A 71321-nucleotide genomic window follows, 5' to 3' on the forward strand; every position below is an offset into this window, starting at 1 on the left:
TAATATAGAATTGTAATATATCGAAGGATAAATTAGTGTAAAAACTAATGAAACATAGCTTAGTAATTTGTCTTTTAAAAAAAATATTAAAAATATCTAAAAAAATAATTTCTCATTCCCAAATGTCTTCATGCTCTGCTTCCACCTTGGTCCTATATTGCCAAGCATTTTTTTGTCTTACGAAACACAAATTGTTGTACTCCTCTAAAACCAGATCCACGGCAAGTCTCATTCGTGTGGAGTCATTAATCTATTTAGAGCACCAATAATATAATTCTAATTGAAAGTGTATTGAAAAAATTATGTTAAAAATAGAGACCAAATAGTAATGGTAGAAGTAGAACCATCAAACTTGATATCGTCCGCACACCGAGTACCAACCATCACAAATCACAATCTTTTAAAATTAAAAACAATCCAACAATGTTAATCTTAGGAATCATGGAATTGGACACGAGTTTTATTTATTGTATTAAGGGGGAAAATGAAGAAGCGTGAATCCAAAATCTAATGGTGGAATTAGAAAAGTAAAAACAGAAACACAAGAACAAAGTAAAGGCTTTTATACACTAAAATTTTTATTTTTGGGGGAGAGGGACATCCCCCTCCCCCTAAAAAGTATATACTAACCTCTAATCCCAAGTCCGATTAAAAAAAATTTGCTTGACAAAAAAATGATCAAAAATAAAAAAAAGTCTATCAAAATTAGTTAACCAATCAAACTTGTATAATTTTTTAATAACTAACTGATTTAAGATAATAATAAACAATTAATTTTTTTAAAATTATACATTTTATATATAAATATATTATTTTATTATACCTAAATTGATTTTCAATTGAATTTTTGAACTTCTACTTATCGAATTTTTATAACCTTACCGATAAGACATTACATGTGAGTATGTCTCTTAGCATAATGCTGTCTCAGTCAAATCCCAAAAAACTCAAGAATTATACCTCAAATCTTCAGCAAATCAAACTCTAAGTTTTATCTCAAAGAAATGCATTGGAATTTCTCTGTTAGGTTTATTTACTATAACAGAAGCTTAAAATACATCGTACAACAAAATCCAATCACTACTACTTTAGCTACACAATTACATCACAAATTCACAATTAATAAAAAAGAAAAATCTAGTAGCTACACAGATCAAATGAGTATAAAAAAAGAATGGACTCTAACTTGGTCAAATTTCATCCATAGATGCTTAAATTATTTGTTTGTTCCCATTACACATTCAACAGAAGCAGTAGACGGGTATTGACATAAAAGACAATATAATATTATATATAATATGCCAATGCCAGTTATGAATGCGGTGGGTGCAAAGGACAAAAAAATAATAACGAGTATATATCCTTTGTCTATCAATCTATCTATATTTCTGATCTCATGTCACAAATTTTTCGTCGCTCACGGCCACCGAAGAACACATTGTTTTCCCTTTAAAAATTCCGCAAAATTTGCTTACGCGCGTTTATTGGTCTTTAGGCATTTATTCTTATATGTATATAAATAGTATATTGAATATTTACTTCTATTCTTTTATGAGGTTGGTATGGACCCTTTAATATTAGACTTTTATGCATTTATTGTCGGTGAAAAGCCTTCACTAAGTGAAAATTAACAAATGAGAACATAGCGTAAGCATCATAGTAAAATATATAATGGAAAAAGAAATGGGAAGTAGATAGTAATAAAATGTAACAAGGTCATATACTAGAATTTGCAGCTGTTTAACAAATTTACAAATAGTAAACAATTCAACCGGAAATATTAAAGCAAAGGTAAAGAATATTAAACATAAAAATCACAAAAAGTTAAGGTAAAAGTTAGCTTCATACAGAATATGTTAATAAAGTTGCATAAAAATTCAATCACAGGCATTATCATAAAAAGCATGCTTTTTTTGTTTAGCACAAACACATCAAGTATCTCTAGTTAAGATATGTATCAGATATATCAAGTAAATCGAAAATATTATGAAAAGTAGTTGAGTTCTTAATTACAATAAATACAATTTAATTTTAGATGTCTACACTGCATTGAAGGAAATCTCTTTTTCAATTCAACCCACACTTTCATAATATAATATTCAAATACTAACAACTTGAACTCAACTACTAACCACTTGAACAAAATTATTCAAATATCAATTTAGAATACATTATTCAGTAAGCAAATAATAAAACATTAAAAAATCACACAATTTGAACATCTAGTAAATTTTTAGATCAATGTATTTGGATATAAATTGTATCTAAGTACAATGATATACTAGATTTTCAAAGTGACAAATGTAAGGGAATAAAGTGGAAAAGTAAAGCTCCATCCAAATTGTATATCTTACTTTTACTGTTGATGTATTCAGTGAGTTTTGCCTCCTTCTTGTAATAAATTAGTTTCAAGTTTTCTGGACCAACTTCAATTGTATTCTTCTGATTCCTTGATTTGTATGGTGTATATGTATCTAAAATAGTAGCTGCAATAGCAGTAAATACAATAATTTTATCAGTTATCACATACAAAAAATTTTTCTTAGTTGCTTTTATAAACATGACTCATCATGTTCTGAGAATTGGATCACCCATGAGGATTAACCTGTTTGTGTAGTTTTAGATAAATAGTAAGTGCTAAAACCGAGTGGTAGGACAGTAACCGAAAATGCAAACCAGTATTTAGGTTTTTTAATGACAGAGGGAGAGGAAGAAAAGGGATCCATAAATTGAAAAGGCACAATGATTAACTAACCTTCAAGCGTTGAGGTAGCGTCTTGCACAACGGAAGCAGAAGCGTCTTGCGCTGTGACAGCAGGTTGCGCGATGGCAGCAGCAAGTTGCGACGGCATGTTGTGGTGGCGAGGATATACGAACAAAATTTGCAGCAGATGAAGAGAATGAGAGAAAGACAAGAATTAAATTGGATAAAAATTTAGCAGATCTTCTTTTTTCTAAATACTTCTAATCTAAAATAAAAAAAAAGAAAAAAAATTAAAAAACCAAAATTTTAAAGAATCAAAATCTAATTAGTAATTTCTTTAAATAAAAAAAAATATATTTTATAATTATTTTAATGCAGGTTAATGATACTCTTTAAAAAAAAAAAGAAGGAGTAAGCCTTTAAAAATATCCGGAACTGATTTGGTAATTAATCCCAAAAACACTCAAAACACGCCTTTCCGAGTTTCTGGGGCTACAGTTACACTAAACACTCAGGCCTCACCCCTCATTCACTCCTCTCCGTCCTCTCCTCTGCGCCGTTCGCAACCTCACCCTCACTCACTCCTCTTTGCGACGCCGCTGTCACCACTGTTCGTCGCACCTCCTTGGCCGAGACCCTGCGTTCTCATTTAATCTAACTTCACGTTAAAGGGGCATCTTCGCTGTCACTGCTGCCTGCCGTATCCTCGCCGTCGCTTCTGCCTGCTGCACCCTCGCCGTTGCTGCTGCCTGCTGCACCCTCGCCGTCGCTGCTGCCTGCTGCACCCTCACCGTCGGGGATTCCTTTGCCCTTTCTTTGAGCCTCTGCTTGTTAATTTAGGTATTTTTTGCTTTTTAAATTTTATTGCTTTTAATTTTAGCCTATTGCTTATAATTTATGTTAGATGGTCAGATGGTTCATCCATTCATGGCGGTTAGTAATTAATTGATTTGGTTAGAGTTAATTGTAAATTGTAAATAAGTTGTTGAACTTGAATTGAATGTTTAATTGTCAAATTTTTATTATTTTGGTCGTTTAGAGTTAAAGATTTATGAATTTTATTTTATTGCTTTTAGTATTGCAGATTTTGTAAATTACAGTGTTAGTATAATTTATAATTTTTTTTGGCGTCTCTAATTTGATTATTTGATATTGTTCAATTTTCAATTACCGATTTAGTATTACGGATTTAGATTTTTTAATTATGTGTATTTTATGTTGTACTAATTATATAAGAATACTTGTAAAGGATGAATGTGTTCGAAAATATTTGTTATGATATTGTTAATTTTGAATGGCTAGATTTATGTATATATATAATAATAATAATAATAATAATAATAATAATAATAATTTTTTTATAAAATTCATATCAAATAAATTCGTACGAGTCTACGAGTTAATTCATGAGTCGAATCTATGTCAGCTCCACAAGTTAATACTTCTGCTGTTTTAGAGTTTTTGGTGATTTGAACCCTAATTTTAATACTGCTGCTGTTACTATTTGCAATGATGACTCAAGCTGGTGATGCTTTCTTTGTGTTACCGTTAGATGATTATGATTATCTGATTGAGTAGAACATTTTGACTTGTTGATTTGTTCTTCTAGGTGATTCTTTGTGCTTATCTAGGGGAATGGTTTTAAGCTTTGTCTCTAATCTCTGGTGTTTTGTTGTATTTTCCCCTCTGTTTCAGTGTTATAAATTGTAAACCTCCCTTTTTCCATCCTTTATTTCAATTTCTTAGTTTTCAGTATTTAAGTTCTATGTTTAATGTTTTTTGGTGTTATGACTTGATGATATGTTTATTTGTTGAATTTGCTACTAAATTTGTTGAATTAATTGCATGCCTTATGAATAGAAAATCACTTATATTGATTAGATTTTATAATTTATTACATGTGCAGTTTTTTTGCATTTCTTGTGCATGTACACCTAATTTTTAGGTCATCCACCATTTGCCGCATCGTCATACGACATAATGACAATAATGTTATGGCGGATTTTTGGCTCACCGCTATGAGCAGCCATCCACAATCAAAACCTTTGAGATTACCTTATTATTATTCTTTTAATAATTTTTTTTTCTATTTTTGTATAGAAGTTCGATGGGTCCTAAACAATGCCAAGTTTGCAACGAAGCACAATCCAAGTACAAGTGCCCTTCATGTTATGTGCCTTAGTAAGTAAAACTGTAAAACCCACAAGTTTTTATCCTTTTTATTTTATTTTATTTTTAAAACAATTTTAGGAAAAATAATTGCTTCTATTTGATGTTAGTTTTTTGGCTTGATTATTGTAGTTGTTCTCTGGCATGTTTCAAGAATCACAAAGGTATGATGCCGAATGTTTGTTATTAACTTGTAAATCCTCACCTTATTTGTTTGCCTATTACTTGTTTGATGCAATGCATGTAAAGGGATCTATCGAGATAGAAAACTCTTTCCTGTGTTTTTTTGTTGGAGACAAGATTGGAGTTTTACTCTAAAGGGATGTGTGTGTGTGTGTGTATGTGTATATTCTATCTTCTTGTGCTATATGATTACACACAGAATCTTAGCATGATTTATATATAAACAATCTTTGCTTGGTATTTAGAAAAGTAAAATTAAAATGAAGAAAAAGAAGAAAAAAGAAAAAGGAAAGGAAAATCAACATATGAAGATGTTTAATATTTGGGTTGTCCAGGGGTTATTGAATTGATCAGACTTAATTCAATGCTGCAGAATTTCCATGTGAGAAGCCGTCTGCTCAAGAGGACAAAACAAGTATGTTTTATTTGCTTGCTTGTGCTACTGCTTTGATGGTGTGTTCTATGTTATGATGGATTTTCCTTGTTGGATGTTCCTGTGGGATATTAGAATTTAAAGTTTCATTTGATAGGCGTACGTATTTGTTTCAGTATTAAAGATGATGACACTTGTTCCCAATCTCGTTATTTTCTTGTTGATTTTTGTATATGAAGAGCATACTTACACTATGAAGGTGTTGAATTGTTGAACAAACTACTTGAATTTATGCTAGGCAGCATTACCTTGCATTGCAGGTGGCTGATTCCACAATGAACTTTCTTTCTTATGCAGAAGCAGTATGCAAAACTTTAAAAACTCTACTTTTTGAATGAAACCTATGTGCTATTTATGTACTTTGTAGATATCTGCAGGTTTGCACATCTTGTAGTTTTGTGAAAAAATATTATTTTTGAATAAAAGTACCTTGTAATAAGCTTTTGGAGGAAAGCTGTTGTCTCTTGTTGAGCTAAGCCTTTGTTCTTTTTTGGCAACTTGATTCTATGTAATGATTCATTGCTTTTAAGCACTTTGGTGGTCAAACATTTGTTTATGTATTGTTCATTAGCTGCTGTTTCAGAATCACTTGTAGAAAAGCCATTAATTGTTGATGAACCTATTGTGGTACTGCAAAAACACCAACTGGATGCTATAGGTATGAAGAATTCTTTGTTGTCAATGATTTGAGACACCGTTTCAAAGAAAAACAAAGGAGGTTAGAAGTGTCTTTGTGGTAGAGTGTATAAGTTTTTCTACATTTAAGACGTAGATGAGAAAACCCTACATCCGGGATCAAAATTTCAGTGTTAAAGCCACAAATAATTAGTGATTTCTTTGTTCAAAGTTATTGTATTTCTGGTGCAGTGTCTTCCAATGAGATCCGTGATGCTTTGAACAATAAAGCCCTTCAAGAACTAGTTTGCAGCATTAATTGTTCCCCAAATCCTGAGAACGTAAGATAGACGTCACTTCCTTTTTACTTGTTCCCGATCTATTAGTCTATGTTCGCTACTCCCTCCATTTCACAATGTTAGTCATTTTCACTTTCAAAAGTTAATTTTTGAATGTAGTCATCCAAATACATTATTTTTAATGTATCTAAGAAGTGAAAGTGACTAAAGTTGTTGAACATAAGAGTGTATTGAGCTGCTTGCCTAGCAATCATAGCTCATGGATTACAGTTTTTATAATCATTACTACTTATTAGCTTCTAGTTGTAATAGTCACCGAGGAAAACTTGCACAGAAATTTCCTTGAAAACTTGTGTTGCTTTGGTCAGGAACTTGATAAAGCTATGGCTGAGGAGGCATTTCACTTGTTCACAGATAAGGTAATGCTATTTGCTGATTAGCATGTGCAGTCTCCTCAACTGCATTGTTAATCCTTAACAGTATTGAGTCATATTGGATAAACCTTTAGCCTTACTCTTCCTTGTTCTTCATTGGTTGACAGATTTTATCAACTATCAATCCCTAACTGCATGTACTAGTTGCTGAAAGAAGAGTGTGTAGCAGAAAGTTAAATGTGAGAAGAGTTGACGAGAAACTAAATTTTACGGTGTTTGGTTAGTTATTTTCTGTAGTGTTATTTGTACTTAATTTTGGAACTTATTTTAAAGCACACACGAAGGTGTCTCAACTAAATTTAAAAATGAGTCCCAGTTTTTCTCCCAAACCCAAACAGTGATTCACAGATATCTCAATATCTGATGGTGTCTCTTAAAATGAGATCTAAAGTTGAGTACATGTAATATTTTTCATTTGTATAGTTCTGTGCCCAACATGATGATTCAACTTTTTCATATGCAGCAAATTTTGTATCTTAATTGAGCCAATGTATGGGTGAAAAAATATTACTTTGAATGCAGTTGACATTTGAGGTATAATTCCCAAATCTTCATATCTTGTTGCCTTCTTGTATCTTTATTATATTTTGTTAAGTTTTAACTGCTCAATATATCAGGAGATTTCATGTGTTGATAATGACACGGAACCAACTTGGATGTCCAATTATTGAATTTTGTCAAGATAAAGAGCAGTGGTGTGATTGAGCAATAATGCCAAAATTAATCTAATTTAAGTGAGCTTTTATTATAAATCTTTAGTTACTGTAAGTTATCAACTTTCGAATGATTGGACAATAAACACTACTTACAAACCAAATTGGGTTGGTCTACTGATTAACTCCCTAGTCCGCTTAAGCAAGTGTTGGGGGTTCGAATCCTGTCTTGTGCATGTAGCAACTCATTAGCCAGCGGCAAACCTTTAAATGGAATTCAGTACCGCGGCGAATTAGTCTTTGACATGTCGAGTTGGGGATACAGTGGAAAACCAAAAATAAACACTACTTGCACAAGATCTACTTACACAAGATTGATTTGACATTCTGTTGTGAAGTTACTTTATATAACCCAATCCTAGTCTGATGTCTCAGATATAGAACTCTAGCTGTGGAGGCCTGGGTAACATGGATGACAATGTTGGAAAGTTTATTATAATATAAACTTTTATTGTGGCTTAGTTTTAGTTATTTATAATTATTAATGATTTAATTTCATTCATCGATGTTAATGCTTGATGAATATGAACGTATTAGATTGGAAAAAAACTGCAAAGATTGTCCTTTTCTTTGTCTGTTTGGAATAATTTTTTCAGTTTTTCTCATTGACAAAACATTTAGAAAAAAGACTTTGCTATGTAAATAATGGTTTTTATGAATGATGTGAATAATGAGCTTTAAAATGGGTCCAATAGAATAAAAACACACTATATTCTAAATTATTTATCTAAATCTTAATATTAAGATAATCATTCGTATACCTAGTGAATTGAACATTTGATATATCTATTGTTCATATTGTTTAATATTTTGTTTACCTATACTTTTCTTTTAAAAAACTTCTCATGATGAATGTCTAAGAGAGCGGAAAAGAGAGAAATCAATTTTAAAGTTCAACTTAACGTAATTAAAGCTAATTATGGCAACCAATCTTGGGGTAAAAATAAAAACTTTCAAAATCCTATTTAACACTTCCGTTTAGAATAATCATAATGGACATTACGTTTGATTTACATGACGATCTACTATTAGTTTTCAATGAAGCCGAATTACAATTTTGCTCATTTGTTTTAAATGTTTCACTAAAGTAATTAACAGAACTTGTAAGAATAGTACCAAAGTAATATAAATTAGCAATTGTTTCATTTATTTTCCTCTATAAAGAAATAATCATAGCATAGTCCGTACTTGTATAACACTTATAGTATAGTAGCTTCCAAGCTTGGTGTGGCTTTAAAAACAAAACAAAAAACGCCATGAAAAATAACATCTAAACTAGCACGGATTTGTAAGACCGAAGAAAGGGCGTGATCAAAGGTTGCTGTAGTTTATTTATTTATACATGTTAGTTGTGTATGTATTAGGGCACTATAGTGTTGTTCAAACAATAACCCATCTCATTATAGTGAGTTGTTGTTTTAGCTTTGTATTGACTAGCTTGCTACTGAGATCATCACTAGATATATTTACAATGCAATAATGTGAGTGTGACTTGTACCAGTTATTGTAGTGGGCAGCAGCACTGAATATCAACAACTCTTGTTTCTTCTGAATATCAAAAAAAAAAGGTGTCAATATTTTAAAAAGTCATAATAATTTTTAGCATGAAGCAAACTTAAGTAGAATTAGCAAACATTTTTTTTAATACTTTTTTTGTGAACAAATATTATTTGTACTGAAATAAAATACGAAGTTCCAAAAAGAAGAATAAAAAAGTTTTCTTCTATCAAATTGAAAAATCTCACTCTTCAATCTACATTAAGCAATTTACCTGGCTGTTGCTTTTCTGGATTCTCTTGTCCCCTAGTGCTTGGTTTGGTGGCGTTGGATTGGTTCATTGCCTGATTCCATATATGAAAGCTTAATTAATAAAGAAAGAAAGAAAGAAAGAAAAATCCAATTCTTTTGCTTAGATGGCTGTCCCAAAAGTTAAACATTTAATTTCATTAAGCAAGATTTAGGGATTCTAGAGGATGAAAAAACTAGGACTGTTAATAGTCCCCTTCATTAGATTAGAATAGACATGCATACAAAGTGACATATCAAACAAACCTATTCATTTTTCCTTAAAAAATGCTATTTGTACATTAAAATCAGTCACTAAAATCAACCACTAATATATTTGTGTATAAATATATGTGTAATTTAATTTATTTTCAATGTGTATTTGTATTTCATTATGTATTTTATATTAGTGGCGAACTTTGGTAGCTGATTTTGGTGCACAGGTAGTGTTGCGGCTTGGCCAAAACTGATTGCAGGCCGACCCGACACGTAGACCACCCGACCCGAACGGTCGGGTGCGAGCTGCTTAACCACCGACCCGGACACGCGTCCTTGACATCTCATCACTACAGCTGTATGAGGAAGTTTCGAGGAAGGTGGGTCTTCTCTGGTGGGACCCACTTCTGACACAGTATATATAGGGAAGGTCCTACCCCTCCTCCATGGTACGTTAGATACCACTCTATCCCTTTTTCGCCTGCACATTCAACTGACTTGAGCGTCGGAGTGTCTTTCAGGTGACACCCCCTCCACGTCTAGAGCTCGGAAAGTCGGCTACTCCAATCTCACCCTCGCGACCTGGTCCCAGCCCGCACCCCACCTATCAAATCGAGGATTCACCCGAACCGTCCGATAACCGACCTACCGAGCATTGGCGCCGTCTGTGGGGATCCGCCTAAATGGAGGTCGTGCAAGGTCCAAGGGACCATGGCCGCGCGGTGGGCCTTGAGGGGGAAGCCTCCGTCGCCTCTCCCCGCGAGCGGTTGAGGTCCCCTCCGCGACGTACCGAGCCACAGTCGAGAGCCCAAGAAAGACGCCCATTCGGGGGAACTGGTAGCGACAGCGCTAGGATAATGCAGGAACTGCGCCATAGGGTGCAGAACCTGGAGCGCCAATTAGCGGATCAGGAGCATCATCAGCAAACTTCCGACCCCAACTACTCCCAGTCTCCCGAAAGTCGAGGAAGAACCTCCCACCGAAGTAGTCGCTCCCCGCGTGCTCCTGCCTCGAGATCAGAATCAGAAAGTAGCCGGGAAGATTAGGAACACCCGAGAAGACGACATGACACAATCATCTACGCCCGAGGTAAGGGGGCACGCACCACGAGGCGAGATCGCAAAAATGGTGAAGAGAGATCTAGGGGAACACGGTGACCCGTGATCATGGGTGCCACCCCATTCCATCGTTCCATCCTCGAGGTCCGGTTGCCAAAGCACTTTGACAAACCAACAGACATGAGGTATGACGGAACCCAAGACCCGCAGGAGCACCTCACGGCCTTTGAGGCCAGAATGAACTTGGAGGGAGTGGGAGACGAAGTAAGGTCCCGCGCCTTCCCGATCACCTTGGCAGGGCCTGCGATACGGTAGTTCAATAGCCTCCCGCAGGGCTCCGTGGCCAGCTTCTCGGATATTAGCCGTGCCTTCTTAGCACAATTCACCACCAGAATCGCGAAGGCAAAACACCTGATCAATCTGCTCGGCGTCACTCAGAAAATCGGTGAGCCGACCAGAAAGTATCTAGACCGTTTCAACGACGAGTGCTTGGGGATCGAGGGGTTAACTGATACGGTGGCTAGTGTCTGTCTGACGAACAGGCTCCTTAACGAAGACTTCAGAAAGCACCTCACCACAAAGCCGGTTTGGACGATAGAAGAGATCCAAACTGTAGCCTGGGAATACATTAACGATGAGGAAGTCAGTCAAGTTGTGGCTGCCAACAAGCGGTAGCCCTCTTACAATCAACCCAGGCAGCACGGTAATGGAGAAAGACAGAAGGAGCACGCCAGAGACGGCGGTCCAAGCAAGACACCCAGACCGTTTTCTCGTGTCGAAAAATTCACCAATTACACTCCCCTCACCCTCCCCATCATAGAAGCTTACCAGCAGATAGCTGAGAAAGGAATCATGTCAAAGCCCCGTCCTCTGAAGGACCAAACCGGGGGGAACAAGAGTCTCTACTGTGATTACCATAAGGGCTATGGACACAAGACACAGGACTGCTTCGACCTGAAAGACGCACTGGAACAAGAAATTAGGGACGAAAAACTAGTCGATTTCTCCCACCTTATCAGGGAGCCGAGGAGACGAAATCGCGACCACGATGGGAAAGACAGGACCCGAACGGTGAAGCGACGACAAGAGCCAGGGGACAACGACCACGGTCTTACCGTAGTGAATGTAGTGACCGCGAGAAACACGGCTCCAAGGTCGAGATCGGCGCACAAGAAAGACGCCAAAGTCTTGGCGGTCTCCTCCTCATCTGCGCGATGCTCCAAAAGGCTTCCATCTATCTCTTTCGGCTCAGAAGACCAATGGTTTGACGAGATCCTGGAAAGCCCCCCATGGTCATCACGGCCAGGGTTGGAACCGGTCTCGTCAAACGGATCCTTATAGATACGGGGGCAGACTCCAACATTATGTTTCGCAACGTGTTCGATGCATTAGGGTTACGGGATGCTGACCTAACGACTCACCAGCACGGTGTCGTAGGGCTAGGCGATCACTTCATCATGCCAGAAAGGATAATCTCCCTGCCGGTCTCCATGGGACAAGGACAGGGGTGAAGATTGATAATGGCTGAGTTCGTAGTTTCGCGGGATTCTACAGCCTACAACATCATCCTAGGGAGGAAAATCATTAACGATGTTGGGGCAGTGATCAGTACAAAGCTGCTAGTGATGAAGTTTGTCACTGATGACGGATCTGTAGGATCCATAAAAGGAGATTTGGAAACGGCAGTTGCTTGCGAAAATGCCAGCCTCTCCTTGAGGAAAAAATCCGAAGAAGCATCAGGGGTGTTCCTCGCCGACCTGGATGCTAGGGTCGGCGACAAGCCCAGACCTGAACCAGAGGGAGACCTGGAGAAGTTTAGGGTCGGGGACACGGAGGAGAAGTTCACGTTCGTAAACCGAAACCTCCCACATGAATTGAAAGAGCCTTTGGTACAAATGATCAGGGCCAATGGTGATTTGTTTGCCTGGACGAAAGCCGATATGCCAGATATAGACCCCCAACTCATGTAACACCACCTGGCCATCAAGCCAGAAGCCCGATTAGTGGCTCAGAGGAGAAGGAAGATGTCACAGAAAAGAGCAGAGGAGGTGGCCAGGCAAACGGCCAGCCTCTTAGACGCAGGTTTTATCCGGGAACTAGACTACTCAACTTAGCTGTCGAATGTAGTTCTGGTAAAAATGCATAATGGGAGATGGTGGATGTGTGTAGACTACTCTGATCTTAACAAAGCATGTCCCAAGGACGCTACCCCCTTCCCAATATTGATGTACTTGTTGATGCGGCGATAGGGTAGCGGTATCTGAGCTTTATGGACGTCTACTCCGGCTACAATCAGATACCGATGCACCGGCCTGATGATGCGTGAGCATCTTTTCTATCTTTTCCTAGTGAATTTGCACTTAAATTGTTGAGTTTAATAAAGAATTAGTTATATTTTAGCCACTATGGATGCTATTTTGAGTTTTGTGCAATACTGTTTATTTTAGGTAGCATTCGGCAGAATTTGACGGAGTTTCTACAGCACAAGAATCAAAGGAGATGGCTGCGAGGAGCGACGTGCACGCGTGACTAACGCGTGCGCGTGATCTGGAAGTATCCATGGCGACGCGTACGCGTGACTGACGCATACGCGTGATTTTAAGATTTGCTCAGCGACGTGTCTGCATGATCGACGCGTTCGCGTGACTCGCGAAGAAGACCAGCGATGCGTCCGCGTGACTGACGCGTACGCGTGACATGCGCCACGTGCAGAAAAAGCAGAAAGACGCTGAGAGCGATTTCTGGGCTGTTTTGACCTAGTTTCCAGCCCAAAAAACATAGATTAGAAGCTCCAGAATGGACAAATCAAGTGGTCCCCACCCATCAACTGAAGATCTGTTAATTAATTCGAATTTAAATTCAAATCTTATCTTTTAGGAGAAGATATTTTAGAGAATTAGATTTTAAATTTATTAGGATTAGTTATAAAAAGGGATCTGATGCCATCAGATCGGAAGACAGTACATTTTACCTGAATCCTTATTTTTCCTCTCAATCATGAGCAACTAAACCTCCATTGTTAAGGTTAGGAGCTCTATCTATTTGTATGGATTTATTCGTTTGATCTTTCTAATTTAATTCATGTTTTGATTTATATTTCAATAATTGTTTTTGCTCTTTATTTTATAAATTTGGGTGAAACGGAAGTATGACCCATGTTCTAATTGAGTTCTTGTAAAACTTGGAAAAGCTATTTACTTGAACAACAGCTTGAAAACATATTATACTGAATTTCTAATTGTTTGTATTTAACAGGATACGTGACATATAATCCCTTTATTTTTGGATATTTAGGATTCTTTTGGCATATAAACTAGAAATTGATCATCACCCTCTAATTGGAATTAATTGACCAAGGAATTGGCAGTTAATGAATTTTAGAGGAGACTAGGAAGGTCTAAGGAATTAGGGTCTAGTCACATATAGTTTGCCATGAATTAAATCTTGCATGATTAAAATAGTTAGTAAGAAAATTCAATCTGGAAAAATAGATAACTCTGAAACATTAACTGCTTTCTCCAATTTTATTCCCAACTCATTGCTACTTGCTTTCTGAAATTCTTAATTTATTGTTTAATGCTCTTTGAACTTCCAACACTATTTTCTGCTTGCCTAACTTATCCTATCAAACCCTATTGTTGCTTAATCCATCAATCCTCGTGGGATCGACCCTTATTCACGTAAGGTATTACTTGGTACGACCCGGTGCACTTGTCGGTAAGTTGTTGGTTATAAAATACCGCACCAAGTTTTTGGCACCGTTGCCGGGGATTGATAGTGATTAACAACTATTAGTTGTTTGATTGCTTGGATTAGGCGTTTTATTTTTAATTTTTAAAAATCTTTTTTTAAAAAAAAATTTCAATTTTTTTAAATAAATAAATAGCACCAATATTTTTTTTAATTTCTGAAATTAAGTTTGGTGTTACCTATTTATTATTTCTTTTCTATTTATTTATTTATTTTATTTAGTATTTTTTTCTTTACACAGATTACCTCACTGGGAATTCTCTGCACTCTGACGTAGAGATTCCCATTCTTTCTTATTTTCAGTTTGTTTATGCGCAGGAACAGAGACAAAGAGCATCTCTTAGACTTTGATCCTGAACCTGAAAGGGCTTTCAGGCGGCATTTACAACAAGCAAGACTTTACAAGGCTGCAGAATCTAGTATGGATCCGACTAATAATGATAATCCCAATGTGGCAAACCCGAATGGGAATGAGCAACAAAGGAGAGTGCTTGGCTCTTACTCTTCTCCTACTGCAGATCTTTATGGAAAAAGCATCGTGGTGCCTCCTATTGCTGCGAACAACTTTGAGTTGAAGCCTCAACTGGTTACCCTGGTGCAACAAAACTGCCAGTATCATGGTCTTCCCCACGAAGACCCAAATCAGTTTATTTCTAGTTTTCTACAAATTTATGATACTGTGAAGACAAATGGAGTAAACCCAGATGTGTACAAACTCATGCTCTTCCCGTTTGCTCTGAGGGATGGAGCAAAGCTATGGCTAGATTCCCAACCCAAGGAGAGTTTGGACACTTGGAACAAGGTGGTTACTGAGTTTCTCACAAAATTTTTCCCACCAAAAAAGCTGAATAAGCTTAGGATGGAGGTTCAGACCTTCAGACAGAAGGATAGTGAGACTCTGTATGAAGCTTGGAAGAGATACAAGCTACTGATTAGGCAATGCCCTCCGAACATGTTCTCCAAATGGACTCAACTAGACATCTTTTATGAAGGCTTGGGTGAAATGTCCAAGATGTGCTTAGACAATTCTGCAAGAGGTTCATTACACAAGAAGAAGACACCAGAGGAGACTATTGAGCTTATTGAATTGGTTTCAAGCAACCAATATTTATACTCATCTAACAGGAATCCGGTGAGCTCTGAGACCCCTCAGAAGAGAGGCGTGTTGGAAGTAGATGCTGTTAATACTCTTCTTGCTCAGAACAAGCTGATGTCTCAGCAAATAAATCTTTTTACTCAACAGATGGGTGGCCTGCAAGTCTCAGCTATCAACACCCAAAATCCACCACAGAAAGTCTCCTATGACATGGCAGGTAATTTTGTGCTAAATGATAATTATGATTATGCTCAACCCTCTTCTGAACAGGTGAATTATATAGGGAGTGGTCCTAGGAATCCCAACAATGATCCATATTCTAAGACATACAATCAGGGGTGGAGGAATCACCCAAATTTTGGATGGAGGGATCAACCTCAGAGACCTCATAACTTCAACAATAATTCTCAGGGCGGTTTCCAACAGAACAATGATTTGAAAGCAATATTGACAGGTTTTAGACAGGAAACCAGAGCATCCATCAAGAACCTGGAGATTCAAATGGGTCAATTAGCCACAAAAGTCACTGAAATTGATCAGAGGACCACTAATAGCCTTTCTGGTAACACAATTCCAAATCCAAGAGAGGAATACAAGGCTATCACCGTGATAAGTGGACAAGTGAAAAGTCCAGAAGCAAAAGTTATGCAGGAAACCAGAGCCTCCATTAAAAATTTAGAAGTGCTAGTGGGCCAACTGAGCAAGCAAATACTTGAGAGGTCTGCAAGTACATTTCAAGGTGATACAGTGGTGAACCCAGGAGAAGATTGCAAGGTTATTCAATTGAGAAGTGGTAAAGTAGCTGGCTCTGAGACCAAGGTCAATGAAGAATTAGTTGAAAAAGAAGCTCCAGAGGAGAAGAAGGAAGAAGTAGAGCACGCCCCTCCAAAGCGTGCGGACAATCCATTCCTAGACTCTCTTGACACTCATCCTACATTGCCAAAGGCTCCTAAGTACAAGCCTAAGATGCCGTATCCCCAGAGACTTCAAAAGGAGACCAAGGATAAGCAGTTTTCAAAGTTCTTTGAAATCTTCAGAAAGTTACAAAACAATATTCCTTTTGCTGAGGTTTTGGAGCAAATACCTATCTATGTCATGTTCATGAAGGAGCTGTTGTCAAAGAAAAAAGCGTTTAAAGGGAGATGAGACAGTAGTCTTGACTAAGGAATGTAGTGCTGTAATTCAGAATAACTTGCCAAGGAAGATGCCAGATCCAGGGAGCTTTCAAATTCCATGCACTATTGGGAGCACAACCTTTGAGAAAGCCTTATGTGATCTAGGGGAAAGCATAAATCTAATTCCCTTATCTGTGATGAAGAAGCTGCAAATCCAAGAGGCACAACCCACAAAGATAGCATTATAGATGGCAGACAAATCTATGATGCCTGCATACGGATTAGTGGAGAATATCTTGGTCAAAGTGGGTAAGTTCTTCCTCTCAGCAGACTTTGTGATTCTTGACACAGGGGAGGATGAGAATGCCTCTATAATTCTAGGAAGACCATTCCTAGCTACTGGAAGAGCTCTGATTGATGTAGAAGTGGGTGAATTAGTGCTTAGAGTGCATAATGAGCAACTGGTCTTTTATGTCTTCAAAGATATACATCCAACAGGTGAAGAAGAGTGGTGCATGCAGGCTGAGCTTATTGATCCAATCCTTCAAAAACCCCCTGATGATACACAGCAGAATCTACAGCTCAAACCTCCCTTGGTAACAATCAATAAAAATCCTCCTGACATCAAACCTAAGTTTGGTGTTGGGAATGCATCATCTACCAAGGAGGAGGTTCCCAAAAAGAAGAAAGTACCCAAAGGATGGAGAAACAAAAAGATCCCCACTGAAGGTTTCTCCCCAGGAATGAGGGTGGTGTTGACTAGCAATCCAAAGTGGATTTATACAGTAATCAAAATCCTTTCTCTGGAGCATATTGAGCTACGTTATGGAGACACAAGAAAGAAGTTCAAAGTAAGGGGTAAAGAGCTAAGCCCCTATGATCCTCCTGCTTAGAGGAGCTGACCGTCAAGCTAGTGACGATAAAGAAGCGCTTGTCGGGAGACAACCCGATAATTTCGTATCCTTAGCTATTTTTATTTTTCGTAGTAGTAGTTTTCTTATTTATTTTATTTTTATTAAGTTCTTACTAATTTTCTAATCATGCAGCTATGTTATTCCAGGAATCGAACACCTCAAAAAAAAAATAAAAATAAAGAGCACACGACACGCAAGCGTCACTGACGCGAACGCGTCAATCATGTGTGCATGAAAAACAAAATTGACAGAGAGTTGCGTGGGAATGGTGCTGGACTCATGCTTGGCGCACAAACATGACCACGCATTCGGCGTGCGCGTCGTTTGCACTTATTGCCATCCACACGTGCGCGTCATTGACGCGTACGCGTGACCTGCAAAGTCGATGTAAAAGGAGTGTTTGGGCAGAGGGTTGTGCTGGCTTGGGGTTGGAAGCGTGATAGAGGCACAAATTTACTCATGCATACGCGTCCCAGACGCATGCGCGTCATTTGCAAAAATAGTTCCCCACGCGTGCGTGTGCATGACGCGCACGCGTCGATTGAAAATCTGGGTTCTCAAGCCACGTGAACAGAGAGTTGTGTGTACGCGCGGCTGGCTTCGCGCAAATTGCACAAAACCCAATGACGCATACGCGTGCCTGACGCTAACGCGTCATTAAAGAAAATTTGTGACCCACGCGCACGCGTACTGCACGCGTCCGCGTCGCCTTCACCGTACAACTACACTTGTTCGCCGCACAGTTTTCACTTCTCTCTCTCTCTCTCTCTCTCTCACTCCTAATTCTCTCTTGTTCTTTTATCCTTTTCTTTTTCTTTCATCATACTATTTGTCTCTTTCTATTTTCAGTTCTTATTTGCTTGAGGACAAGCAAACCTTTAAGTTTGGTGTTGACGCTTCGCGTAAAGGTTTTCTGTTTATTCCTATAGCACCCAAAGGGAGGCGAATCATCTTCACTGAGGAGCACAACCTAAAGAATAAAACGACCGCTAAGATAACTAAGGTGGTTGAGTTCCTTTCATTTTTTATTCCTCCCCTCTTTCTCTATGTTATGTTCCGGCTTTCTGCTATTTTACTTTGTTTGCTGCATGATCTTTTATTAGTTAGAATCCTAGAACTAGTTAGTTTTCTTTTAATTGCTTTAATGCTGAAAAGATATTTCATGTACCACTCACTGAACTTGAATCTAAAGAGAAAAGAAAAGAAGTGATATATTGCATGAGAAATTGAGTTAATTTTAAATAGTCTTATTTACTTAAATGTGGTGGTATTAATGGTAATTCTGAATGCATGATATGAACAGTGCATATTTGAATTTGAATCAAGGGATGTAGATGTATAAGGAACAGGAATTTAGAGAATTGTAATGACTTCTCTGAAATAAACAAAAATTTAAATCCTTGAAGCAAAAGAAACAGCAAAAGAAAAAAATAGATAATAAGTAATAAATAAAAGCAAGGTCCAAGGCTATGAGCATCAATAACTAGGGAAGTCAGACATGATTAAAAGCTAAAAGAGTTGTTTCCCTAGTCATATGCTTGTGGTGTGATTGTGTCAAGTAATCCTTGAGACAGAATACTTAAAGTCGAGACCAAGTGCGTTTAACAGAGTATGCCAAAGGCTTTAAGCACCACTGTCTGGGAGTAACTGAAAGAAAAATCAGGACTCAAAGAGAGTCCCCCAGTTAAGTGCTTGTGGTGTTTCTGTGTCAAGTAATTCTTGAGACAAAACATTTAAAGTCACGGCTAGGCTCAAGGTGCAAAGCACCAAAGAAAAATAAATTAAAGTAAATTTTGCTATGTTCAAGGATTAAACTGAAATATAAAGATCAGAGAATTCATAATATTATCCGGATTCTAATTTCCAATGACATTAACATTCTTCTGATTCAAGTGAGAGTGAGATGCCAAACCTATTCAGGATTACAGTTATAAAACCCACTATAAAAAGAGACATGAGCTTAATCAAACTCTCATTCTCATGCAAATTCACATCCTATGTTAGTTTTGGTTGCTTGAGGACAAGCAACAGTTTAAGTTTGGTGTTGTGATGCGTGAGCATCTTTTCTATCTTTTCCTTGTGAATTTGCACTTAAATTGTTGAGTTTAATAAAGAATTAATTATATTTTAGCCACTATGGATGCTATTTTGAGTTTTGTGCAATACTGTTTATTTTAGGTAGCATTTGGTGAAATTTGACGGAGTTTCTGCAGCACAAGAATCAAAGAAGATGGCTGCGAGAAGCGACGCGCACGCATGCTTGACGTGTGCGCGTGATCTGGAAGTATCCATGGCGACGCATACGCGTGACTGACGCGTACGCGTGATTTTAAGATTTGCTCAGCGATGCGTCCGTGTGACCGACGCGTCCGCGTGACTCGCGAAGAAGACCAGCGACGCATCCGCATAACTGACGCGTACGCGTGACATGCGCCACGTGCAGAAAAAGCAGAAAGACGCTGGGAGCGATTTCTGGGCTGTTTTGACCCAGTTTCCAGCCCAGAAAACACAGATTAGAAGCTGCAGACTGGACAAATCAAGTGGTCCCCACCCATCAACTGAAGATCTGTTAATTAATTCGAATTTAAATTCAAATCTTATCTTTTAGGAAAAGATATTTTAGAGAATTAGATTTTAAATTTATTAGGATTAGTTATAAAAAGGGATCTGATGCCATCAGATTGGAAGACAATACATTTTACCTGAATCCTTATTTTCCCTCTCAATCATGAGCAACTAAACCTCCATTGTTAAGGTTAGGAGCTCTGTCTATTTGTATGGATTTATTCGTTTGATCTTTCTAATTTAATTCATGTTTTGATTTATATTTCAATAATTATTTTCGCTCTTTATTTTATGAATTTGGGTGGAACGGAAGTATGACCCTTGTTCTAATTGAGTTCTTGTAAAACTTGGAAACGCTCTTTACTTGAACAACAACTTGAAAACATATAATACTGAATTTCTAATTGTTTGTATTTAATAGGATACGTGACATATAATCCCTTTATTTTTTGGATAATTAGGATTCTTTTGGCATATAAACTAGAAATTGATCATCACCCTTTAATTAAAATTAATTGACCAAGGAATTGGCAGTTAATGAATTTTAGAGGAGACTAGGAAGGTCTAAGGAATTAGGGTCTAGTCACATATAGTTTGCCATGAATTAAATCTTGCATGATTAAAATAGTTAGTAAGAAAATTCAATCCGGAAAAATAGATAACTCTGAAACCTTAACTGCTTTCTCCAATTTTATTCTCAACTCATTGCTGCTTGCTTTCTGAAATTCTTAATTTACTGTTTAATGCTCTTTGAACTTCCAACACTATTTTTTGCTTGCCTAACTAATCCTATCAAACCTTTTTGTTGCTTAATCCATCAATCCTTGTGGGATCGACCTTTACTCACGTAAGGTATTACTTGGTACGACCCGGTGCACTTACCGGTAAGTTGTGGATTATAAAATACCGCACCACCTGACAAGGATAAAACAACATTCATAACGTTGAAAGGAATCTATTGCTACAAGGTGATGCCATTTGGCTTAAAAAATGCGGGGGCCACGTACTAGAGGCTGATGAAGAAGATATTCAGCGATCTCATAGGCAAGACCGTGGAAGTCTATGTAGATGACATCCTCGCGAAGACCACCCGGCCTGATGTTCTCCTGAGCGACTTGGGGAACGTGTTCGCGTTCCTCCGACAACACGGCATGAGGCTCAACCCGCTCAAGTGCGCCTTTGCCATGGAGGCTAGAAAATTCCTAGGATTTATGATAACCCAAAGGGGGGTGGAAGCCAATCCCAAAAGGTGCCAGGCGATACTCCAAATAAAGAGCCCGGGCTGTGTCAAAGACGTCCAGAGGCTGGCAGGAAGGCTCACCGCGCTGTCTCACTTCTTCGGGGCGTCGGCAGCAAAAGCCCTACCCTTTTTCAATCTGATGAGAAAAGGGATAGTGTTCGAATGGACCCCTGCGTGCGAGGAGGCATTCAATCACTTCAAAGAGATCCTGGCTGCACCCCCCGTACTCGGGAAGCCCAAGGTCGGAAAACCACTCTACCTGTACCTGGCCATAACGGAAGAGGCGCTTGCGACGGTCTTGGTGCGGGAAGAAGGAAAGGCTCAGCAGCCAATTTACTTTGTGAGTAGAGCGCTGCAAGGAGCAGAACCGCGGTATAGCAAATTAGAGAAGCTGGCACTGACACTCTTGACCTCTTCCCTTAGACTAAGGCAGTACTTCCAAGGCCACCAGATCGTCGTGAGGACGGACCAGGGAATCCGTCAAGTACTCTAAAAACCCGATTTAGTGGAAAGAATGATGACTTGGGCCATTGAGCTCTCCCAGTACGACTTGCGGTATGAGCCCCGACATGCGATTAAGGCACAAGCAATGGCCGACTTCTTGGTAGAAGTAACGGGGGACCCAACCAAGGAAATGGACATACGGTGGAGGCTCCACGTAGACGGGGCCTCTAACCAAAAGTCCGGAGGAGCCGGGATCATCTTGGAAAGCCCTGCCGGGGTCATATACGAGCAATCGATTAAGTTTGAGTTTCCGGTATCAAACAACCAAGCAGAGTATGAGGCCCTCTTGGGAGGCCTAACCCTAGCTCAGGAAGTCGGCGCGACGAGGCTGGAGGTGTGTAGCGACTCACAGATCGTCACCTCGCAAGTAAATGAAAGCTACCAAGCCAGAGACTCACTGTTGCAAAAGTACTTGGAGAAGGTTAGAGAGTTGAGCAAGCAGTTCGAGGAGGTCACGATCCAACACGTCCCAAGGGAAAGGAACACATGGGCAGACTTCCTATCTAAGCTAGCAAGCACGAAACCGAGAGTCGGCAACCGATCTCTCATCCAAGGCATGGTAAAGGAACCAGCAATTGCCCTCCACTTGACAAAGTTAGGCCCCTCTTGGTTGGACCCTATCATCAATTTTCTGGAAAACGGTAAACTCCCTGACGACGAGAAGGCAGTTAAAGCGTTGAGAAGGGAGGCAGCCAAATATGTGACCATACAGGGATAACTGTTTAAAAAGGGACTCAGCCAGCCCCTGTTGAAGTGCCTACACCCCGAGCAGACGAATTACGTACTCAGAGAAGTCCACGAAGGGTGCTGCGGCCACCATATCGGGGGCAAAGCCCTAGCGAGAAAGCTCATCCGAGCTGGATACTACTGGCCATCAATGATGGAAGATTCCAAAGAATTTGTGAAGAAATGCGTCAAGTGTCAGGAGAACGCCAACTTCCACAGAACACCTGCTTCCGAACTAAGTCTACTGACGTCCTCCCGACCTTTCCCACAATGGAGAATCGACCTCTTGGGACCTTTCCCGGTTGGTCCGGGGCAAGTCAAATATCTCATAGTGGCCATCGACTACTATACCAAATGGATAGAGGCCGAACCACTGGCCAGCATATCATCCTCCAATTGCAGAAAGTTCATGTGGAGGCAGGTGATAACTCGATTCGGCATCTCGAAAGTCGTCATCTCAGACAACGGGACGCAGTTCATTGACAAGAAGTTCATAGAATTCCTCGCCGGCCTGGGTATAAAATAGAAATTCTCTTCGGTGGAACACCCCTAGACAAATGGGCAAGTCGAGTATGCAAATAAGGTCATCTTGCTGGGCTTCAAGAAGCGGCTGGATAACAGAAAAGGTGTATGGGCCGATGAACTCGTCTCGATCCTCTGGTCTTACCGTACAATCGAGCAGTCCTTCACGGGATAAACCCCCTTCCGCCTGACGTATGGGGTGGACGCGATGATATCTGTGGAGATCGGCGAGCCGAGTTCGCAGGTACTTCTGAAGGGAGTAGAAGAAGCAGTAGAAAAGGACCTGGTGGATGAGGCCAGGGAGATGGCCCATTTGACAAAAGTAGCACTGAAGCAAAGAATGGCCCTGCGCTACAACGCCAAAGTGCTCAGGAGGGAATTTGGAGAAAATGACCTCGTCTTGCGACGCATGATATAGGGCTACCGACCCAAGGGGAAGGAAAACTGGCGGCAAAATGGGAAGGCCCCTACAGGGTCAGAAAAGTGCTCGGCAAAGGCGCCTACAAATTAGAAAAGCTCGACGACAAGGAAATCCCAAGAACATGGAATGCAGGTAACTTGAGAAGATTTTATTCCTAGCTCAGGCACGCCGTCTAGGCGGTTTGACGAGCTCAGTGATCTATTGTTATTAAACACTTACCATGGCTATAGACCTGTTTAACTGTCGATTAATATTTACTTAACAAATTTCTCCTTTTATTCTTCCCCAATTATGCATCCCATGACAACATGTTCCTCATAACGAATGGTAATGGGACAATGATACAGCGCCCTGGGACTGATCACCCCGGGAGCCAACCAAGTTAAAGCCATAACAAACGGCCATGATAATAGCAAAGCCACGATGTGGCTTCGCCAAAGATACCAACATAACGGTAAACGAACAACGAGCGACAAGCATACACTGACAAAACGGAAACAAAACAAAATGAAAACACTACCAGATAAGCGCATAAAGACGATAATCACAAGCCGACCAAGTGACTAATAAGGTATAACAAAAATAATTTCAGAAGTTCTACAACAAAACCACAAAAACACAAGGTACAAGAGTTCACTTTTTGGGCATATCAACAATCTTCCATCCTTGATTGTCTTGAAAACTCCAATTGCCGACGTTTTAAAGTCGGGAGCCACGATCTTCACCTGAGCCTTAAGAGCCTCCACAGTCATAAAGATCGCGCTCTTTCCCTGCTCTTTGACCTCCTTATGTTTCTTTCTGAGCCCCTCAACCTCAACTTGAGCAGTCTTAGCAGCCGAGACGGCCGTGTCCCGTTCCTTTTCCAAGGCGACCACCCAACCTTGCGCGGCACTGAGCTGGCTTTCCAATGTCATCTCCCGCTCGGTCAGCCGAGATATGGTAGCATCAGAAGTCTTCAATTTTTCTTGGGCAGACGCAGCCTCCTCCTCGGCAGTCTTAAGCTTCTCCGTCGCCTCAGACAGCTACCTTCGGAGCGTTTCAACTTGAGTTTTGAATTTGTTGTTGGCTGTAACAGCAGATTCGAGCTTCCAGCATAGCGACTGCATACCCGATAACTTAAACTCCGCCTTCCGAGCAATGGCCGCACCGCGAAGGAGGGTACGTTACATCCATTGCGCCTGCCCCGCAAGGTCGGTACCATGAAAGTGTTCCTCCGTGCCGGGAAGCAACTGGGAGTCTATGAACGTCCCGGCATCAAAGTTTCTCTCTATCACGGTGAGAGCCCCTTCGGGGCTGGAGTGTGATCTCTGCCTCTTGGGGGTAGGAATGACCCTCAAGTCATCCTCCTCGACTTGTTGAGCAGAAGACGAATGCCTGGTACCAGCCGCCTCCCCAAGATCGGGAGAAACGTGCGCCACGTCAACAAGTTTATCCGACATGTCGACGTCACGGGGTGAGGGCGCCACTTGATCCTCCTTGTCCCCGGGAGGGACTACCGGCTGCTCGTCGGCCTTCTCCCCATCACTTTCCGCCAGAAAAGTTCTGAACAAGCTCTCAAGGCCTATCACTTCAGCAGACATTCCCACTGCAACAGAAATGAACAAGTTAGTCATTTAGTCGGCATAACAAACCAAAGTAGCAACCATGCAAAAAACACAAGACAAAAACCACTCACAAATATAATTCTGGGCTACCTCCCGGTTACCCATAAGAAGGTGGGGGTTCACGTGGTTTCTCCCAAAAACGGCCCACAACACGTCGGCAATTTTTCTATCCACGGCAGACATCCCCTTATAGGTCACCTTAATAAAAGCGTTAGACTCCGCCTCGAAACTCCAATATGTCGGGATAAGGCGTTCTCCCTCCAATGACAACCCGAAAGGATGGTGACCTTTGAATGGACGCACCTTAAAATACTTATCTTTGAACCCGTGATAAGAGTCCTCGAACAAGCCAAAGATCTTTCGACCTTGAGCAGATTGGAAGGACATGAACCCTTTCCTCGCCTTCCCCTCCTTGGAAGGATTCGTGAGATTAAAAAAGTAAAGGAAGAAGTCAACGGAGCAGCTCCAGGTATTCACACACCATCTCGAAACAGCGGATCAAAGCCCAACTGTTCGGATGCAGCTGCGACGGCGCCACGGAGATCTGACTAAGGAGCCCCATTTGAAAAGCGGAGAAGGGGATACGGACCCCACTTGGGTGAACATGGCTTTGTAAAACCAAATCCAGTCAGCAACTCGGGGGGCGTGGAAATTGAGTTCATACAACCGCTCGTGAGAGGCAGGAACGAAGACGTCGTAATTGGCCTCCTCGTCGGTACCTCCGCACAGGTACTCGGCCTGACGAAACTCGGTAAGCTCCTCCTCACCCATCTGGTTCGGAGAGTCCCTCAAGTCAGAAGCCACCTAGGCGTATGGGTCATAACCCGCGGCGGAGGTAGAAGCTCGGGAGACGACGCAAGGCATACCTACAATGGGGGTACCACTCGGTTAGTCTACGAGGTCGGGAGCTCGACAAAATCCCAGGAACTACATTTAGCCTATCCAGTAACTAAAATTAAGCAAGACTAAAGTAAAATCCAAGCAAAAGCCTAAATAATATCCTAGAATAGTGACCCCCCTAACGCACCTACTCAACACTAAGGCCATTTATCATACAAAGCAAATAAGCAGCATGCAAACGGAAGAACCAATGATGAAAAGAAAAAAGGAGGGACCTTGAAACAAAAGGAAAAGGGATTGATATTTACCTGGAATAGTTGCAGAAACCCGGAAGAGAAGGGAACACACAAGAATGCAAAAATGATGCCCTGGATACTTGAGAGAGAAAAAGATGAAGATAGGAGAAGCAATGATAGGAAAGGAAAAGGAAACCGAACGGTTTAAAACTGCCACTCGAGAGGCGCGAAAGGACTAGGGGCAAAATGGTCTTTGCGCACAGGGTTTTTTAACCCATTATGAGCATTTAATACTCGGTGCGAGGAACGAGGCGACAAATGATCACCCTGGCAATAAACAGACGCGCGCAAGAGGCACGTTCCTCCTACAGACGGCCGACCTCGCGACAACGCGCGAAAGAAGAGACAACACACTACCAACAGCCCTCACGACTATTGCTGGCGCGTGGGGGGACTGTTGCGGCCTGGCCCAAATTGATTGCGGGCCGACCCGACACGTAGACCACCCGACCCGAACGGTCTGGTGCGAGCTGCTTAACCACAGACCCGGACACGCGTCCTTGACAACTCATCACTACAGCTGTATGAGGAAGCTTCGAGGAAGGTGGGTCTTCTCTGGTGGGACCCACTTCTGACACAGTATATATGGGGAGGGTCCTACCCCTCCCCCACGATACGTTAGATACCACTCTATCCCTTTTTCGCCTGCACATTCAACTGACTTGGGCGTCGGAGTGTCTTTGCAGGTGACACCCCCTCCACGTCAAGAGCTCGAAAAGTCAGCTACTCCAATCTCACCCTCGCGACCTGGTTCCAGCCCGCACCCCACCTATCAAATCGAGGATTCACCCGAACCGTCCGGTAACCGACCTACCGAACAGGTAGCATAGTCCTTTTTCCTAATGATTGGTTATTTGACATATTACATTTTCCTAATAATTTGGCATATTTTTTAACGAGTCTTAGAAACCAAGAGTGTTTGGCAGCTGCGTAATCATCTTTTTCTATGCTACTAATAAAGCATTTGAAGCAGAATAACTTCCAATTTGTCACACTTAGTATTTCCAATATACAGATAAAGTATATATAACTAATGCCCCCCATACCACATCATATACATCACTCATCAGGTAACTTATTTACATTTTACAATTTACTTTTCCAACAAACCATGAGCCCCACTAATCCATGATCATATATCATTGCAAAATTGATAAATTGTTTTTTCATATTATCATTTTTTTAATATAAAGCAAAAAGTGTATTTCCTAGGACAAGAAGTGCATATCAATTTTCTAGTTCTCAATTTCAATAAAGGGCATTGTGCAACAAAGCTACATGACATTTGGTCCATATAGTGGGAATTGGGAACATAATGAGAGTATAATATATGTATATATAATTTCATATGCGAAGTATACAATTTAGGAGCAACATTTTACCTGCATTAAATGTAAATTTATCTGGTGTGGACCAAGGTATTGCTGATGATTGAACTGCTGGATCCGATGTACCAATTGAAGTAGGCACATTATGATTATCTGGCAGGTTTTGCACTTGCATTCTTGATGCATCAACATGGGGCATATGGAAAAGGGGCAAAGGGAATCTTGGTCCCAAACGAGGAGCACCTGAAGGAGTTGCTGGTGGCAAAGCAGAACCAGCTAACATGTTGGGAAATGGCATTACTGGTCTGTTCATTCCCATTTCCACGCCCATACCCATTCCAATCCCCATTCCCATTGAGGGTGAGTGTGGTTTAAGTATTACATTGTTACAAAGATTTCATTCTCATGAGAATCACATATACCCAAGGAGAAGGTGGGAATTGAAATGATGATATTTTGATTCTCTGGAATCAAACTTGCTTGAAAATAGCTTTTTAAACTCTGAACCAAACATAGACATACAATATTCCCATCTTAAAATTCCTAGGAATTATTAACCACACACATATATACTGCTGGATTCCGGAGAACATCATCGGTAGCATGCTGCATCCCATGGACATCATCTGCACAAGTAAATTGGTCTCTATTTTACTCAGAATTGTTAAATTTTTGGGAGAAGAGCAGAATAAGAAGATAATATTATATGTGAAGTTGTTGTTACATGATATAAGAGTCATAGAGGATATTACTAACAAACCTCGTAAATATCCATCTACTAACTATTAGCCATTACTAACTTAACTCCCAACTACTAACAACTCTAATAATATTTTAATATGCCCCGCAAGCTGGTGGATGAAAGATGTCAATAATCTTCAATTTGGATAAATTTTGATGAGATAGTTGAGGAAGAAGCTTGCAGCACGGTAATTTTGGTCACAACGGAAAGGAGGAACAACTCTAGTAATATTTTAATAAGAATGATCATACGATATATGATGTTGGAATGTGTATACTACTGTGTGATTAAAAAGAATGTTATTTGGACATGTAGATGAATTTCCCACACATTTGGACATGAATCTCCCACGAACATTACACACTAAATAAACAAAATAGCAGTCCAAATATACTTCAAAAGTTTCGTAATATGTATACTTAAATCAACAATAATAAAGGGGGTGGAATTCTTGTAGTTCTGAACAAAAATTTTCTAACAAAAATGTCAAACAGAAACCTGAGGAAAGAAGAAATGAATATACCTGTACTTGTAACTTTAGTGACTTCATGTATTCGATTGGTTCATCCAGCATGGATGCTTTGTTAGACTATTAATAAAAAAAACCAAAATAAAAAAAAATAAAAAATTAGAAAGAGCTATGAAGATTAAGTAAAATCCCAAAAAGAAAAAAGTCTTGACCTTGTTGCACCGAGGTATAAGTTCTTGCAAAGCTCTCATCCTTTCATTAATTCTATCTCGACGCCTCTGCATGCAAATACAATATGAACACTTCCAGTGAGAAACAAAATAACAAAAGCCAATTTTCTGTTGCAGACTACTTTGGCGTTGAATTTGCCTAATTTTTCTTTTAAGTTTTTAATATTTTAAAATTTTTTATTTTCATATTATTTAAATTAAATATTAACTTTTAACCATTCTTGATAAATTAAGTATCAAAGTTTGGGTTCCATAATCATCACCGTAACAAAATTGGCCAAAAGTACTCACCTCCTTTGAAGTATGGTAAAATATTCAATCCGATTCCTTCTATTTCTTAAATCATGAAATGGTCTGCTTTAAAATTTTTATATAATATTATACTTAATATCGTTATATCTTGTAAAATGTAACTATGTGAAGCAAGAAATACCCTTTAAACCTAACACACTGATTAACCTATTCTATTAGAAGATTAGAAGAGATCATTTGGTCAATTTAAGCTGAACAAAAATAAAGTGGAAGCCCCCACGGTAAATTTTACCAAACTTTAAGGAGGTTAGTGCAATTTGTCCCAATAATATAACTTGTGGAATCATAAAGGCAATGTATATGCATACCCTTTCTGAAAGATTATGGACCTCTGCTGCACGAGATCTCTTTGTAGATGTCGAGCCGCGGGCTTTTTTTTCGCTTCCGGAGATTCAATATCAACATCCTTTTGCAGTGAGACAAATACAGATGAGAATAAGAAAGCTACATGTTCCGTTCTGGTAGTGCCGAGGTCAGCGACTCTTGTTCGAGCACTTAGATTCTCAACCGAGCAATGCGTCGTCCAGATGTCACTATGCGGTTATGACCTCAGCTTTCTGAAACACGGCGGCGGGAGCACCTGCAAAAGGGACTCCAACGCTCAAGTAAGAATGTGAATTATGAGAAAATAAGAGAAGTAAATCAGTGCGTGTTCTGAAGAACCTGAGTCTATGGTTTCATTCGACCTAGCTTTATTGGCGGGTGATGTGTTGGTTAGGATTTGTTCTTCCCGATATGCCTGGTGGGAGTTGTTGTTAGTATCTTTGACTTGCGTAGGATCAGGAGTGAGTTGAGTGGTGTAGACCGTTGTGAGTAGCGGTCTAGGAGATGATACGGTTGTGATATTGTTTGCCTCCGGGATTTTAGGTCGGATTAGGTTTGAGCTACAGGTGCCGAGTATAAGGGGTACACATCATAGCCCCCAAGGTCGCCTGGCGTTGTATAGAACGGTGGGCGAGCTTTGATGTGTATGTCTTAGTTTGTACGTGGGCTTTCTGTTTCAGGTCCTTTTTAGTCGTTTTGAAAAGATTTTTTGTTGAAAAGAGTCTTTTGTGAAACGTGTGTCGTTTAATTTGCTGTCTTGCCGCTTGGGTTTTCCACGTTCCTAGTGGGTATGAATTGCTTTATCCACTAAGATAGTGGGCCTCGTAATAATAGCTTCCATCTGTTTTGGAACTCACAACTCTACTGTTTCAACTTCTTGTGGCTTAACTCCCATGATGTCTTCGAAAGGTTAGTACCTCTGACCATCCTTTTACTGTGTGTTACTCGTTAATGGCAGGAGAGAGAGGGAAGGAAAAATTGAAGGCGGTTGAGGTAAAGGAAGATGATCCCTACCATTGGGTTCATGATGACATGAGGACTCGTTCGTCTTCTTACACAACTATCGAGTCTGTGGCTGATTTGAGGGTTTCGAATTTTGTGAGAGCTGGGCCTGGTATAGCTATTGAGTTTCTTCCTTGTTCTAGTAGTGACAGGGTGTGTGAGAGGAGGGGTGATTGGGAATACTTTTTTATGTATACTCCTTGTTTAGTTGAGCTTGGTTTGAGGTTCCCATTTTCTTCCTTCGAGTGTGATGTTCTTACCCAACTTAATTGTGCGCCGTCTCAACTTCATCCCAATTCCTGGGCTTTTCTTCGTGCCTTTGAGTGTTTGATGGATTTTCTTTCTTTCCGTTGTTCCCTGCCTCTGTTCTTTTCTTTATTCCAGGCTAAAGGGGTTCGAAAGGGTTTGTGGGTCTGTCTTAGTAGCTTCCTGGGTCGCTCCTTATTTCTCCTTTATAAATCTTCTTTAAAAAAATTTAAATCCTTTTTTGTGAAAGTTAGGTCAGCTGAGACCGAGTACCAGTTTTACTTAGATGACGAGCTTATTGAAAGGTTTCCGTTGTATTGATGTTCTGAACCTTGCCAAATTCTAGAGGCTTCCGACCGTAGTGAGAAGGAAGATTTGTTTTTGGATTTTTTGGTTGAGTGTTTTGCTTCCGGAGAATGTTTGTCCATCTCTGAACTTTTATCTTTGTATGATTCTGGTGATGTTGAGGGTTTGAAAGCTTATATAGGTAATTTTTTTGCATGTATGTTACTTGTGTTGGTTCTTGTTGGGGCCTCTGATGCTGATGGGTTTTTGTAGGTGGCCGAGTTCCCTTGTTGGATCCTAACAAGTTGCAGTCCTTCTTAAATAAGAAGAAAGAAAAGGGGGTTGGTGGTTCTGGTGATCGAAAAGATGTTGGAGAGCAAGCTTTCTCTTCAGTTGCTCATCCCACGTCTTCGTTCAAGAGGAAAAGGGACGATGCGTCTTTGGAGGTTATTTCTGAGGGTGGTCAGGAAGCTGTGGGTGGTGGGGAGCTTGCTTTTGATCGGCAAAAGAAGATTCATGGTTTTATTGCTGGATCTAGTTCTCATTCCCTCTGGAATGAGCAGTTCAACTTTGCCGAGCTTTCTGATAGGGCATCGCAGTATCCGGGTGATATGCTAATGACTCGTCGAGTTGGTGTGGAGGCGCTTGGCAAGTTTGTTCAGGTAATTTTCTTTGCTTTTGCTTTTGTTCTCTTTTTTTTTTGTTTTAACTCGGAAGAGTTTTTGTAGGTTGTTGCTTCTCGTTTACTCTGCGTTGGACGTACTGACGAGCTCATCGGTGCTGAGCAGCAGGAGGTGGTGGACAAAGCCTCTGACTTGGAGAAGACGTATAAAGCAAGAATTGCCGAATTGGAGAAATCGATAAAGGAGAAAGAGGATGCTGTTATTAGTGCTGTTGCCAGGGCTAAGGAGTCTGAGGAGGATGTGGTCCGCTTGAGGGATCAGATTCGTCTGTTGCAGACCGAGGTGAAGGAGAGTGATGTTGCTAAGGGTGAGCTTACGGCCCGAGTTCATGAGTTGGAGGAAAATGGAACGGAGATATTTTCTTATGGATTTGAGCATGCTGTGAGTCAGATTGCTTTGCTAGCGCCAGAGTTTGATAGGGATCGGCTCAATATGACGAAGATAGTGGTCGGTGAAAAATTAGTTGTAGATGGAGCTGTAGAGGAGCATGGGGAGAATGTTCCTCCTTCTTGATTGTAGTTTAATGTTTTTCTGTTTTGTAGTTTGTTTTGTACTTGGCTGGTTTGTTTTGAAATTGTTGGATATTTGCCGACCATTACGTGGTTGGTTAGACTTTTATGTTAATATTTCTTGATTTTGTGGATTAGTATAGTAGTCATAGCTTTTGGGTTTCGTTTACATTTGGGTATGGTACCAAAGAATGTTTGATTAAATGTTTGAATTTATTTGAGACATGTGCGTCCGACCTCGTTAAAACCCGGCTTAGGCAAAACCCTCTTTTTTGGGAAAAAAGCTCTAAAGGGGAAAAAGAGTGCCTTCATTCGCTAATTTGTACAAGTTAAGATGTATACATCTTTAAAGAGGAAATGTTCCAATTTCCTGGAATTGGGTTTCCTTGTAGTGTTTGAAGTTGGTAAGCCCCCATTCCGATTACTTTTGATACTCGGAACGGTCCTTCCCAATTTGCGGCGAGCTTTCCATGTGAAGGAGGTCTTCTGGCTTCCTCCGTTCGTCTGAGCATTAGGTCGCCTTCGATGAAGGTTCTCGGGACTACTTTCTTATTGTGCTTTCTTTCTATCAGTTGTTTCTAGGCTCTTTGTCTGATGGCTGCGATTTCTCTGTCTTCTTCGGCCAGATCAAGCTTGGCTTTTCTGGAGCTTATGTTATTTTGCTCGTTGTATAGCTCGGCTCTTAATGTTGGCACCCCGATTTCCACGGGAATTAGTGCTTCTGAGCCATAGACTAGCTTGAAGGGTGTTTCGCCCGTGGTGTTGTGTACTGTGGTGTTGTAGCTCCAAAGTATTTTCGGGATTAGCTCGGCCCATTCTCCCTTCGCATTATCGAGCTTTCTTTTTATTGCCTACAATACAACTTGGTTAGCGGCCTCGGCCTGCCCATTAGTTTGTGGGTGTTCGACCGAACAAAAATGATGCTGTATATTAAAATTTCTTAGAAATGAGCCGAGCTTATTATCTGTAAATTGTCTACCGTTGTCTGATATTATTTCCCTTGGTATTCCAAATCGGCATATTATATTTTTTCATATAAAAGATTGTACCTTTTCGGCTGTTATCCTTGCTAAGGGTTGTGCTTCGATCCATTTTGAGAAGTAATCTATTGACACTAAAAGGAATTTTACATGTCCTGGTGCTACTGGAAATGGGCCGAGCCCCCATCTGTGGAAAGGCCAGCTTACCTCTATGCTGTGTAACACCTCGGCTGGCTTTGTGGAGATGGCTTCGTGTTTTTGGCACTTGTCACATGCCTTGACTTTTGCTAGGCAATCTCTTTTCATGGTCGGCCAGTAGTATCCTGTCCGGGATATCTTAACTGCGAGGGCTCTTCCTCCAATGTGATTTTCGCATACACCCTCGTGAACTTTGTCCATCACCTCTCTTGCTTCGTCTTTGCTTAGGCATTTTAGCAATGGTTGTGAGAACCCGCGCCTGTACAGTTCTCCTGCTACCTTTGTATAGAAGCTCGCCTTACGTCTGAACTGTTGTGGGTTGAGCTCATTCTTTGGTATGGTTCCTGTACTTATGTATTCAAGAAAAGGTGTTCTCCAATCATGGAGGTGGTTAATGTTTTCTATGCATAATAGTTCAATGCTGGGTTTTTTTGTGAGTGTAAGTTGTGATAATACTGATGTTTGTGTATCCGCCCTAGTGGCGGCAAGTTTGGATAGTATATCCGCCCTAACATTTTGTTCTCTATGCACATGTAGTATAGTAAATGAGGTAAATTTTGAAATGAGATCCTTTGCTATGAGCCAATATTGTTCTAGCAAAGGATCTTTTACCTGGAATTCTCCTCGGATCTGTTGGACCACCAGGAGGGAGTCGTAGTATGCTGTAAGGTTTTGTACTTGGCGGCTTAGGGCGAGCTTAAGTCCTGCTACGAGGGCCTCATACTCGGCCTAGTTGTTGCTTGCTGAGAAGTGGAACCGGAGGGCTTGTTCGGCTACTACTTCGTCTCCTTCTTTCAGTATTATCCCGGCTCTACTTCCTTCTCGATTTGATGCTCCGTCTACATGCAACTCCCATGTCTTGTTTTGCTCGTCAAGGGTTAATTCTGAAATGAAGTCCGCGAGGATCTGTGACTTTAGGGCTGGCCTTGGCTGAAACTGGATGTCGAACTCTGAGAGCTCGATAGACCACTTAATCAGTCGTCCGGCTAGCTCCGGTTTTGTTAGTATCTGTCTTAACGGTTGGTTTGTTCTCACTATTATCGTGTGGCGTTGGAAGTATTGCCTGAGTCTTCTTGCTATTATTACTAGTGCTAAAGCAAGTTGTTCTATCCTCGGATATCTTTGTTCTGTTGGTTGCATTACCCTACTGATGAAGTACACTGGGTGTTGTGTTTTACCTGTTTCAACGACAAGAGCCGAGCTTATAGAATAATTAGAAACGGATAGATACAGAAATAAAGGTTTACCGATCTGGTTTTCACAGTACTGGTGGTGATGACAGGATGGTTTTGAGTTTGGCAAATGCTTTCTCACAGTCTGCGGTCCATTGGAATTTCTTATTCTTGGATATCGTTTGGAAAAAGAGGTGTGATCGATTCGAAACTGCTGGCAGGAATCGGGATAGTGCTGCTACTCTTCCTGCCAATTGCTGTACTTCTTTTACCGTCTTAGAACTCGTCATGTCGAGTATCGCTTTGCATTTTTCAAAGTTTGCTTCGATTCCCCGTGAGGTTAACATGAATTCGAGGAATTTGCCTCCTTGTACCCCAAAGGCGCATTTTTCAGGGTTGAGTCTCATCTTGTATGCTCGGATCTGTTCAAATATTTCTTTGAGGTCGTCGCAGTGTGACTTTTCTTGAGTGGTCTTGGCGACCATATCATCCACATAGATTTCCATATTCCGACCTATCTGGTTACGTAAGACCTTGTCCATTAGCCGTTGGTAGGTTGCACCTGCATTCTTGAGACCAAATGGCATTACTCAATAACAAAAATTTCCATGTTCAGTTATAAACGCTGTTTTGCTTTGGTCTTCTGGATGCATAAGTATCTGGTTGTAGCCAGAATATGCGTCCATGAAGCTTAAGCTTTTGAAACCTGATGCACTGTCTACGAGTTTATCGATGCAAGGTAGAGGATAAGCATCTTTAGGGCAAGCCTTATTTAAATCCGTAAAGTCGACGCACATGCGCCATTTACTTGAAGTTTTTCTTACCATTACCACGTTCGAAAGCCATGTGGTGAATCTGATCTCTTTGATAAAGTTTGATTTAAGAAGTTTTTCGGTTTCTTCCAGTGCCGCTTTTGATTTTTTCGACCCGAGGTTCCTCTTCTTCTGAGCTATAGGTCGGCTTGTCTTGTTGGTGGCGAGTTGGTGACAGATAATGTTCGGATCTATCCCTGGCATGTCTGTTGGGGTCCAGGCGAATAGATCAGCATTGCTTTGTAGCACTTTTATAAGTTTCGATCTTTCTTTTCCTTGTAGTGCTTGGCCGATGTATGTGACTTGTCCGGGCTTTGTTGTCAGTGAGACTTCTTGGAGTTCGTCTGCTGGTTCGGGTCTTTCTCGGGTGTCCTCGCGGGGGTTTAGGTCGGCTAAGGATAGTACCTCAGTTGTGTTGTGGATGGCTTTGACATCTTGTTGTTCTATTCTCGGGGTCAACTTTTTTAAGCTTGCGTTGTAGCACTGTCGGGCTTGTTGGCGGTCTGAGTGAAGTGTCGCTATTGTTCCGTCATGTGCTTGAAATTTTACACATAGGTGAAAGGTTGAAAGTACTGCCCTGAATATGTTCAGAGCAGGTCTTCCAAGTATGATGTTATAAGGACTAGGACAGTCAACTATCAAATATTGTATGTCGATGTTGCGTGATGATGGGTGGTTCCCTATCACTGTCTTCAACCATATGTAACCTTTAATCGGTACCCTTTCGCTGGAGAATCCGACTAATTCTCTGGAAGAGGGTTGTACAAGTCTTTCGGATATTATCATTTTCAAAAAAGTAGTATAAAACAAGACATCGGCACTACTACCTGGGTCCAGAAGGACATTTCTTACCAATAACTCGCCTGTTTGGATGGAAATTACCACTGGATCGTTTGAGTGTGGCGCGGCCGAGCATATGTCTGCTTGGTTGAAAGTGATCTCAAGATCGTCTACTTCTTTGTTACTTTGTGGAGTTGTTCCTTCGATTGCTAGCATTGTGCGGTAGCTTCACTTTCGTGCCGAGGCTATTTCTCCGCCACATGCGAATCCTCCAGATATGCAATTGATGACTCCTTTTGGAGGAGTGTTGTTCAACCATTTGTTGTCTTCTTTGTTTCTCGGGGTTTGTTATGTTCATCTCGGTCCGTTCGATTTTCTTTATGCTTTCTGCCTTCGATGTATTTATCCAGGAGTTCTTGTCGGGCTAGCCTTTCTAGCAAGTCTTTTGCTATAATGCACTCGTCGGTTGTGTGACCATATTTCTGATGGAAAGCGTAATGCTTGGTCTTGTCCACAAATCGCTGGTCTTGGTAGTTTCCTGCCTTGACAGGAGGTTTTATGATTTTGGCGTTGAGTATTTCCTTGATGATTCTTTCTCTCTTTGTGTTGAACCTGGTGTAGTTGTCAAACTTTGGGGTAAGCTTAAACGTCTTTCTGGGATCTTTGTAGTCTGCCGACCTGATTGTTCGGCTCTCTTCCTTTTTGGGTTGCCTTCTATCTGCTTTTTCGGCCTCGCAGAGTTCTTCAATCTCCATTTGCCCGGCGGCCCTTTCTCGAAATTCTTCCAAGGTTTTCGGTTTTGTGACGGTAATTGTTTCTCTGAATTTTCTGGGCTTGAGGCTAGCTTTTATGGCGTGAAGATGGACAGCGGGATCTAGATCGGGTATCTCCATTGTTGCATCTGCGAATCTGGTTAAGTAGTCCTTTAAGCTTTCTTGGGGACCTTGGCAGATAGTGCCGAGGTAATCTGATCCGTGCACATAAATCCGTGCTGCCGCAAAGTAGTCTATGAAGGATCTTGCCAATTCCTCGAAGGAAGAAATTGATCCTTCAGGCAGTTTCGAAAACCAAAGGAGGGCTGTGCCGTCGAGGTAAGTGGGGAAGGCCCTGCAAAGAACAGGTTCATTGTTAGGTCCATTAAACATCATAGACTGAAATTTCTTAATGTGAGCCCGGAGGTCACCAATCCCCTTATATAGCTCGAGTGAGGAAGGTAATGTAAAATGTTTTGGCATTTGGTAATTGGTAATCTCCTCAGAAAAAAGGTTGTCCAAGGTCAGTTTCTCCTTTGGTGGGTCGACGCTCAACATGTTCGTGTTGCCTTTCCCTTTGCATCCACTGTCCTCCTGCTTGTTGATGTTATTCTGGATGGATAATTCGGAAAGTCTTTTCACCTCTGCCTGTAATTCAGTCATCTGGGCCATGAATTCAGCTTGAGTGGGTTGAAAAACTCCGTTGTCAGCCATGGATAGAAATTGAGAAATCCTGCGTAGAAGGAAAAAACAAAGTAATATGTGGTTAAACAAGAATGGGGTTAGTGTAACTTTCGGGCCCACGGGGGCGCCAAATATTCCGTTCTGGTAGTGCCGAGGTCAGTGACTCTTGTTCGAGCACCTAGATTCTCAACCGAGCAATGCGTCGTCCAGATGTCACTATGCGGTTATGACCTCAGCTTTCTGAAACACGGCGGCGGGAGCACCTGCAAAAGGGACTCTGGTGCATGAAATTGTGATCATCAATGGTGCCATCAACATGGTATGCTCAATTGCAATCTCAACTCTTTATCACAACTTCGCACAACTAACCAGCAAGTGCACTGGGTCGTCCAAGTAATAAACCTTACGCGAGTAAGGGTCGATCCCACGGAGATTGTTGGTATGAAGCAAGCTATGGTCATCTTGTAAATCTCAGTCAGGCGGATTCAAATGGTTATGGAGGATTAATGATTAAAAGATAAATAAAACATAAAATAAAGATAGAGATACTTATGTAATTCATTGGTGAGAATTTCAGATAAGCGTTTGGAGATGCTTTGTCCCTTCTATCTCTCTGTTTTCCTACTGTCTTCATCCAATCCTTCTTACTCCTTTCCATGGCAAGCTGTATATTGGGCATCACCGTTGTCAATGGCTACAGTTCCGTCTTCTCAATGAAAATGTTCAACGCGCTTTGTCACAGCATGGCTATTCATCTGTCGGTTCTCGATCATGTCGGAATAGAATCCAGTGATTCTTTTGCGTCTATCACTAACGCCCCACAATTACGAGTTTGAAGCTCGTCACAGTCATTCAATCCCTGAATCCTACTCAGAATACCACAGACAAGGTTCAGACCTTCCGGATTCTCAAGAATGGCCGCCAATGGATTCTAGCTTATACCACGAAGATTCTGATTAAGGAATCCAAGAGATATCCACTCAATCTAAGGTAGAACGAAGGTGGTTGTCAGGCACACGTTCATAGGTGAGAATGATGATGAGTGTCACGGATCATCACATTCATCAAGTTGAGGAACAAGTGATATCTTAGAACAAGAATAAGCTGAATTGAATAGAAGAACAATAGTAATTGCATTAATACTCAAGGTACAGCAGAGCTCCACACCTTAATCAATGGTGTGTAGAAACTCTACCGTTGAAAATACATAATAACAAGGTCTAGGCATGGCCGAATGGCCCGCCTCCCAAAAGAGGGTTCAATCATAAAAACATGATCAAAAGACGATCCGAAGATTGAAAGATCCCCCGGATACAATAGCAAAAGGTCCTCTTTATAGAGAACTAGTAGCCTAGGGTTTACAGAAATGAGTAAATGACGTAAAAATCCACTTTCGGGCCCACTTGGTGTGTGCTTGGGCTGAGCATTGAAGCTTCCATGTGTAGAGACTTTTCTTGGAGTTAAAAGCCAGCTTTTGTGCTAGTTTGGGCGTTTAACTCCCACTTTTGTGCCAGTTCCAGCGTTTATCGCCGGGAATTCTGAAGCTGACTTGGAACGCCTGTTTGCGCCATCAAATCGTGGGAAAAGTATGGACTATTATATATTGATGGAAAGCCCTGGATGTCTACTTTCCAACGCAATTAAGAGCGTGCCAATTGGGCTTCTTTAGCTCCAGAAAATTCACTTTGAGTGCAGAGAGGTCAGAATCCAACAGCATCTGCAGCCCTTTCCAGCCTCTGAATAAGATTTTTGCTCAGGTCCCTCAATTTCAGCCAGAAAATACCTGAAATCACAGAAAAATACACAAACTCATAGTAAAGTCCAGAAAAGTGAATTTGAAATAAAAACTAATAAAAATATAATAAAAACTAACTAAAACATACTAAAAGCATACTAAAAACAATGCCAAAAAGCGTATAAATTATCCGCTCATCACAACACCAAACTTAAATTGTTGCTTGTCCCCAAGCAACTGAAAATCAAATAGGATAAAAAGAAGAGAATATACAATGAATTCCAAAAACATCTATGAAGATCAGTATTAATTAGATGAGCGGGGCTTTTAGCTTTTTGCCTCTGAACAGTTTTGGCATCTCACTTTATCCTTTGAAGTTCAGAATGATTGGCTTCTATAGGAACTCAGAATCCGGATAGTGTTATTGATTCTCCTAGTTAAGTATGATGATTCTTGAACACTGCTACTTTATGAGTCTTGGCCGTGGCCCAAAGCACTCTGTTTTCCAGTATTACCACGGGATACATCCATGCCACAGACACATAACTGGGTGAACCTTTTCATATTGTGACTCAGCTTTGCTAGAGTCCCCAATTAGAGGTGTCCAGGGTTCTTAAGCACACTTTTTTTGCTTCGGATCACGACTTTAACCGCTCAGTCTCAAGTTTTCACTTGACACCTTCACGCCACAAGCACATGGTTAGAGACAACTTGGTTTAGCCGCTTAGGCCAGGATGTTATTCCTGTAGGCCCTCCTATCCACTGTTGCTCAAAGCCTTGGATCCTTTTTATTATCCTTGCCTTTTGGTTTAAAGGGCTATTGGCTTTTTCTGCTTGCTCTTTTTTTTTTGAATTCACTGTTTTTTCTTGCTTCAAGAATCATTTTTATGATTTTTCAGATCCTCAGTAACATGTCTCCTTTTTCATCATTCTTTCAAGAGCCAACAATTTTGACATTCATGAACAACAAATTCAAAAGACATATGCACTGTTCAAGCATACATTCAGAAATCAAAAGTATTGCCACCACATCAAAATAATTAATATGTTATAAAATTTGAAATTCATGCAATTCTTCTCTTTTTCAATTAAGAACATTTTTCATTTAAGAAAGGTGATGGATTCATAGGACATTTATAACTTTAAGGCATAGACACTAAGACACTAATGATCATAAGACACAAACATAAATAAAACATAAAGCATAACTTTCGAAAAACAGAAAAATAAAGAACAAGGAGATTAAAGAACGGGTCCACCTTAGTGATGGCGGCTTGTTCTTCCTCTTGAAGATCTTATGGAGTGCTTGAGCTCCTCAATGTCTCTTCTTTGCCTTTGTTGCTCCTCTCTCATGATTCTTTTATCTTCTCTAATTTCATGGAGGAGGGTGGAATGTTCTTGGTGCTCCACCCTTAGTTGTCCCATGTTGGAACTCAATTCTCCTAGGGAGGTGTTGATTTGCTCCCAATAGTTTTATGGAGCAAAGTGCATCCTTTGAGGCATCTCAGGGATTTCATGATGAGGAATTTCCTCATGTCCATGAGTGGGATCTCTTGTTTGCTCCATCCTCTTCTTAGTGATGGGCTTGTCCTCATCAATGAGGATGTCTCCCTCTATGTTAATTCCAACTGAATTACAGAAGTGACAAATGAGATGAGGGAAGGCTAACCTTACCAAGGTAGAGGACTTGTCTGCCACCTTATAAAGTTCTTGGGATATAACCTCATGAACTTCTACTTCCTCTCCAATCATGATGCTATGAATCATGATAGCCCGGTCTATAGTAGCTTCGGACCGGTTGCTAGTGGGAATGATTGAGCGTTGGATAAACTCCAATCATCCCCTAGCCACGGGCTTGAGGTCATGCCTTCTCAGTTGAACCAGCTTCCCTCTTGAATCTCTCTTCCATTGAGCACCCTCTTCACAAATGTCTTTGAGGACTTGGTCCAACCTTTGATCAAAGTTGACCCTTCTAGTGTAGGGGTGTTCATCTCCTTGCATCATGGGCAAGTTGAATGCCAACCTTACATTTTCCAGACTAAAATCTAAGCATTTCCCCCGAACCATTGTAAGCTAATTCTTTGGGTCCGGGTTCACACTTTGATCATGGTTATTGGTGATCCATGCATTGGCATAGAACTCTTGAACTATTAAGATTCCGACTTGTTGAATGGGGTTGGTAAGAACTTCCCAACCTCTTCTTCAGATCTCATGTCGGATCTCCGGATATTCACTCTTTTTGAGTTTAAAAGGGACCTTGGGGATCACCTTCTTCAAGGCCACAACTTCATAGAAGTGGTATTGATGCACCCTTGAGATGAATCTCTCCATCTCCCATGACTCGGAGGTTGAAGCTTTTGCCTTCCCTTTCCTCTTTCTAGAGGTTTCTCCGGCCTTGGATGCCATAAATGGTTATGGAAAAACAAAAAGCATTGCTTTTACCACACAAAACTTAAAAGGTTTGCTCATCCTCGAGCAAAAGAAGAAAGAAGAGAGTAGAAGAAGAAGAAATGAAGGAGATGGAGGGGGCTTTTGTGGTTCGGATGAGGGGGAGAAGTAGTGTTTAGGTTGTGTAAAAATGAAGGAGTGAAGAAGAGTTTATATAGGGGTGGAGAGAGGGGTAGTGTTCGGCCATTATGGGTGGGTTTGGGAGGAAAAATGGTTTGAATTTGGATGGTGGGGTAAGTGGGGTTTTATGAAGGATGGATGTGAGTGGTGAAAAGAATGGTGGGATTTGATAGGTGAGGGTTTTTTTTTGGGAAAGAGGTATTGAGGTGATTGGTGAATGGGTGAAGAAGAGAGAGAGTGGTGGGGTAGGTGGGGATCCTGTGGGGTCCACAGATCCTGAGGTGTCAAGGATAGCTCATCCCTGCACCAAGTGGCGTGCAAAACGCCCTTTCTGTCAATCCTGGCATTAAACACCGGGCTGCTGCCCTTTTCTGGCATTAAACGCCAGTCTGGTGCCCCTTTCTAATGTTAAACGCCAGTCTGGTGCCCCTTTCTAGCGTTAAACGCCCAAAACGGTGCCAGACTGGGCGTTAAACGCCCATTTGCTGCCCTTACTGGCGTTTAAACGCCATCAAGCTTTTCCTCCAGGGTGTGCTGTTTTTCTTTCTGTTTTTCATTCTGTTTTTATTTTTTCAATTGTTTTTGTGACTTCACATGATCATCAACCTATAGAAAACATAAAATAACAATGGAAAATAGATAAATATAACATTGGGTTGCCTCCCAACAAGTGCTTCTTTAATGTCAGTAGCTTGACAGTGGGCCCTCATGGAGCCTCACAGATGTTCAGAGTAATGTTGGAACCTCCCAACACCAAACTTAGAGTTTGAATGTGGGGGTTCAACACCAAACTTAGAATTTGGTTGTGGCCTCCCAACACCAAACTTAGAGTTTGGCTGTGGGGGCTCTGTTTGACTCTGTTTTGAGAGAAGCTCTTCATGCTTCCTCTCCATGGTTACAGCGGGATATCCTTGAGCCTTAAACACAAAGGATTCTTCATTCACTTGAATGATCAATTTTCCTCTGTCAACATCAATCACAGCCTTTGCTGTGGCTAGGAAGGGTCTGTCAAGGATGATGGATTCATCAATGCACTTCCCAGTCTCTAGGACTATGAAATCAGCAGGGATATAATGGTCTTCAATCTTTACCAGAACATCCTCTACAAGTCCATAAGCTTGTTTTCTTGAATTGTCTGCCATCTCTAGTAAGATTCTTGCAGCTTGTACCTCAAAGATCCCTAGCTTCTCCATTACAGAGAGAGGCATGAGGTTTATGCTTGACCCTATGTCACACAGAGCCTTCTCGAAGGTCATAGTGCCTAATGTACAAGGTATTGAGAACTTCCCAGGGTCCTGTCTCTTTTGAGGTAATCTCTGCCTAGTCAAGTCATCCAGTTCTTTGGTGAGCAAAGGGGGTTCGTCCTCCCAAGTCTCATTACCAAATAACTTGTCATTTAGCTTCATGATTGCTCCAAGGTACTTAGCAACTTGCTCTTCAGTGACATCTTCGTCCTCTTCAGAGGAAGAATACTCATCAGAGCTCATGAATGGCAGAAGTAAATCCAATGGAATCTCTATGGTCTCAGTGTGAGCCTCAGATTTCTATGGTTCCTCATTAGAGAACTCATTGGAGGCCAATGGACGTCCATTGAGGTCTTCCTCAGTGGTGCTCACTGCCTCTTTCTCCTCTCCAAATTCGGCCATGTTGATGGCCTTACACTCTCCTTTTGGATTCTCTTCTGTATTGCTTGGAAGAGTACTAGGAGGGAGTTCAGTAACTTTCTTACTCAGCTGACCCACTTGTGCCTCCAAGTTTCTAATGGAGGACCTTGTTTCAGTCATGAAACTTTGAGTGGTTTTGATTAGATCAGAGACCATGGTTGCTAAGTCAGAGTGGCTCTGCTTAGAATTCTCTGTCTGTTGCTGAGAAGATGATGGAAAAGGCTTGCCATTGCTAAACTTGTTTCTTCCACCATTATTGTTGTTGAAACCTTGTTGAGGTCTCTGTTGATCCTTCCATGAGAGATTTGGATGATTTCTCCATGAAGGATTATAGGTGTTTTCATAGGGTTCTCCCATGTAATTCACCTCTTCCATTGATGGGTTCTCAGGATCATAAGCTTCTTCTTTAGATGAAGCGTCCTTAGTACTGCCTGGTGCAGCTTGCATTCCAGACAAACTTTGAGAAATCATATTGACTTGCTGAGTCAATATTTTGTTATGAGGCAATATGGCATTCAGAGTATCAATCTCAAGAACTCCTTTCTTCTGATTCGTCTCATTGTTCACAGGATTCCTTTCAGAAGTGTACATGAATTGGTTATTTGCAACTATTTCAATGAGTTCTTGAGCTTCTGCAGGCGTCTTCTTCAGATAAAGAGATCCTCCAGCAGAGCTGTCCAGTGACATCTTGGACAGTTCAGATAGACCATCATAGAAGATACATATGATGCTCCATTCAGAAAGCATGTCAGAAGGACACTTTCTAATCAATTATTTGTATCTTTCCCAAGCTTCATAGAGGGATTCACCTTCCTTCTGTCTGAAGGTTTGGACTTCCACTCTAAGCTTACTCAATTTTTGAGGTGGAAAAAACTTTGCTAAGAAGGCATTGACTAGCTTTTCCCAAGAGTTCGGGCTTTCTTTATGTTGTGAGTCCAACCATATCATAGCTCTGTCTCTTACAACAAAAGGGAATAGCATAAGTTTGTAGACCTCAGGGTCAACCCCATTGGTCTTAACAGTGTCACAGATTTGCAAGAATTCAGCTAAAAACTGATGAGGATCTTCCAATGGAAGTCCATGGAACTTGCAATTCTGTTGTATTAGAGAAACTAATTGAGGCTTAAGCTCAAAGTTGTTTGCTCCAATGGCAGGGATAGAGATGCTTCTCCCATAGAAGTCGAGAGTAGGTGCAGTAAAGTCACCCAGCACCTTCCTTGCATTGTTGGCATTGTTGTTGTTTTCGGCTGCCATGTCTTCTTCTTGTTTGAAGATTTCTGTTAGGTCCTCTACAGAGAGTAGTGCTTTAGCTTCTCTTAGCTTTCGCTTCAAGGTCCTTTCAGGTTCAGGGTCAGCCTCAACAAGAATGCTTTTGTCTTTGCTCCTGCTCATATGAAAGAGAAGAGAACAAGAAAATATGGAATCCTCTATTTCACAGTATAGAGATTCCTTGAGATGTCAGAGGAAAAGAAGAATAGAAGGAGGAGGTAGAAGAAGAAGAATTTGAACTTATCAAGAGAGATAGAGTTCGAATTATTGATAGTGGAGGAATGTTAGTCCTTAAATAGAAGGATGTGAGAAGAGGGGAAGAATTTTCGAAAATAAATTAAAAGATTTTGAAGAAATTTTGAAAAATTGAAGAATGATTTTCGAAAATTAAAGTTGGGAAAGAAATAAAGTGATTTTTGAAAAAGATTTTGAAATTAGAAATCAAAAAGATTGAAAATTATTTGGAAAAAGGTGCGATTAAGAAGATATGATTGAAGAGTTATGGTTTTAAAAAGATATGATTGAGAAACAATTTAAAAAGATTTGAATTTTAAAATTAATGACTTGGCTAACAAGAAATTTAAAGGATATGATTCAAACATTAAACCTTTCTTAATAGAAAAGGCAACATACTTGAAATGTTGAATCAAATCATTAATTGTGGGCAAGTATTTTTAAGAATGGAAAGAAATTGATTTTGAAAATATATGATTGAAAAGATATGGTTTGAAAAAGATTTGATTTTGAAAAATTATGAAAACTTGAAAAAAATTTGAATTAAAAACAAAATCTTCCCTCTTGTATCATCCTGGCGTTAAACGCCCAGAATGGTATCCATTCTGGCATTTAACGCCCAGCCAGGTACCCTGGCTGGAGTTTAAACGCCAGTTTTCCTTCTTCACTGGGCATTTTGAACGCCCAGCTTTTTCTGTGTAGTTCCTCTGCTGCATGTTCTGAATCTTCAATTCTCTGTATTATTGACTTGAAAAGACACAAATTAATTTTTTTTGAATTTTTAATGATGAGGAATAATCAAAATGAAACTAAGATCAAATAAACAATGCATGCAAAACACCAAACTTAGAAGTTTGTATACTATTGACACTAACAAATTGAGAATGCATATGAGATACAACAAAACACTCAAGACAAGAGAATTTAAAGATCAGAGCAAGGAAATCATCAAGAACAACTTGAAGATCAATGAAGAACATAATGCATGTAATTTTCGAAAATTAGAAGAATAAAGACATGCAATTGACACCAAACTTAAAATTAGACACTAGACTCAAACAAGAAACATAAAAATATTTTTGATTTTAAGATTTTATAAATTTTTTTGTTCTTTTTTGAAAATTGAGTGGAAAAGAAAAAACAAGGGTTCAAAATTCTTAATGAGAATTCCAGGAATCATTTCAATGCTAGTCTAAGACTCCGGTCTAGGAATTAGACATGGCTTCACAGCCAGCCAAGCTTTCAGTGAAAGCTCCGATCCAAAACACTAGACATGGCCAATGGCCAGCCAAGCTTTTGCAGATCATTGCTCACAACAGCAAAACTGATAGAAATCAACAAACTCTTGTGATGATAAGTTAAAACCTTGGTCCAGAAGATTAGACATGGCTTCACAGCCAGCCATACTTCAACAAATCATCATGAAACTCTAGAATCCATTCTTAAAAACTCTGAAGAATAAAATAGAAATATTTTTTTGTATTTTTGAAAAATTTTCGAAAAGTAAAAAGCTTAAACATAAAATAAAATTACCTAATCTAAGCAACAAGATGAACCGTCAGTTGTCCAAACTCAAACAATCCCTGGCAACAGCGCCAAAAACTTGGTGCACGAAATTGTGATCATCAATGGCGCCATCAACATGGTACGCTCAATTGCAATCTCAACTCTTTATCACAACTTCGCACAACTAACCAGCAAGTGCATTGGGTCGTCCAAGTAATAAACCTTACGCGAGTAAGGGTCGATCCCACGGAGATTGTTGGTATGAAGCAAGCTATGGTCATCTTGTAAATCTCAGTCAGGCGGATTCAAATGGTTATGGAAGATTAATGATTAAAAGATAAATAAAACATAAAATAAAGATAGAGATACTTATGTAATTCATTGCTGAGAATTTCAGATAAGCGTATGGAGATGCTTTGTCCCTTCCGTCTCTCTACTTTCCTACTGTCTTCATCCAATCATTCTTACTCCTTTCCATGGCAAGCTGTATGTTGGGCATCACCGTTTTCAATGGCTACAGTCCCGTCCTCTCAGTGAAAATGTTCAACACGCTTTGTCAGAGCACGGCTATTCATCTGTCGGTTCTCGATCATGTCGGAATAGAATCCAGTGATTCTTTTGCGTCTGTCACTAACGCCCCACAATCGTGAGTTTGAACCTCGTCACAGTCATTCAATCCCTGAATCCTATTCAGAATACCACAGACAAGGTTTAGACCTTCCGGATTCTCAAGAATGGCCGCCAATGGATTCTAGCTTATACCACGAAGATTCTGATTAAGGAATCCAAGAGATATCCACTCAATCTAAGGTAGAACAGAGGTGGTTGTCAGGCACACGTTCATAGGTGAGAATGATGATGAGTGTCACGGATTATCACATTCATCAAGTTGAGGAACAAGTGATATCTTAGAACAAGAATAAGCTGAATTGAATAGAAGAACAATAGTAATTGCATTAATACTCAAGGTACAGCAGAGCTCTACACCTTAATCTATGGTGTGTAGAAACTCTACCGTTGAAAATACATAAGAACAAGGTCTAGGCATGGTCGAATGGCCAGCCTCCCAAAAGAGGGTTCAATCATAAAAACATGATCAAAAGATGATCTGAAGATTGAATGATCCCCCGGATACAATAGCAAAAGGTCCTATTTAAAGAGAACTAGTAGCCTAGGGTTTACAGAAATGAGTAAATGACGTAAAAATCCACTTCCGGGCCCACTTGGTGTGTGCTTGGGCTGAGCATTGAAGCTTCCATGTGTAGAGACTTTTCTTGGAGTTAAACGCCAACTTTTGTGCCAGTTTGGGCGTTTAACTCCCACTTTTGTGCCAGTTCCGGCATTTAACGCTGGGAATTCTGAAGCTGACTTGGAACACCTATTTGGGCCGTCAAATCTCGGGCAAAGTATGGACTATTATATATTTCTGGAAAGCCCTGGATATCTACTTTCCAACGCAATTGAGATCGCGCCAATTGGGTTTCGGTTGCTCCAGAAAATCTACTTCGAGTGCAGGGAGGTCAGAATCAAACAACCTCTGCAGCCCTTTTCAGCCTCTGAATCAGATTTTTGCTTAGGTCCCTCAATTTCAGCCAGAAAATACCTGAAATCACAGAAAAACACACAAACTCATAGTAAAGTCCAGAAAAGTGAATTTTAAATAAAAACTAATAAAAATATAATAAAAACTAACTAAAACATACTAAAAGCATACTAAAAACAATGCCAAAAAGCGTATAAATTATCCGCTCATCAGACTCCAACGCTCAAGTAAGAATGTGAATTATAAGAAAATAAGAGAAGTAAATCAGTGCGTGTTCTGAAGAACCTGAGTCTATGGTTAGGATTTGTTCTTCCCGATATGCCTGGTCGGAGTTGTTGTTAGTATCTTTGACTTGCGTAGGATCAGGAGTGAGTTGAGTGGTGTAGACCGTTGTGAGTAGTGGTTTAGGAGATGATACGGTTGTGATATTGTTTGCCTCCAGGATTTTAGGTCGGATTATGTTTGAGCTACAGGTGCCGAGTATAAGGGGTACACATCACTACATATAACAGAAAACAGTTGAAAACATTACTGTTCCATCACCCTCATACTTCGGCCATGATGGCTTATACTTTGGTTCATTAGTTAACGTTATCAAGAACCAAATAACGGTCTAATACAAAAACCGCTCACCAAATATCTCGGATTCACTCAAAAGACTCGAAAAGAGAGATTATGGTCAGTAACGTAAAGCGACTATAAATAGTAGCATTAGCCTAACTAAACAGGGCACATTCAAAAAGCAAATCACAATCTTCATATTTTTACCTCTGTTTCTACGTCTATATTACTTGCAATCTTAGTCGAATCTTTATGACATGAATTTGACTCTTCTGAAGTTGTTCATTTACTTTAGAGAGAAAAGTAACACAATTTAAGCCATTGATAATATAAATGGTTCTGATCATCTTAAATAAATAAATGCATTAAAAGAATTTAAAAGTAGATTTTTTAATAAGATTCCTTGAAAATTATGCGACAACTGCTGTAACTTCAAAGACCGAGTGATTTCTTCCTTTTATTTCATCTTCTTTCTATTTTATTTAGTTTTTTCTTTCTTTTTCTTCAACAAAAAAATTATTTTCGGTTCTATTTTTTCACAATATGTAATTCTCTTTTTATATTTTATTATTATGTTCTTCTATGATATTGTTATTGTTTTGGTTATTTTCTTCTTTTTTATTTTTGTCTTCTGTAACTTACATTTAAAGTTTTGTCATGAAAGAGATTAATGGTAATCACTAATAATTTTTCATCTTTTATGAATTTTGAATAATTTTTTAAAAAATCTGATAAAAAATAAAATAAATTAATTTAAATTAGGTCAAGAAATGTTTATTTATTTATTTTTTATTTTAATATAAAAAAAGCTCATGTAAATGTGCTCAATCTTTTTTAGATAAATGTACTCTATTCTGATGATAATATATTTTCTTTAACCAGTCGTACATTTAAATTTAAACTACAATATTAGACATAAAACAAGTATCATAAACACATAAAAACATATAAATATATAAATAAATTAATTTAATGTATATCAATATAAATTTATTAGAGATCTATTAAATCAACATCACACCATTAGTTATTCTAAACACTCATTAGTTTGTTCTCAGTTAGATTCTTATTTCAAATATAAACAAAAAAATGAGTACATTTATCTAAAAAAGATTGAGTACATTTACATGAGTTTTTTTTAACTTTTTTTAATGCATTTATTTATTTAAGATGATCAGAACCATTTATATTATCAATGACTTAGATTGCGTTACTTTTCTCTCTAAAGTAAATGAACAACTTTAGAGGAGCCAAATCCTTATGACATGGATCAAAGACGTTATTGCGCTAAAGCAGTAAAGCTAGGTCGTTGTTTGGAAGTAACACGCTATATGGCTCGCGTACAGTTTCAAATGAGCAAGAGCCACTGCATCAGTGTCCGGGTGTAATGTTAAATGAGCAAGGGTTCCCGCATTTTCGTGAACGGGCGAGGGTAAATAAGCTAGTTCACAAAAAAAGGTAATGGTCGGGGCGACAGAAGGTTGAGATTTGGGACATGGAACATAGGCACTCTAATAGGAAAATCTATGGAGGTGGTGGATACCATGAAAAGTAGGAAGATTAGCATCACGTGCCTACAAGAAATAAAAAGGGTTGGTGCGAAGGCTAGGAAGTTGGATACTTCCGGATTTAAACTTTGGTATACGGGAAAGGTAAAGAAAAGGAATGGGGTAGGTATTATTGTGGATAAACAGTGAAAGAAGGACGTAGTGGAAGTCAAGAGGATGGGAGATCAGATTATCTCTATCAAACTTGCATTGGTAGGAGGTACTTTTCATGTGATTAGCGCCTATGCACTGCAAGTGGGTTCGGAACAACACAAGATAAGGTTTTGGGAGGATCTTGAGAGTTTGGTCAGACATACCTCCGGGAGATAAGATTTTCTTAGAAGGAGATTTAAATTGCCATGTTGGAAGAGAAGCGACTGGGTGTGGAAGTATTCACGGAGGTCATAGTTTTGGGGTGGTCAATACTGATGGTAAAACTATTTTGGACTTTTCCTCCACTTTTGATCTCCTAATCGCAAATACATGTTTTAAAAAGAGAGACGAGCATCTTATAACCTATAAGAGTGGCATGACAAGCTCTCAAATCGACTTCTTCTTCTTGAGGAGAGCTGACCGAAAATTTTGTATTAACTGTAAAATTATTTCGGGAGAGAGTTTAACAACACAACATAGGATGCTTGTCATGGATTTTTGAGTTGAGCAAAAATTGAGAAAAAGACATCATAGGAAGAACCCAAGGACGAAGTGGTGGTGGATGAAAGATGAAAAATAAAGAAGTTTCCTAAGACGGGTAGAAGAAGAGGCAAAGTAGGATGGGAACGGAAGCGCAGAGGAGATGTGGAGAGAGATTGCAGAAGTTATTAGAAGAATAGCTAAAGAAAATTTTGGTGAATCTAGAGGGATAGAACCAAGAGACAAGGAGTCCTGGTGGTGGAATGCGAGGGAGAAAAGATAAGGCAAAAAGGGTGTGTTTTAAAGAGTGGGCTTTGTGTCGCAATGCAAATAATTAGAAAAAATATAAGGCGGCTAAGAAAGAAACAAAAGTGGCTGTATGTAAAGCAAGAACAAGAGCATATATATAAGGGTCTCTACTAGTCCTTAGGCCCGAAAGACAAAGAAAAAGGTATATATAGAATCGCAAAGAGCCATGAAAGAAGAATGAGAGTCTTGGATCAGGTTAAGTGCATAAAGGATAAAGACAGGAAGGTGTTGGCTCAAGAGGAGAAGATCAATGAAAGCTGAAAAAGCTACTTTTACGAGTTATTTAATGAAGGACAGAAGATTCTTCCGAGCCTTAGTCGGTTATGTACGAGGGAAGAAGATCAAAACTTCGACTACTATCGAAGGATTCGAGACTTGGAAGTAAAAGAGACTCTAAAGCAGATGAAAAATGGTAGGACAGTAGGACCCGATAATATCCGAATTGAAGTTTGGAAGGGTCTTTGAAAGAAAGACTTCAGTTGGTTAACTAATTTTTTTAATGAGATTTTAAGGTCTAAGAAGATGCCAGATGAGTGGAGAAAGAGCACCTTGGTACCTGTTCCGAGGGTTACTTGAAACTAGAGTTCGATCTCGGACGAGATCTTTTATGCTGATCGGAGCTGCGGAGTCCGATCTGATGATGGTGGTTGGAGTCGCTATGTCTGACTCGTGGGACTTGGTGATGATGCTGAGCCTTCGTCCCCGGAGGGTGGGGGGTACCTGTAAGGGACTCCGATGCTTAAGTTAGCAAGGGTATTAAGCAGGTATTGAGTAGAATCAGAGTATGAGTTATACCTGGGTGCTCTAGTGTATTTATAATGGTGTAGAGAGACCTTCCTCAGATAAGATAAGTTAGTTATCCTATCTTATCTTTATCTTCGACCGAGGTCATCTTATCTTTAAGGGAACCGCCCTTCTCTCTGTAGGCTTGGGCTGCCTTAGGATTTGGGGCGCGTTCCTCTATTTGGGCCCTTCTTTGGGCTTTCCTGGTGACTTGGCCGAGCTCTTTGGAAAGAGGTCGGGTTGTCCTGACCTGAAGAGGTCGGTCGCTTTGCCTGTCGAACATCCCGGGTCGGACAGCTCGACCCAGGGTATGAACAGTGCCCCTACTCGAGCTTGGTCTTTATCTAGAGGTCGAGATTTGGACTTCGAGCCTGCTCGGGTAAAGCCAAACTCGAGCATTTTGTCGCTTTTGTAGAGCTCCTTTTTGAATGCGGGGCGTTTCTGTTTCTTTTAAAAGCGTGCGTTTTTTTCATTTAACGCTCTAGCTTTGGAAACGTGCGAGAGTTTAACACCCTCATTAATGGGCTTTTAATGCTCCGCTTTCTCTGGGTCTCTTTACTTTTAAACTTTGCATTTGAAAAACGGTTTCTCTTCTTCGTAACCTTCTTTCTCTCTTTTCTGTTTTCTCTATGATTTTCTCATTTCCTTCTGTGACGTTTGCTTGGCGATTGTAGGTGCCCTTCTTGCTTTCGACGACAATTCTCGGTCTCTTCGTCTTTGCTCTCCGCGCGCTTCTCCTTTTTCAGGTTGGTTCGTCTTCTCTTTCTGTTTGCATTATTCTACTTCCTGGTGTAGTAGGGTTTTTGTTTGGGTGTATATTTGGGAAAATTTGACCCTTTTCGCTTTTCTGTGTTTTTGTTGCTGCGATTTCTGGCTTTTTCTTCTCTGATGTTCCCTTGGCAGTTTGGAGCTTCCTAAGGCTTTTGCATGTTGTTGTCTGATTCATTTGATTTTTGAAAAAGATTGCGCCTTTATCCATTTTTTCCATTTGGCATGTTCTCACTGTTGGGTGGACTGAGGTTGTAATTTCTATCACTGCTTTTTTTTATGACTTTTATTGTCTTTTTGTTGAGACGTGTAAAGATGTAGGCTTGTAGGCTTCCCTAAATCTTCTTTCTGCCTCCAAAGGATGCTCCTGGAACCTTTTGGATTGGGTTCTGGGGTTTCCTTTTCTTGCTTTTCCTGGTTTCTCTGATTCCTATATGCTTTAGTTTTGTGAGTTGCCTCCGTTTATGCCCGAGGTTTTCAATTAGTGTCCGAGGTGTTTTCTGAGTAATCCAATCTTCGTTTCTTCTTGTAGGACTAGTTAACCATGTGTTCTCGCAAAAATATTGTCGAGGCATCCTCTAAAGTTCCCGAGGGAATGTCTGACTGGTTGGACTCCCTTGTGCTGCTATGTGTATCTCTGGCTAATTTGGAGTTCTGTGCGGCGCTTAGAAAACATCATCAGATATGTAGTAGTGAGAATCAAGAATGCAACTATGAGTTGGTGGCACCTGACTCTGATGACTGGGTCTGCTTTCCTACTTTGACCCAGGGGGAGCGTCCTTTCTTCTATGCATATGATTTCTTTTTTAGCCAGATGGATATTACTCTTCCTTTTTCTTCTTTTGAGACCGACTTGTTATGGTCTTGTAACGTGGCCCCATCTCAGCTTCACCCGAATTCTTGGGGTTTTATTAAGATTTTTCAAATGGTTTGTCATGAATTTGGCATTAAGCCCTCTTTGACTCTTTTTCTGTATTTGTTTGTGTTGACCAAACCTGGGACTACCAAAAAGAAAGCTTCTTGGATTTCTTTTAGGTCGGCCCAGGGGCATAAAGTCTTCTCCATGTATGATGAGTCCTTTCACAATTTCAAGAATTACGTTTTCAAGATCCGAGCTATTGAAGGAGCTCGCGCTTTCTTCCTGGATGAGAATGACGAGCCTCGTTTTCCTATAGAGTGGCAGAGAAATATAGTTGTGTCTAGGTATACCTGGGAAATGCTAGATGAGGTCGAGCAGGCCTTTGTTGCTGCTTTGGAGAATATTTGGGGGGAACCTCCTCATCTTGAGACCAAGAAATTTCTGGGGGATCCGTCCTTGATTCGTGCTGTGCTGGGTATTTTATAGACTGTGTTTGCCTGTCTTTGTTTTCTTGCTTTCTTTTCTGGGTATTCATAGGTCGTTTGTATTTTTCTTTGTTTTTCAGAGATGTCAAAGAATAATGAGTCACTGAAGGCCTTTAAGAAGACGAGGAAAGCTACCGCGGCTCAGAACGTCCCGGCCAAGGTGGTCGGGGAAGGGTCCTCCCAGACTTTGTCGAAGCCGTCTGTCCTGAGTTCTCCTGGGCCGAGGAGAATGATCCCGACCCCTCGGGTTCGTTTGGTCGATCCACCTCAAACTTCAGTTGGTACCTTTGCTCCTTCAATCGCTCCTCCTCCAAAAAGACCTCGGACTGTCAAGCCTTTTAATCTTGATGCTCCCGACTTTAATGCAGTTGGGTTTCTGGACCAACAAATTGCTCCCTATGGTGTCATGCCTACTGACGATGTATCCATTCTTCGTCATTTGGATTATATTACCCGGAGCGGTATTACGCTGGCACACATGGGAGCGGCTCTATACCGAACAGCTCAAGATCGTCCTATTCATGCTACCAAGGCTTTTATGGAGGAGGCAAAGTCAGAGTTTGACCGAATCAAGGGTTTGAAGGAGGAGCTCGAGGTGAAGGTGTCCGAGCTGGAAAAGGAGATGAAGGGGGAGAAGGCCCGGTCTGTTGGTCTGGCGGCTGCTGCGCAACTGGCCGATGATACGGCACTGACGAGAGGACTTTTGCATGGTCTAGAAATTTGTGGATAAATCCTCGTTGCAAGTATAGTTTCTAAACCTTCAAAAGTCCTTTCGTACAAACGTGTTGGGTGTCACAAGTAACAAACCCCTTTAGAAATTGTTAACCGAGTATTCAAACCTCGGGTCGTCTTCTCAAGAAACTACGAGGAAGTGTGTTCTTATTATTTGCTATAAAGGTTGTAATCGAGGTTTAGAATATGATAAGCAAGTAATTTAAATGATGAGTGAATTAAATAGCAATTAAAAACAAATAAATAACTGTAAAACAACTTTTAGCAAGATAAGAGAAATTAGAAGTCCAACTTAGTTATCCCTCTCAACAATAATGAAAGTTGTATCTTAATTCCACTTGATCAACCTTTACCAGGGAAAAGGAAAGTCAAGGGACTAATTAAATTGACCTTTGAATCCTAATTATTTCTTAAGAAAAGGTTGGGATTATTTAAGTTCAACTCAATTAGCAAGATAACAATTATCAACTATGTTGAGTTTAATAACTGTTGAGTTACTGAATTCTTAACCAGAACCAAAAGGGAAAATGTAAATTTGCTGAAATAATAAAAATATCCTTAGATGGGAAGCAATGGTAACTTAAATCAAAGAGAACAATCATAAACTGAAAATACCTCAATTATCATTAATTCAAATATCAATCTATAACATGGAATAATTCATAAATCAAATTATAATAATCAATTCAAATGTTGGAATGAATAATTGTAGAACTAAAATAAAGGAACATTTAAACCTGGATCCAGAGTTACTCCCAAAACAAGAAGAAGTCCTAAATCCTCAGAGAGAGAGAGAGAATCTCTCTCTAGACTAAATCTAAATCATAGAAAACTAGAAATTGGCGAGCTCTCCTTGAATGGATGCATTCCCTCACTTCATAACCTCTGGTCTATGCTTTCTGGACTTGGATTTGGGCCAAAAAGGGCTTTAGAACTTGCTGGGGCGTGTTCTGTAATTTTCTGGTGCGTGGCCTCTGTCACGCGTCCGCGTGGGTCATGCGGTTGCGTCATTCGGAGCTTTTCCTTGCCACGCGGTCGCGTCAGTCATGCGACCGCGTCATGTGCGTTCTGCTTAAGGTGCTCTGTCGCGTCAGTCATGCGGCTGCGTCGCTGAATCTTCGCTTCTGGCACGCGATCGCGTCGTCCATGCGATCGCGTGAACACCAGTTTCCTTAAAGCTCCGTTTTGCTTTCTCCTTCCATTTTTGTATGTTTCCTTTTCCATCCTCTAAGTCATTCTGCCTTAGAAAATCTGAAACTGCTCAACACACTAATCACGGCATCGAATGGAAATAAAGGTAATTAAAATAATTAATTTTTAAAGCTTAGGAAACATGTTTTTCACAATACAACATAATAAAGAAGGGAAGTAAAACCATACAATTAATGTGAATAAGTAGGTGAAGGATTATATAAATCCCTCAAATTAAGCACAAAAGAACTCACGAAATATGGGTTTATCAACCTCCCCACACTTAAACACTAGCATGTCCTCATGCTAAATCCAAGGTAAATAATTAAGGTTAAAGTGATGGAATGCAATGCAACCTAAATTAAATGCAACTACCTATATGAATGATGCATCATGCAACTCTAATTTATTCACTCATATATAAAGCTTACATGTAGCTAAGTTAATTCACATTCTCAAGGAGTTATGTATATATATATATATAGCCAACCCTTAAATAATAAAGCAATTTAGCAAATGAGATGGGAAAGAAAACATTGTATAAACTTGCAAAACAATTAGTAAATTTGAGCACAGATATATGTTGATGAGTTATTGAACCCTCACTGGATTTTGTGTTTACTCTCTAGTTACTCAGTGTTTATTGGGTTTATTCACTCTATTTTTCTTTTTATTCTTATTTTCTATAGCTTTGTTCTTCATCTAACCAATCAACGATTATAGAATATAGTCATACCAAAAAGTCATGAGGTCTTAATTAAGGTTGTAATGGGGCCAAGGTAAAGGTAAAGATTTATGTATAGGGTCAAGTGAGCTAATAAGTGAATCCTTAATTAGACTAAGATCTCACCTAACATACATATTCAGCAAGATAAAACTTCTTTACCTATTTTCCATATTATCCCACTTATTGTTTACATGCTCATGTTTCATTTTTTATTTTTATCCCATGTGCATTGTTTTCATTGGGAAAATTTCTTTTTGTATCCCCTTTTATTCAGATGCTGAAAAATTATTTTTTTTAATGCACATGGTAATTGAATCACTTTGATTTTCTCATGAGCATGCTTCCCAAATTTATTTTTATTTCCTTTTAATCTTCCTAACCCTTTGTTTCTATCACTCATGTTCCCACAAGGTTTCCCACATTTAACTCTATTCATGATTTTTTATCTTAAGCTAACCAAGGATTAACTTGGGGTTTTCTTTTATTTTTCTGCTTAAGGCTAGTAATTTGGCTAAATAGAATAAAGGGGTTTTAAAAGGCCCAAGGGGGCTAACAAGGGTGATGTAAAAGGTAGGCTAATTTGGGGTAAGTGAGCTAAAATCAAATGATGGCCTCAATCATTCTCTTGGTATGTATCTATTCTATATTCTATAATTGGACATATAGATTAAAGCAAAGGAAAGAACATCAGAATAAAAAGAAATGTAACACACAGAAATAAAATTATGGTTTGAATGCAACCATACAATTAAGCTCAAGACTCACAGGCTGTGTGTTCTCTAACTCAAGCATTATATATCATTTATATATTGTATGCAGGTTTAGTTAAAAATTCCCATTATTCTCATAAAAAATTTATTTAGGGTAGCTTTTAAAGTTTTAATGTTCCTCCTTGATGAAATGTTGTCAGCTTAACTACATCATGTAATGCTATATACAAGGTTTATGGATTTAAGTCTGATATGTTCAATTTCCTAGCTTACTTCCTTTTTATATTTTTCTATTTAAACTATACTATCTTATGCTAAAAAGGGTAAACTATACTAATTAATCCACTAATAAATCAGAATTGCAAACTAAACTAAATAACTAAAATAAACTAAATGGCTAAAATATGAACTAAAGATGCAAAATGCAGAAAATAGAGTAAAAATACATAAGAGCAATGTATAAGTACTTAGAAAATAACAGTAAAAAGAAAAATACAGAAAAATATCCAAAATAAAAGAAAAAGTATGTAGTGGTTCACCAAAATAAACGCTAGAGATGGCGACCTCCCCACACTTAAAAGGAAGCATCGTCCCTGATGCTCAATCAAGCCGGGTGTGAAGGGGTGTCATCACTAGTAGGGATGGCAGCTGGAGTCTCCGTTGTGGTGGGCTGGGAGTCTGGCTGCTGTAGAGGTGGGGCTGACTGTATCGGGATCTCTGGATCCGCAGCCTCTATCTGGGGCATAACCTCCTGATGCGGGGCAGCCTGCTCTGTGGCTGCCTACTGATGGGTCTCCTCCTGGAAATAAATCTCTACCTGGGAATGAGGCTCCTCCTCGTGCTCATCGTCCTCCTCCTCTGATGGCTCTGATGGAGTGTCGGGCTCGGAAGGGATGTCGGTGCCGTGTCTGATCATCAGCTTCAGATGGGAATAGCGTCGCCTGCTGCGGCGCTCCAATCTCTCATACCGGCGCCGGTTACGGCGCTCCATCTGATCAAGCTGTCGGAATAGGCGGTGCACGAGGTGGTATACGGGCTCAGAGGCAGGTGGAGGTGCAGTAGTAGTGGCAGGAGCAGCAGTGGCAGCTGTGGATGAAGAGGGTCCAGCAGACGGTGGGGCTGTCTCATCAGTAGCAGTGAAGGGTGGTGGTCTGTAACCCAAAGCTAGGAAGTTCCTGCTGTGAGGAATGATCTTCCTGCAATCCGCCGCTGGTGGTCTCTCATCGGCATCCTCCCATGGCACGTCAGCCCAACGGCCAAGCTGTGTAACTAGATACGGAAAAGGGAGGGTGCCTCGGACGTGGACCCTGGCCATATAGTGCCGGATAAAACGAGGCAAGTACAGGTCCTTACCCTCCAGCACACACCAAAGGAGGGTAATCATGGCAACCGGGATCTCAGTCTCATGAGTACTCGGCATCACATAGTTGCTCAAGATCTGATGCCATAGCCGAGCTTCATCATTCAAGTACACTCGCTTGATCCCTCTAGGCATGGTAGTGTCCTGACCCATCTCCCAAGGAACTGTCGGGTCGAGAGCTATCTGTGCCTTCACGGCATCCCAATCAAACTGCATCTGGCCCATGTCCTCCTCAGCCTGTGCATAACCATCTGGCTGATCGGACTTGGCTGGGAGCTGGAGAATGGTCTCTATGGCCTCCTCAGTGACCAGAATTTGCTTTTCCGTCAGGTTCTCTGCATCTAGGGTAGTAAGGTAGTAGTTGCAATAGAATTCCCGGACCCAAGATGCATTGACCTCTGTCAGTGGTCTCTCCAGAAAGAACCAGCCCCTTTGCTTGATTTGCTCAGTGGTGTATTGCTGGAGGGCTTCTGGAATCTTCAAGGAACGTTCCAGGTATAGATTTCTTGAGTTTGCAAAAGTCGGGTACTTCAGCTCACAGTACCGGTTTGCAAATTTTATAGGATCAGTCGAAGGGAGCAGCTGGTCAGCTTTTTCCTGCTGTGTGAAGTTCTTCTCCCGCCATGAGGAATCGTGCATTAGAGCAATGATGGACTGGGAGGAAGCTCCTCTCTTGCGTTTGCCAGTAGCCTTGCCTTTACCTTTCCTTTGTAAGGCAGACATCCTGAAAAACAGAAAACCAGGATATGGATAAAAAAAATAGGAAAGCAAATAGGCAAGTAAACAAAGGAAACTCAAAGCGTCAAGGGAGAATAAGGAAAATGAGGAAATGAAATGTGATGGAATTTATGTTAAATGGAGAAAAAATCAATATGCCATGGTTAGAAAGTTAGAGGAAAGTGAAAATAATCAGAAAAGAGATCAAAAGGGTTAGTATGGTTAGAATTTTGAAAAAGAAATTAGTAAATTAAAATTAGTGAGTTAGTAAAGTGCGGGTTAAAGTAAGCGGCATAGAAAAATTCCATATAACAGTGATTCACAGGTAAGAATAGAAGTACTCATAATCGAACAAGAGAAACAGGTTGATGCTGATTCGAATAGAAATAAAAAAAAGCAAAAATTGGAATCAGTGAATCACAAATGCAGTTTATGAACCAGGAAATCAAAGAGGATAAGAAAGTCTGCCATAGCATTCATGAAATGGTCTGGGTAAAGCAGAGTAAAACAGAGTTCAGAAATGCCAAACCAAAACATGAATGAAAATAATTTTCAAAAAATTTGGGCAGCATTCCGGCTAAAATTGGATTGTCCCGGAAAATAAACAGCAATTATAGCAGTTCATATGAATTAAAACTTGCTGCAGTTACCAGTAATGAATAGAAATAGGAAAATTTAGAGTAACAAGCAGCAAATGCAAGAAATCACAGCATATGAACGAGGTCACAGGAACAACAGAATTGCAGTTATGATAAGACAGAAACAAGAACAGTGCAAGTAAACAGACCTAGATCCACTAACCACAGCCTAAGCTACCTAACAACCTAAAAATTCCACTACAACATGCATATTTATCTATCCTAATTATGAACAGAAATGAAAAAAATTACAGAAAAACGACGAATGGATAAAAAGGATTTGCGTTTTGCGGAACCTAGTAGGCGGAAGGGATGGAACAGGGAAGAAGGTGGCTGCGGCGGTGTTTTGCGCGGTGGCGGGGCACGGCATTGGGGTGGTGGCTGAGGGGGGCAGTGGCGGAGGGGGTGTAGGGTTAGTGATAGAAGAAGGGGGGCTGCGGGTGGGTGGCGGAGAGGGGGCGCGCGGCTGGTTGGCCGGCGGCGTCGGGGTGGTAGAAGAAGAGAGAAGGGGGGAGGGTTAGGGGTGAAGGGGGAGTTGCGCGACTGATAGGGTTCGCGTGGCTGGGGGGTTATATGATCGAATCCACGCGGCCGCGTGGGGCACGCAGTCGCGTGGTTGGGATGAAAATGGGGATGATGCGATCGCGTGGTTCGCGCGATCGCATGAGAGGGGAAAAGAGGAGTGACGCGATCGCGTGGGTCTCGTGATCGTGTCGCTAGAATTCGTGCTAAACGCATGACTCCAGCGCCGTTTCAGCGCAACTCTATGTCTCCTTTTGGGGTGATATGCAATCTATGTGACGCGATCGCGTCGCTCACGCGGTCGCGTGGTATTGGGGTTGGGTAAGTGACGCGATCGCATGGGGCATGCGATCGCGTGGCCAATTTGTGCGAAACGCACAAGAGCCGCACGATTCCAGCCCAACTTTCTGTTCGTTGGATCCTTACGCCTATATATATATCACGCGGCCGTGTGGATCACGCGGTCGCATGGGTGGTGTTTTTCGTGATATGACGCGATCGCATGGGGCATGCGGTCGCGTCGTGCAACCCTTTTTTTTTGTTTTTTTGTTTGTTTTTTTTTTGTTTTTTTATATGCATGAAAAATGCAGAATGCAATGATTAACATGAATGCTATGCATGATTCCAGGTTTAATAAATTAAAATGAAGAAGGAAAAATGAAAGCAATCAACAAGAAATAAATTGAAAAAGAAGCGACCATACCATGGTGGGTTGTCTCCCACCTAGCACTTTTAGTTAAAGTCCTTAAGTTGGACATTGGAGGAGTATCCTGTTATGGTGGTTTATGTTTAAATTTGTCCAAAAATCTCCACCAGTGCTTGGAATGCCAATAGCCTCCGGGGTCCCAAACTAGGCATGTGAAGCTTCTGAGCAGCTTTAAATATATTGTTAGGCTCCCGGGACGACAAATGTCAGAATAAACTCTAGGATTCCAAGCCTTGTTTTTAAATCCGCCTCCGTCTTGATCTACATGTCTCCATCCGGGCGGTTTAAAAAGTAGAATCTCACCGTGGTGACCAAACGTTCTCCGTGATCCATGCAATTGAGCATGATACCAATCCGTGTACTTCGAGGTAAAGCGTAGAACCTTATTGAACCTTGTGCACCAGCTCTGAGTACGAGCCATTTCCCTCTTACTCTTAAAGCCGCAGAGAGCTCTAAGCTGTCCATCTGTTTCGAGCAAACCATATTCAACTGAATAAGTGAAGGTATAAGTTAAGGATTGTACCCACTTAAAGCTTGTATTAGGTGGTAATGGCCTTGGGATAGGTGTTTTTGGTGGTTCTGCAAGTTCCGTTTCCTTGTGCTCTTCTGTGAATTCTTCCACCTCCTTGCAATGATCTTCAATTGTATCTATATCCTGGTCAAAGTTTTCTATGTCTTCCTCATCACTCAAGTCATAAATTGGAGGTTGAGAGAAATCCACCTCTGCATCATCTTCATATTCACTTGGGGAAGATTCTTCAATTTCAGAGAATTCACTTGCGGATGCAAGTTCATCACCAAGAGATCTAGACTTGTGAATATCATCATCAAGGGAAATTGCTTCTTGGATTATTCCGTCTGATTCCTCGTAAACGACTTGCCTTGGAGATTGTACAGTATCTTCCTTAGCATCAACTGTAGCATCCTGGACGGAGTTTTCCTCAATTCTGGATTCCCATGGAGGTTCAGCATCTCATAGGTCTTCAACCAACTCTTTTTCTTGAACAAAGACAGCTTCTTCTAATTGTTCTAGTACAAATTCATTCTCTGCCTTGTCCACTGGAGTCTCTAGTATTTCTTTCATGCTACGCTCTTCATCGGGTTGTCCACATGGAGCTGTGGTTGATCCTTGTATATTTGAGCGCTTAGTGGCCCATTGGATTAGTGCTTGCTCCAGTTGTTGAATGGTTGTTTGAAATTTAATTACTGTTTCTTTTAGGCGATCCTCTGCTTCACGGTTTGCTGGACTTAGACATGATACATAGGGAAGTGGTGATGATTGGGAACGATTGGATTGGTATTGGGGTAAGGAAGGATCATATGATGGCGAATGGTGAAGAGAAGCTTGTGAGTGTGGTGGTTTGAGGTTATGTTGAAGGGATGGTTCATATGCACGGGGTGGGGCTTGTTGGTAGTTACAAGGTTGTCCACCATGTCTTTCAGCTGGGTACGCGGGGTAAAATGGTCTTTGTCCAGGATATCTCGGAGGGTGTTGCTGCCAAAAGGGTTGATTAGATCCTCTTGGTTCCATCCATCCTTGATTGGTCTGACCTTGATGCACATTCTTGCTGCAACTTCTATTTCCTTTAACAATATTAGAACCAAACTCAAAGCGAGAGGGGTGAGAGTTCATAGTAGCAAATAAAGATAAAAAGGAAAAACGAAAATAAATAAACAAGCAAAAGAAAAAATATTTATAATAACCAATAATAAGGCACACGTTAGTAGTTCGCTGGCAACGGCGCCATTTTGACGACAGGACTTTTGCGTGGTCTAGAAATTTGTAGATAAATCCTCGTTGCAAGTATAGTTTCTAAACCTTCAAAAGTCCTTTCGTACAAACGTGTTGGGTGTCACAAGTAACAAACCCCTTTAGAAATTGTTAACCGAGTATTCAAACCTCGGGTCGTCTTCTCAAGGAACTGCGAGGAAGTGTGTTCTTATTATTGACTATAAAGGTTGTAATCGGGGTTTAGAATATGAGAAGCAAGTAATTTAAATGATGAGTGAATTAAATGGCAATTAAAAACAAATAAATAACTGTAAAATAACTTTTGGCAAGATAAGAGAAATTAGAAGTCTAACTTAGTTATCCCTCTCAATAATAACTTAGAAGTCTAACTTAGTTCTCCTGGGCCGAGGAGAATGATCCCGACCCCTCGGGTTCGTTTGGTCGATCCACCTCAAACTTCAGTTGGTACCTCTGCTCCTTCAATCGCTCCTCCTCCAAAAAGACCTCGGACTGTCAAGCCTTTTAATCTTGATGCTCCCGACTTTAATGCAGTTGGGTTTCTGGACCAACAAATTGCTCCCTATGGTGTCATGCCTACTGACGATGTATCCATTCTTCGTCATTTGGATTATATTACCCGGAGCGGTATTACGCTGGCACACATGGGAGCGGCTCTATACCGAACAGCTCAAGATCGTCCTATTCATGCTACCAAGGCTTTTATGGAGGAGGCAAAGTCAGAGTTTGACCGAATCAAGGGTTTGAAGGAGGAGCTCGAGGTGAAGGTGTCCGAGCTGGAAAAGGAGATGAAGGGGGAGAAGGCCCGGTCTGGTGGTCTGGCGGCTGCTGCGCAACTGGCCGATGATACGGCACTGACGAGAGGACTTTTGCATGGTCTAGAAATTTGTGGATAAATCCTCGTTGCAAGTATAGTTTCTAAACCTTCAAAAGTCCTTTCGTACAAACGTGTTGGGTGTCACAAGTAACAAACCCCTTTAGAAATTGTTAACCGAGTATTCAAACCTCGGGTCGTCTTCTCAAGAAACTACGAGGAAGTGTGTTCTTATTATTTGCTATAAAGGTTGTAATCGAGGTTTAGAATATGATAAGCAAGTAATTTAAATGATGAGTGAATTAAATAGCAATTAAAAACAAATAAATAACTGTAAAACAACTTTTAGCAAGATAAGAGAAATTAGAAGTCCAACTTAGTTATCCCTCTCAACAATAATGAAAGTTGTATCTTAATTCCACTTGGTCAACCTTTACCAGGGAAAAGGAAAGTCAAGGGACTAATTAAATTGACCTTTGAATCCTAATTATTTCTTAAGAAAAGGTTGGGATTATTTAAGTTCAACTCAATTAGCAAGATAACGATTATCAACTATGTTGAGTTTAATAACTGTTGAGTTACTGAATTCTTAACCAAAACCAAAAGGGAAAAAGTAAATTTGCTGAAATAATAAAAATATCCTTAGATGGGAAGCAATGGTAACTTAAATCAAAGAGAACAATCATAAACTGAAAATACCTTAATTATCATTAATTCAAATATCAATCTATAACATGGAATAATTCATAAATCAAATTATAATAATCAATTCAAATATTGGAATAAATAATTGTAGAACTAAAATAAAGGAACATTTAAACCTGGATCCAGAGTTACTCCCAAAACAAGAAGAAGTCCTAAATCCTCAGAGAGAGAGACATAATCTCTCTCTAGACTAAATCTAAATCATAGAAAACTAGAAATTGGCGAGCTCTCCTTGAATGGATGCATTCCCTCTCTTCATAACCTCTGGTCTATGCTTTCTGGACTTGGATTTAGGCCAAAAAGAGCTTTAGAACTCGCTGGGGCGTGTTCTGTAATTTTCTGGTGCGTGGCCTCTGTCACGCGTCCGTGTGGGTCATGCGGTCACGTCATTCGGAGCTTTTCCTTGCCACGCGGTTGCGTCAGTCATGCGACCGCGTCATGTGCATTCTGCTTAAGGCACGCTGTCGTGTCAGTCATGCGGCTGCGTCGCTAAATCTTCGCGTCGTCCATGCGATCGCGTGAACACCAGTTTCCTTAAAGCTCCGTTTTGCTTTCTCCTTCCATTTTTGTATGTTTCCTTTTCATCCTCTAAGTCATTCTGCCTTAGAAAATCTGAAACTACTCAACACACTAATCACGGCATCGAATGGAAATAAAGGTAATTAAAATAATTAATTTTTAAAGCTTAGGAAACATGTTTTTCACAATACAACATAATAAGGAAGAGAAAGTAAAACCATGCAATTAATGTGAATACGTAGGTGAAGGATTATATAAATCACTCAAATTAAGCACAAAAGAACTCACGAAATATGGGTTTATCAGGCACTAAAACATAAGGATAGCTATGTTACCACTTATAAGGAGCTGATGGGTCTTAGGGAGGAGTTGGAGTCTGTCCGAGCTGATTATGCCGAGCTCCAGGGCCATCTTGTAGGCAGTGTAACTGCTGCTTATGAGAACCTAAGGGAGCAGGTTCAGGTTATTGCCCCAGGGGCTGATCTTGTGCTATTCAGTTTGGACAATATTGTGAAGGATGGTAAGATTGTCCCTGACGACCCCGATGATGATGATGATGTCGTCCCTCCTCCGGCTACCTCTGCCAAAGCCTCTGTTGCTCTGCCTTCCTCAACCTCAACAGTTGAGGCTATTCGGCCGGAATCTGATCCAGATGTCCAGATTTTGAACCGGGATGACGGGACAGTGGACGCGGTTCCCCTTCAGACTCGCCCTCCTTCTCCCCAAGATGCTGCTACTGGGAAGCCTTTGGATCCTCTATGATTTCTCTGTCATGTTTGTGTATAGCCCGTTTTGTGGGCTTTTGGAACTCTTTATTTTTGTAACTGGTGTTTTGGTGACCGTTTGATACCTCCTTTGGTTGCTCGTTTAGCAACTTTATACTAAAAAACAAAGTAGTTTTCGAGCTCTCGGGGCTGATCTTTGATGGCCTCTGGAGCTTATTATCATAACTTAGTAGCTTTTATATCATGTCTGCTTGCACTCATCTTGGTACCTTAGTAGGCTGGGATTTTGTTTGTAATCCTCCTTTTTGGACCTCGTTTAGACCTCTTTTGGGGACTTTGTTTGTAATTTCTGTGTCCTGGGCCTAACTTCATCATGTCGGATCCTGTCGAGCTTGCGTGGTAATCCTCTTTCTTTGGACCTTGTTCAGGTCTCTTTTAGGGATTACCTTTTGTAGCTTTATCTCTTCGGGCCGACTTTGTCACGTCGGGCCCTGTCGAGTTACTTGATAACCCTCTTTTTTGGACCTTGTTTTAGGTCTCTTTCAGGGATTATCTTTTGTAACTTTTTCTCTCCGGGCCAACTTTGTCACGTCGGGCCCTGTCGAGTTACTTGATAGTCCTCTTTTTTTGACCTTGTTTTAGGTCTCTTTCAGGGATTATCTTTTGTAACTTTTTTTTTTCGGGTCGACTTTGTCACGTCGGGCCCTGTCAAGTTACTTGATAGTCCTCTTTTTTGGACCTTGTTTTAGGTCTCTTTCAGGGATTATCTTTTGTAACTTTTTCTTTCCGGGTCGACTTTGTCACGTCGGGCCCTGTCGAGCTACTTGATAGTCCTCTTTTTTGGACCTTGTTTTAGGTTTCTTTCAGGGATTATCTTTTGTAACTTTTTGTAGGAGTCCGACTATGTCCTGTCGGGCTCTTCGAAGTTATAGTAATCCTCTTTTATAGGGTTGGCCAGACCTCTTTCCAGGGCTTTACTTATAACTTGGGTTTTGGTGACTGGTCCCACTTTTTGTGCCGGCCAGCCTTTAAGTTATTTTATAGCAATCCATTTTATTAGGACCTCGTCAGGTCCTTTCTATGGATCACTTTCTATAACTTCTTGCATTATTCTATTTTCATCTTTGCCAATTTCGTAGAATTTGGGTTTCCAGCCCTCGTTTTTATCGTGATCGCGCAGTGAATTCGGTTTTCACTTTTTGTCGATCTGTAGCTTTACGATCGGGCGATGAATGTTTTCAGAATAATACAACTTGAGCATTTGTAGAGAATCTAAACAAATTTTATTAAAAGAAAATGCAAATATACATGAAGAGTTAATTTCCTAAGTCGGGTGATTTGTAGGTCTTGGCAGGGCACCTTATTAAAAACCTTTTCAGGAAAAAGAATGTGCCTTGTCCAAAATCTTTTGTCATCCCTAGCTATAGTACCTTCTTAGGTTGCAGGCGTGCCATGATCTAGAAAGTTCTCGCCCGTCGAGTTCGGAAAGCTTGTAGTAGCCCTTTCCCAATACTTCTATGACTCGGAAGGGTCCCTTCCAGTTTGCTGCCAGCTTTCCTTCTCCAGGTCGAGTTGTTCCTATATCGTTTCGGATTAGGATGAGGTCATCTTCAGCGAAGGCCTGCTGTATTACTTTTCGGTTGTATCTGGAGGCCATTCGTCGTTTCAACGCCTCTTCCCTTATCCGAGCTCTTTCTCAGATTTCCGGAAGTAAGTCGAGCTCTTCCCTTTGGAGTTGGAAATTGGCTTTTTTGCTAAAATGGATTACTCTGGGTGATCCTTCTTCGACCTCCACTAGGATCATTGCCTCCATCCGTAAGCTAATCCGGAAGGTGACTCCTTTGTCGTGGAATGTGGAGTCATTCGATATGCCCATAGGACTTGTGGGAGTTCTTCGGCCCAAGCTTCCTTTGCATCCTGTAACCTCCGTTTTAACCCTGCTAATATAACTTTGTTAGCAGCTTCACCTTGTCCATTGGCTTGGGGGTGCTCAACAAAAGTGAATTGTTGTTTTATATTCAGGTCAGCCGCTATTTTTCTAAAGCCTGCGTCTGTGAACTGGGTACCATTGTCTGTAATGATGGAGTGTGGAACTTCGAACCTTATGACGATGTTTCTATATAGGAATTTCCAACTTCTTTGAGCTATGGCCTTAGCTAGGGGTTCTGCCTCGATCCATTTTGTGAAGTAGTCTATTCCTACTATGAGGAATTTGACTTGCCCTGATCCTTGAGGAAAAGGTCCGAGGAGATCGAGGGCCCATTTTGCAAATGGCCAAGGTGAGGTTACGCTGATGAGTTCCTCTGGCGGAGCGGTCTGGAAGTTGGCATGCTTTTGACATGGCGAACATGTCCTTACGAATTCTGTGGCTTCTTTTTGTAGCGTCGGCCAATAGAATCCTGCCCGAAGTACTTTTTTGGCGAGTGCTTGCGCTCCGAGGTGATTGCCACAAATGCCACTGTGTACTTCTTCTAGGATATCTTTAGCGTTGGAAGTCGGCACACATTTCAGCAATGGTGTTGAAATCCTTCTTTGTATAAAGTATTATTTATGATGGTATAGTATTGTGCTTCCCGTTTTAACCTCTTTGCCTCTTTCTCATCTGTAGGGAGGGCTTCTGTTGTGAGGTAATTAATTATGGGGGTCATCCATCCCTGATCGAGACTTGTTATGGCTAGGACTTTTTCTTCTTCAGAGATTAATGGATTCTGTAGAGTTTCTTGGATAAGGCTTCTATTGTTGCCCCCTGGTTTGGTGCTGGCTAGTTTTGAGAATGCATCGGCCCGGGCATTCTGTTCTTGGTGTATGTGCCGAATCTCACACTTTTCGAGTTGTCCGAGCTGTTCCCTGGTTTTGTCAAGGTACTTTTTCATAGTGGGATCTTTAGCTTAGTAGCTTCCTGTTATTTGTGAAGTGACTACCTGTGAGTCGCTGAAGATGATAAGTTTTTGAGCTCCAACCTCCTTAGCCAGCTTCAATCCAGCTAGTAATGCTTCATATTCTGCTTGATTGATTGAGGCAGGGAACCCGAATTTGAAGGAGAGTTCGATTTGGGTCCCCTGGTCGCTTTCGATTATTACGCCTGCGCCACTTCCTGTTTTATTTGAGGAGCCATCCACATATAGATTCCATTCTACGGAGATCTCCGGTGTGTCTGTAAATTCCGCAATGAAGTCGGCCAAATATTGAGATTTGATGGCCGTCCGAGCTTCGTATTGAAGATCGAATTCGGACAACTCGACTGCCCATTGCAAGATTCTGCCTGCCAAGTCTATTTTCTGAAGGATTCCTTTTATGGGCTGGTTGGTCCGAACTTTAATGGTATGAGACTGGAAATATGGGCGAAGTCGTCGAGACGTTATTATAAGAGCGTAAGCTAATTTTTCTATTTTCTGGTAATTTAGCTCGAATCCTTGTAATGCTTTGCTGATAAAGTATATGGGCTGTTGCCCATAGTTGTCTTCTCGGACTAGTGCTGAGGCTATTGTCCGGTTTCCCACTACGAGGTACAATATGAGTGGTTCTCCTTCCTGTGGCCGACTTAGTATAGGTGGCCATCCCAGGAATTTTTTGAAGTCCTGGAAGGCCTGCTCGCATTCTGCTGTCCATTCAAATTCCTTTCCCTTCCTTAGAGTAGCGTAGAAGGGGAGAGATCTTATTGCTGACCCGGCCAGGAATCTAGATAAGGCTGCCAACCTCCCATTGGGTTGTTGTACCTCTTTGACACAAGTCAGACTTTTCATGTCGAGTACGGCTTTGCACTTGTCCGGGTTAGCCTCGATTCCTCTCTGCGTGATCATAAAACCTAAGAATTTGCCAGCTTCTACTGTGAAGGTACATTTTACGGGATTGAGTCGTATGCCATGTCATCTTATAGTGTCGAATACTTGTGCTAGGTTGGATAATAACATCTCTTCGTTTTGCGTTTTTACTAACATGTCGTCTACATAGACCTCCATGATTTTTCCAATGTTATCCAAAAAGACTTTGTTCATTAATCTTTGGTAAGTGGCTCCCGCATTCTTAAGACCGAATGGCATGACGATGTAGCAGTAATTTGCCTTTGGGGTTAAGAATGAGGTTTTTTCTTGGTCGGGTGGGTGCATTGGAATTTGGTTGTATCCCGATTATGCATCCATGAAGGAGAGGTATTTGTATCCGGAGGAGGCATCTGCCAGAGCGTCTATGTTCTGGAGCAGATAAGGATCTTTCGGGCAGGCTTTGTTGAGATCGGTGTAGTCAGTACACATTTTCCACTTCCCGTTTGACTTTTTTACCAATACGACATTAGAAAGCCATAATGGGTATTTGACTTCTCTTATGAAACCTGCCTCTAGTAGAGCTCGCACCTGTTCTTCCACGGCTTGAGACTGTTTTGGTCCTAGTTTTCTACGCCTTTGTTGTACTGGCCGAGATCCTAGATAGACTGCTAGCTTACGACACATTAGTTTAGGATCTATGCCTGGCATGTCTGCGGCTTTCCATGCAAAGAGGTCGGAGTTGTCTTGTTGAATTTGTATGAGTGATTCTTTTATTTCTCGTTTTAGGAGTGTGCCGATATTGGTTGTTTGGTCCGGGGTATCCCCGATCTGGATTTTCTCTATCTCTCCTTCAGGTTGTGGGCGGAGCTCTTCCCGCCTCTGAACTCCACCGAGCTCAATTGTGTGGAATTCTTCTCCTCTGCCTCTGAGGTTTATACTTTCATTGTAACAGCAACGTGCCGTCTTCTGATCTACTTTTATCGTGGCTATTCCTCCTGTAGTTGGGAACTTCATGCATAGATGCGGAGTCGAGAGTATTGCACCGAGCTTATTTAACGTTGTCCGGCCTATTAGGGCGTTATAAGCAGAACTTACGTCGACTACGATGTAGTCTATTTTGAGTGTTCTTGACTGACTTCCTTTTCCAAAAGTTGTATGAAGCGAGATGTATCCCATTGGTTGGACTGGGGTATCTCCTAGCCCGAACAGGCTGTCCGGGTATGCTCTGAGTTCTTTCTCTTCCAAGCCAAGTTTGTCGAAAGCAGTTTTGAATAAGATATCGGCAGAGCTCCCCTGGTCTATTAACGTGCGGTGAAGATTTGCGTTTTCCAGTATAATAGTGATGACCATGGGATCGTCGTGCCCTGTTGCAACGCCGGATGCATCTTCCTTGGTAAAAGTAATCGCTGGGATGTCGGGTGCTTTCTCCTTTTCGGCGACGTCATATACATCTTTGAGATGTCTTTTGCGAGATGATTTGGAGATTCCTCCCCCGGCAAACCCGTCATATATCATGTGAACATGTCTTTCTGGCGTTCGAGATAACCGCGCGGTTGGTCCGACATCTTCT

At 40.7% G+C, this 71321-nt stretch overlaps 3 protein-coding genes, 1 non-coding gene and 1 pseudogene across 17 annotated transcripts; 2 read left to right on the forward strand and 3 right to left on the reverse strand.

The window, feature by feature from the left end:
* Positions 1–3117: 3117 nt before the first annotated feature.
* On the forward strand, positions 3118–8011 carry LOC112741867 (uncharacterized). 14 transcript variants are annotated; one of them, XR_003171677.2, is made up of 10 exons: positions 3118–3544; positions 4805–4885; positions 5006–5037; positions 5430–5471; positions 6061–6147; positions 6357–6445; positions 6772–6822; positions 6945–7016; positions 7301–7371; positions 7455–8011. XR_003171677.2 is itself a non-coding variant. In XM_025791044.2 (9 exons), exons 2-8 carry the CDS (start codon positions 4812–4814, stop codon positions 6966–6968), a joined length of 399 nt encoding a protein of 132 aa, XP_025646829.1. In that variant the 5' UTR covers positions 3118–3544; positions 4805–4811; the 3' UTR covers positions 6969–7016; positions 7301–7488. The 14 variants fall into 14 exon arrangements, 10 of the variants coding, with proteins under 10 accessions (XP_025646829.1, XP_072072269.1, XP_025646817.1 ...); XR_011871928.1 differs by having other exon boundaries at positions 6073–6147; XR_011871927.1 differs by having other exon boundaries at positions 3132–3544; positions 4808–4885.
* Positions 8012–27450: 19439 nt separating this feature from the next.
* On the reverse strand, positions 27451–30534 carry LOC140176866 (transcription factor PIF1-like; annotated as a pseudogene).
* Positions 30535–32910: 2376 nt separating this feature from the next.
* Positions 32911–36490, reverse strand: LOC112723255 (uncharacterized). Its single transcript, XM_025774531.1, has 5 exons — positions 35507–36490; positions 34825–35251; positions 34268–34688; positions 33520–34033; positions 32911–33183 (listed from the first exon to the last, which is right to left on the reverse strand). Exons 1-5 carry the CDS (start codon positions 36488–36490, stop codon positions 32911–32913), a joined length of 2619 nt encoding a protein of 872 aa, XP_025630316.1.
* Positions 36491–36585: 95 nt separating this feature from the next.
* On the reverse strand, positions 36586–37740 carry LOC112723262 (uncharacterized). Its single transcript, XM_025774543.1, has one exon. It carries the CDS (start codon positions 37738–37740, stop codon positions 36586–36588), a length of 1155 nt encoding a protein of 384 aa, XP_025630328.1.
* A 6678-nt stretch (positions 37741–44418) lies between these two features.
* LOC112768228 (small nucleolar RNA R71) lies at positions 44419–44526 on the forward strand. Its single transcript, XR_003185670.1, has one exon. It is a non-coding gene; the product is annotated as a small nucleolar RNA R71 (small nucleolar RNA).
* Positions 44527–71321: the final 26795 nt, after the last annotated feature.

The sequence above is a fragment of the Arachis hypogaea genome, chromosome 2 (assembly GCF_003086295.3).
Source record: "Arachis hypogaea cultivar Tifrunner chromosome 2, arahy.Tifrunner.gnm2.J5K5, whole genome shotgun sequence".
In the NCBI taxonomy this organism is placed as follows: Eukaryota; Viridiplantae; Streptophyta; class Magnoliopsida; order Fabales; family Fabaceae; genus Arachis; species Arachis hypogaea.

Excerpts from the sequence above, each read along its gene's own strand:
- LOC112741867 (XM_025791032.3), top strand. The coding sequence starts at position 4,812 with ATGGGTCCTAAACAATGCCAAGTTTGCAACGAAGCACAATCCAAGTAC. Across the intron at positions 4,886-5,005 it reads CCTTCATGTTATGTGCCTTA|TTGTTCTCTGGCATGTTTCA; the intron begins GTAAGTAAAACT and ends TGATTATTGTAG. Across the intron at positions 5,472-6,060 it reads TGCTCAAGAGGACAAAACAA|CTGCTGTTTCAGAATCACTT; the intron begins GTATGTTTTATT and ends ATTGTTCATTAG.
- LOC112723262 (XM_025774543.1), bottom strand. The coding sequence starts at position 37,740 with ATGGCTGACAACGGAGTTTTTCAACCCACTCAAGCTGAATTCATGGCC.
- LOC112723255 (XM_025774531.1), bottom strand. The coding sequence starts at position 36,490 with ATGCTAGCAATCGAAGGAACAACTCCACAAAGTAACAAAGAAGTAGAC. Across the intron at positions 34,034-34,267 it reads GTAGCCGAACAAGCCCTCCG|AGAACAAAATGTTAGGGCGG; the intron begins GTTCCACTTCTC and ends ACATGTGCATAG. Across the intron at positions 33,184-33,519 it reads AGGTGTTACACAGCATAGAG|GCAATAAAAAGAAAGCTCGA; the intron begins GTAAGCTGGCCT and ends GTTGTATTGTAG.